The sequence below is a fragment of the Pinus tabuliformis genome, chromosome X (assembly GCF_031772625.1).
Source record: "Pinus tabuliformis cultivar Carrire ecotype Pingquan chromosome X, CPIR1, whole genome shotgun sequence".
Lineage (NCBI taxonomy): Eukaryota > Viridiplantae > Streptophyta > Pinopsida > Pinales > Pinaceae > Pinus > Pinus tabuliformis.
Genome location: NC_142308.1, coordinates 86,113,362 through 86,185,450, shown reverse-complemented (window position 1 = coordinate 86,185,450; position 72,089 = coordinate 86,113,362). Strand labels below are relative to the sequence as shown.

Below are 72,089 nucleotides of genomic sequence, written 5' to 3'. Positions count from 1 at the left end.
ACTTATTATTATTATTGGAGCATGGTTTTCACGCTCAAGTTATTTTATTTTATAGATTAAGCACCCATTGAGTACTTCTAGGGTTTTTCCTAGGTATAAGAGTCATTGTCATATATTGAAGACCCTATGGGCACATTGTGAATTGTAAAGAATGGTCAACCAAGGTAATCCAAAATCGTCATAGTTAAAATGGACCACGGTTGTTCAGGGTTGTTGATGTGTGACCATGGTTGACCATTATGGTTCACCATGATTGAACATGGCTGACCATTGTTGACCTTAGATGGTTTACGATGATCAATCATGTTAAACCATTCTAACCATGTTTGATCATTGAACCTTGTTGATCATGATTTACCTTGATTGAGCATAGTTGACCATATGATGTTTTTAATAATATTGTGTTTTAAATAATATTTTTTTTAAATAATGTCAATACAAATGTTAATATTAACATATATTAGGCATTATATCATGTTTTTAGTAGCACAAAATATTAAATGTTATTAATAATGTTATTAATAACATCAATATTAATATAAATTATGTAATGTAACATTGCAACAATGTTGGTCACATTGCAACGTTCGTGATATTTTTGTACCATTGTGACATCACAATATCAAGAGTGAGGTTGACCATTAATGACCATATTGACCATACTATAAATATTCATGATGTTAATAGTAGGGTTGGACCATTATTGACCATTATTAAACGTTATTAATAATGTTACTAATATTTTCATTAACAACATGAATATTAATATAAAATGTCAATAAATATTATTGTTACATTAATAATATACTTATATAAAAATTAATATAATAGTATTATGGTAATAAAGTATTAATGCAACATTATTAAAAGTACTAATAATATTAATGTTAATTTTATTAGTATTAATATTAATCTTAGCAATATTTTGTAAAGAAATATTACTAATAATTAATATGAATGATGTATAATTGCTATTAATGTTATATAAGTGTTAATTTTAATATTACTAAGATTTAATGTTAAAATATTAATTATAATAATTGTGAATAAAAACAAAAACATATACACACCAAAAACCTAAACACATATATTATATTCAAATAAATCTAATAAACTTAAACACACAATATTAAAACAAAATTTATAATAATAAAACCAAAAACCTAAAAAATTAGCATATATTAAATTTGTGTCCTCCAAACATCTTTAATATTCAATTTTGGAGCATTATTTAACTCATAAATTTTATTCTATGTTCTCCAAACATCTTTAATAATCAATTTTGGAGTATTATTTAACTCTTAAATTTTATTCAGGTGAAAAAGGTGAAAAATACGAAATTCTAATACCCAACAAATTTTTAAAACAAAAATGCGTTTTATTACTTAGTTGTCATCATTGAGCAAACCAAAATTCAAAATAAAATATTTAAATTTGATATCAAAATAGTAAATTTTAATTTATCTTTGTGATAAAATAAAAACCATAAAAATAATTTACTTAATAATTAAAATATATATACTATCCCGATAGTGATCCTAACTAAAATATATATACTTTCCAAATATTAATCCTAACGAAATTTAAGTTTTATCATATTCAAATTATATATATACTTTCCAAATATTAATCCTAACGAAATTTAAGTTTTATCATATTCAAATTTTCACACAATATTGAAATTTTTAACGCAAAGAGGAGAGGTTTTCCACAAAATTACCTGAATCTAAGTAAATTCTTTGATCATATTGAAATATTTACCAAATATCGAAAAAAAACTAGGCAAAGAGGAGAATTTTACCACATGATTACCCTACTCCATATAAGGGTTGTGTTTATTACTTTAAACTAAAAATATTATTGGACTAATTTTGAGTTTACACGTTTCTTGTCCATGTAGGGTCTAGTGCTTCATACATGATGACATGTTCGTGTACATATGTATGAAGACATGTGCGTGTACATATGTATGCGTATGAGAGTATGTGTTTTCACTTAGACATGGTTGCTTGATCGAGTTAGTAATTCGCAGAGTGTGACTGCTAATATTTAAAATAAATAATGTTGTTGTTTCACGCCTACCTTTGTAAATATAGTTCATATGTTGGCCTAGAGTCTCAATGAGAGATCTATACTCTTCTTCTCTCATAGTAAGGGAAAGTAAATCATTATTTATCTTCTAACCCTAGTCTCCATTGTTTATCAGGCATAATAAATCACTCAATTCTTTTCTTCCCCTAACAACTAAACAAAAATATCTTCAAAGTTGAAGAGTATCTCCGATGATAAATAATAGCTAAAGTAAGCATTAGTGAATATAAAGCATAAATAAATTTATAAAGGGGAAGCACTACTTTAACAAAAATGAGGGGTTTTTTTGGTTGAAAGAAGAATCCTCATAGTTATCAATAACTGGAGAAAAGAAAATACAAATTGAAGGAAAGCATGCAATGACAAGCCTACTATTTGAACATTTTTTCCCTTAATTTTCGAATCCCTGGAAGAGTGTATCTATATGTGTGTATGGGTAGGCATTAATGCAGTCAAAACCAAACTTTCTTCATCTCCCTCACAAAGAAATACAAAACTTAAATGCACCCTTTGTGAAGAACATAAATCACAATGTCGTGCCTAGTTCGATCGTTGGCTGCTCCATTTCAAAGCCACGAAGAGGAGAAAAGCGAAGAAGAAGTAATTGGTGAGCCTTCACCTACAGAAAGAGGAGCGCAATTAAAGGAATATCTCTCGTACATACATTGAAACTTTCAAGTTTCAACCATATCAACTTAACTGATAGATAGGTTGATTCAGATTCAAAACCCTTGATGTAGACATGAAGGTCGATAGGGACGCATCTTTGAGTGAAGGTTTCAAGGCCTAATGAGAATCCTTCCATGACATTGACCGCAATTCTATAAAATCCAAATTCCAAGCTATAAACAATGTTTGCAAACGAAATTGCAGTCTTCCAAATCTGAAGCAGATTTGCACTTGCTGCAAGATGCATGTCTGCAAGAAGTAATCTATAAATTCATGGTGATAGCATCCATACTCAACCATCCCCATTATGAGTAAAGGAATATCTCTCACAGCTAAAGAATGCGCTCAAAAAACAATTGTGGAGTGTTGCCTCATTCATAGCCCCACCCCCACAAACCAGCTCTGAGAAGCCATTGAATAATGGCCAGGAGCAGATTCAGGAGATGGATGAATCCCAGAATGAACCGATGGGATAGGAACCGCTTGGAATTGAATCAAATTTGTAACGTGGTGTTGGCTCTAGAAACGCCATGATCGCCACAACCTAACCGCCGGAGAATGGAACACGTGAGTTACAGACTAGTGCTTCAATCACTGTTTAAGAAATTAAACAATAATTTAAGTCCCTCTAACGCAGCAGCCACTTAAGTTCATTTTGTCAATCTACTTTTTAATTTTTTTTGTTCGGTAGTTCCGGATCCCTTAACACCTTAGTCGTCGATCATCGACTCAGATGAAGTACAGGCCTGGAATGTTCTCTCCATATAAAATCATGTGCGTTCATTTAAAAATAAAACAAAAGTCAACCCCGCTCCATCCACCTGAGGTTGCTCCCTCAAACCACTACAATGGCAGTTGCAATGAGGGTTTTCACATCGCTACGTGAATATAATAAAGGACTATCATCAATCGTGGCACTGCTAGCTCCCGTAACGACCATGATATTCCCTCCTCTATGGATTTCACCTTATCTTCTTATTCTTTTGCAGTTAGAAGGACAATGTCTAGGAGGCATACAACCCTCAATTTTAATAAAGTTGTGGGATTTTCCCATATCATGATGCATCAAGGTTGAACTTCTAAGAGATGCAACTGGTGATATTCTGTCATTATATTGCTAAGTGTCATTATATATTTCATGAAATCCTGATAATAATACTGATTGATTTAGAAGGCAAGTGGGGCAAGATTGAACATAATCTAATGATTCATCTAAACACAATTTCATGCTAAAACGAGATGATCACACTCTTTGACATATCGAACAAGTATTGTTCCAATTTAACAAAAGAATGTTCTACGAAAATAGACCGCCCGCTATGATCGAAACAAAAAGATTGATGAAGCGAAGAATAGTGAAGCAAGACATGCTTATTAGAGAATAATCTCGTTTGTTCTAAAGTCATTGAATTCAACTAGTTATAAAGCTAAATTTAGCAACTGGAAGTTGTCATGTGTGTGGAACTAAAATTAGTATGCCTTGTTTTTTAGTGATTTTGGATCTTTATATTCTTATAACCTTAAGCAATTGAATCAAACAATTTATTGAGCAGCAGTTCATATCATATTGCGTGATTGCGTTGTGTTTCTTGATTGGTCTATCTCTCAATGGTTGAACCCGAAGAAGTCATTCAAACATTATCTACATCATTTTGAAGTATCGGTTGGATCCAAGAAATCGAACATTATCTACATCATTATGCATTCATAAGTTTTGACACACTATAGAGTTTATGTGTTATTTTTGTATATAGATTAAAAAATATTAAAAGAGAACATAATTAATGTGGTTGTGCTAGTTGATTGTCTGCATGCATGGGGAGAAATAGTAAATAATGGTTATCAATAGTAATAATAATAATAAAGAAGTCAGTTTTAATGTTAATATTATTATTGTTATTATTAATAGCCAAATTTATTAATATTAATAATATTATTATTATTAAATATTTTTAAAGCATGATTATGACCAACCAAAGTTGACCATAATTGACTTTGGTCAACCACAGTTGAATATAATTTAATATGTTTCAGTTAGGTTGACTAAGGATGACTATGAATGAACAAAGTTAACTATTGTTGAATATGATAAACATAGGGTTGACCATATTAGATCATGGTAAACTATTAATAATATATTTAATCATATAATAATAATAATAATAATAATATACTCAACCTTAATATTAATACTATATTATTAGTAGTAGTGGTAGTTGTCAACTTTATTCCCCAAATATGGGTGGTCCCTTGTGTGGTGTGCACATAGTTGTCCCTCATGATAGCACAACTTAACTCATTTAATGTTGAAGCTGGGTGGTGATTCCAACTGGATCTCCATGTAGGTTTCAATCAGTGTACATGTCACAGGCATAAATGTATAGTTCTCAAAAAATTTCACCTGGACAACGTCATGAATTTGGTAGTTAAGATGTAGGGGAATAATCATTCTCCCACTCGTAGCGCTCACCTTGGTCATCTCTCTTGGTTTCTCTTGCATATCTCTGCAATTATGGCTGACCTTGGCAGCAGGCTTCAACTCCCTCTATTTTCTTCTACCACAACCAATTGCGATCTTGCTCTACCACTTCCCTACTCAACAATTATTCTTCATTGCTCATGCTCCAAGATTGGCTTGGCCAATGTTGCTCAGTTGCCACAATCTTGTTTGCAAGAATTCGAGTATGGCACCTATTGGGAAACGAAGGAATCGGTGACAAGAAAAGCACTCAATAATTTATCCTCCCAAGTAGTCATGGGATATGAGAGAGAGCAAGCCAAGCATGGAAAGAATGGATGTGGACGTGTTCCTCAACCTCCAACTTGGCATGGCTCAGGGATGGATTGATTTCATGAATACATGCCTTAGCACATCAGGCTCCTGGTGGCCACCATGGAAGCTCAAGAGCTCAATAACATGGGTGATGGTCACTAGGCTATTAATAGATTTTTGGGTTGCCACTTGAAGGACCAAGAAGAGGTCCTATGACTAGTAGAGATGAAAATTAGCGATAGGGATTTTCAACTAATACAAACCTACTCTACTTTTATGGCTCTATCAATAGCTCTAAGAATTCAATACCCTCCACCTCTGCCACCTCCAGCATCTCCTAACTTTTCAGATCCTTCATTCAATCCAAATTCTACAACTTAGAAAACCACTCCGCCTAGCCCTATGATTACTCAACCCAAAACTCCAAGGATAGGGAGGCAGAAGACCCGAGGGAGCATGTTCATATCTTTACCAAGTTGGACATCAATCAAATGGCTAGCAATACTGAAATAGGAAATGATTATCAAGCTAGAAAATCCACACTACAAATGACCACCACTATCTTGTCCTCGCAACAGCATGCCACTGCTAGCCCATATGGAGTGTTCGTTGAGTGGGAGAGGTCTCCTTGGCTCCCAGAAGGATAAGAGGACCCCTTCTAGCTCATCACGAGGAATGATTAGCCTCGTTAATAAGTTCAAGGAAATTCTCTTCCATTTTTTGCTTTGTCTACAATTTTCTTATGATCTTTTGTTATCTCTATCATGCCAGTTTTTGTCAATGTATTATGAAAATAAATTCTACTTTCAGACTTACTCGAAGGGACATCTATTTTCCCTTTCAAGGATATATGGTCTCTCCTTAGTAAGCTCTCAGTTAAGATGGTTTTGGCTCCCTGATACCTCTATGTTGAGATTTCGTTAGCACATGATACTCCATGCATGTATTCTATGTAACTCTATGAAAATATAATGAAGATTTTGTTTGCTTACAAAAAAAAATAATTTGTCAAATTTATTAATATGAACAAGAATATTATTATTATTATTATTATTATTATTAAATACTAAACATTATTTATAGGCCCTATTATTATTATAATTACTATTATTATTAGGGTTTGTGAATAAGATTGGTCAATCTATTATATTTTATTATTATAGTCTTTACCAAATCATGGTCAACTATTAATAATATATTCAATCATATAATAATTATAATAATAAAATCAAAGTCGTATAATAATAATATAGTCAGCCTTAATGGTATTATTATTAGTCAAAAATATTAATATTATTATTATTATTATTATTATCAAAACATTTTTAAATACTTAGTACCAAGGATGACCTTGGTTGACTAAGGTTGACAATGTCCGACTTTAAACAACCATGGTTGACTATAATTGAATATGATTAATTTAGTCAACATTAATATTAATATTATTATTAGTCAACTTTATTAATATTATGAGAATATTCTTCGGCGTAAATCACATTATGATACATTTGTCGATGCGCTTCGAACCAACGAGTTGGTTCATCGTCAAGACAAGTTGAAGAATCTTAATATTAATATTATTATTATTCAACTTTATTAATATTAATCCTAATGTTATATGGTTTACCAAGTTTAATCATGGCTAACTATTTAAACATTGACAATAATGGTTGATTTTGTTTGACTATGTTGGCTAATGTGATTAACCATGTTTGATTATTAATATTATTAGGCTTTTATGATTCACTAAAATTAAAGAGTGTCCAACCTTATTATTATTATTATTATTATTATTATTATTATTATTATTATTATTATTATTATTCAACTTTATTAGTATTATTATTATTAAATATTTTAAAATCTTGATTGTGAATGACCAAGGATGATTTCAGTTGACTAAGGTTGAAAATTTTTAACCTTGATCAACCATGGTTGGCTATAATTGAATATGGTCAAGTTATGTTGACTAAGGACAATTATGAGCGAACAAGATTTACTATTGTTAAATATGGTAAACATAAGGTTGACCAAGATTGATCATGGTCAACTATTTAAACATTGACTATAATGGTTGACTTTGTTTGACTATGTTTGGCTAATGTGGCTCACTATGTTTAATTATTAATATTAATCAATAATATTAATATACGATTATGTTTGACCAAAGTTGAAGAGTGTTCATTATTATTAGTCAACTTTATTAATATTAATATTATTATTGTTAAACATTTTAAAATATTGAGTGTGATCGACCAAGGATGACCTTAATTGACTAAGGTTAACAAAGTTTGACTTTGATCAACTATGGTTGACTAAATTGAATATGGTCGAGTTACATTAACTGAGGACAACCATGAGTGAATAAGGTTGACTATTAATAAATATGGTAAACATAAGGTTGGCCAAGTTTGATCATGACCATCTCTTTAAACATTGACTATAATGGTTGACTTTATTTGACTATGTTTGGCTACTGTGGTTGACTACGTTTCATTCTTAATATTAATCACTAATATTAATAGGTGATTATGTTTGACCAAAATTGAAGAGCGTCTACAAACAAACATAGTCAAACATAGATGAACATAGTCAACCACATTAGTATATGTAGTTGACTAATTTTATAATGTCGCATTGTGACATTTGAGAAATTACAATGTAATATAACATTGCAATAATGTTTGTCATAATTGCAACATTGGCTAGATTCATGTACCATTTCAATGTCACAACATGTTTGATTATTAATATTAATAATTGATTACGTTTGGCTAAAGTTGAAGAGTGTTGATTGTTAAACATAGTCAAACATAGTCGAACATAGTCAACCTAGTAAATATGGTTGACTAATTTTGTATGTCGCATTGTGACATTGGATAAATTGCAATGTAATGTAGCATTGCGACAATGTTTATCACATTGTAATGTTGGATAGTTTTCTCTGTTGTCACAATATTGTTTTTATTTTCATATCCTAGAGTAACCTAGTAGCCTGCCTAACATGTAGCTACTAGTAATCCTCCAGGGATATACAGTATGTCCTCCTCTCTATAAATTGGGTCACAACCAAAGGGGTTTGAACCTTGGATCTCTTATTTTTCTGAAGACTCACATTATTTCAATCACCAATTGAGTTATTTCTGGGGTCTCTAAAGTCACAATATTATTATTATTGTTGTTGTTGTTGTTTTTAAATAGAATAGTTATTTTTTATATTATACAATCTGGATTTCATCAATAAAACCATTTACAAGCTTTTGTGACTTATGTTGCTTTGATGTTCCAACACAGGCACAACAAAATTTTCTTGCCTCTATGGGATTTTTGAAATACTATTTTTCATTGGAACCTCCCATAGATTTTAGAAAATTTCCCCAGAAATAGTTCAAACTTATAATACATATAAGCATATTATCTAGGATGAACTAAAGGGGTCAACTTTGAACTACCCATTTTCCATGAGTCTATCCTTCACCGAGCATTAAAGAATACACATTAGCCTTCTAGGAGTCAGGTGCTAAATCGAAGAAACCATGCATGTCATCCAGAGTCTATGTGGTCCTTGTAACCTCATTTGAATGTGCCTTCAGCAGAAGAAGCTCGTCTCTAGACTAGAAAATTTCTTCTCCATTTGAATTTGTAACTAATTGAACTTTTCCTCCATGGGCTTAAACCTTTTCTCCTTCTCACGCTCCATGAGCTCCTGCCTTCTGACAAAGATTTTAGACAATCCCATTAACACCTTGAATAGCCTCTCCACCAATTATTTCCAACACTCTGATCCACCTTTTGGAACCTGACTCTCCATGGAAGCCATAATAACAAGATACCAGTTACAGCGCCACTGAATTGAACTCAGAGATTAATAAGTAGATAGTGAAATGTCCTAGGATTCTTGGGCATTTAACATTGCTTCTGCACTCCATCCATGATGATCCTTGATAAAAATACATTAATTCCAACATTATGTGAGTTCTCAAATCAGCCACCTTTTCCATTCTGAATAAATTCAAGCAGAGGGAATTTCGCAAAACATTTATGGATGAGGCTTCAGAGGAATTCAGTTGGATCCCTTACATAAGGTGAACTGATGATCCCTCATTATAATATGTCCTCCCTCTTATCCATTTGTACCAAATGCATTCACTTCTGGATAGGGAATGATATGTGGTGACTTCACCCCATCCACGTGGATGATAATTCAAGGTGACAGTGCCAAAGGAGTGGAACTCCAAATGGAAGGCTTCATTTAAATCCTTTCCTTTCGTTACCATGAGCTTCTTTTCAGGCATCAATCAAACCTTTTACACTAAATTCATTAATTTTTCATGGTATTAGGAAAAATTCCTTACTTCATCCTATGATTCAATAGTTCCTTACTCAAGCTCAGACCCTAGCCTAGTAATCTTGTTTGCCTTGTCATTTAGGGATCTAACTATATGCTGAAGGGAGATTTCTTCAAAAAAATTGCATTGCAATGAAATCCTATAAACATTTGAAGAGATATTAGACTTTCTCCCTGATGTCGCATTAGAGATCTATCTAATCACAACTATACAATCCCTCGGGACCTTTAACTTCTTTATCCCTTCACTTGTGATGATCTTGAGTCCTTTCCACAATGCCTATAGTTCAGCTTGATTGTTTGTTGTTATTCACATGCCCCACACAAAGTTATAAATTATTTCTTCTTCGGTGCCGTAAATTACCCCTCTTGCTCCAGACGCCCCTATTATTATTATTATTATTGTTGTTGTTGTTGTTATCCAAATTTATTAATATTGTATTGGAAATTGTCACATTGCAACATTGGATATATTTTTGTACCATTCCAACGTCACAATATTAATATTAATATTAATATTAATATCATATTATTATTATTAGTCAACTTTATTAATATTAATATTGTCAATTATCACATTTTGAAATTGGATAGATTTTTGTACCATTCCAAGATCATAATATTAAAATTTATATTAATATTCTTAGGTGTCATCTACCAAGGTGGAGGAATTGCCCGGACAGTCAAAAGTGGTTGGAATCCGACAATTTTTTTTTTTTAAATCTTGCAGTAGCAGTGTTTGAATAATATTTTTTATAGTGAAAATAGATTCAGCACCATCAAAAACCTCTGGGGTTCCCAAAATAGTAAGTTTGATAGTTGTAACTTGTATTTACAAAAATCCCTGTCAGACTTTATCAAAATCTTACCAGAATTTCCATGATTTTCAAGGAAAATTTGTAGGTTGGTTAGACTACGGCATATTATTAGTCATATTTATTAATATTATTTTTAATATTATTAAATGTTTTTAAAGATTGATTATGACTGACCAAGGATGATCTTAGTTGATTAAGGTTGACAATGTTTGACTTTGGTCAACCATGGTTGAGATATGTTGACCGAGGACAACTATGAGTGAACAAGGTTAAGTATTTTTAAATATGGTAAACATAGGGTTGACCAAGTTTGATTATGGTCAACTATTTAAACATTGACAATAAAGGTTGACTTTGTTTGAATATGTTTGACTAATGCGGTTGACTATGTTTGACTCTTAATATTAGTCGATAATAATAATAGATGATTATGTTTGACCTGAAGAGTGTTGATAGTCAAACATAGTCAAGCATAGTTTACGACATTAGTAAATGTGGTTGACTAATTTTGTAATTTTGCATTGCAATGGTAGATAAATTGCAATGTAATGTAATATTGCAACAATATTTATCACATTGCGACATTGGATAGAATTTTGTATCATTCCAATATCACAATATTAATATTATTTTTATTTTTATTAGTCAACTTTATTAATATTAATATTATTAAACATTTTTAAATCTTCAAAGTGACTAACCAAGGATGACCTTAGTTGGCTAAGGTTAACAATATTTGACTTTGTTCAACCATGGTTGACTATAATTGAATATGGTTGACCATGGTTAGACTATGGTTGACCATGTGTGACTATTCTTAAACATCCCTAACTATGTTTTGACTATTGTTAATTATTATTTTAATATGGTTGACCATTATTTTAATTTGAATTCCCAAGATATACAGTGCTTCTAAAAATGAAAGTTGAATGCTCAGACCCAATAAACAAAAGCATCATTTGCGCTACTCCCAAAAAACCTAGATTGAAATATCTATCTACTTTTTAAAAAGTGGTTCCTATTTTGAACTTGGGATCGTGGAGATTGTTGTTGTTGGGCATCGACTCCAAGAGGCACAACTTTATTCTATAGAAAACTATTGTGCCTCTAATCCAATACACACCATTGCACTCTTCCAAACTTAGATAACAAAACTCCCAACTTTAGTTGTTAAATGTACATGGGTTGTAGCAAAATTCAAAATCCCTTACGAGATCCAATCTAAAGCATTAAAATCAAGTTTCATGCTTTTATGGAATTATTTTCTATTTTAGCAATGCCAATCTTGATTGCACAACTTTCCAATAGGCATGTACATTGACACCCATATAGGGCATAAAGCACAATCTCGACATGCATGGCTTAATATTTGAGAATATGACTACTGATAGGATCAACCAGGTACTTCATACAGTTGGAAATGTTCACACAACCCTTCTATTCGTTTTGGGATTATATGCAAGAAATGTTGTAAACATCCAGATTTTATTGAATTTACGCATCTTCCTCAACTAAAAGAAGTATTATAACCCAATAGATTTCGCAATCTTCTAAATTTTGTTTAAGAATATCCATGTCATCATGACATAGGGAGCAATTTAAATAAAATAAAAAGGGAACCTAGTATAGAACTTAAATGAACCCCCTACTTTGAATGTTTTCACAAAATAGTCTAGAGAACTTGAATATGGATAGTTCCGACTTGCATCGAGTTGCATCTTTTGTATCTGAGTATTAACATAAGCAAAGGGAAGATTACATGCAGGTGCGAAAAAATAGAAACAACACTTGCACTAAGCACAATTGTAACTCTAGAAAGGCCCATATTGTCTTGGAAAAAAAAATTCTACATATTGATCATAAGAAGTAAGCAGACCCATATTTAAGGTCATTGCTTGGAAAATTGTTGGACTACCTATTTCTAGAGGGCTAGAACTCCTTCATCACTCACAATATGGTATAGTGCTTCAAATTCATTTTTGTAATTTCACCGTTGGGCAGCACGGAAAGTTGCATTCTCCTACATGTGAATGATAGCTAAATCTCCAAGACTTCTAACGCATGCCCTAGTAGCTCTTGTTATCAATGCACAAAGAGCTTATTGGAATATCGACATCCTTAGTTTGGAGTAGCTCGTTGAGGTTGTAGAGAGCCTAGACAAGGGTTTATGAGAAGGGTCGCCAAATCACCATGACTTCTTGAGTGTGGTGGACCTTAGTAGAATTCACCAGCTTCATGGTGATGGCTTCACATAATACTCCATACCTGTCTACTGCGACAATCATGGATATGTGATCGTAAAACAAAAAGTAATGCATAACCTCATAATGTGAAACCTATATGCATTTGTTTAGATAGGTTTGATTGTCGTAGAGATTGAAGATGTAGAGGTTTGGAATGTGACAAATGAACACACATTGCAAAAAGAGAAATAGAACTTATATCTTTGAGAGGTCATGGAAGGGAGTGAAAAAGAGTAATAGAAGAAAGATATAGTCTTGAGGAGCATCAAGGATTTCACAGCTGCTTAGAGTGGGACATCTAACAAATTTAGAGGGGGAATATTTGATAGGTTTCTAAGAAAAACATGCTTTGATACCATTGTTGGAAAGAGCAACCATATATGTAAGATAAGTGTGAATTACTATATTATTCACATATATGTTACATATAAATACATTGTGTGATCATTGAATTCATCTTACAAGGTCTCTAGGTCTCGACATGATGGCTCACCTTCCATACCATAACCCTTAGCAGATTAGGTGTCCAACAATTTGAGAGTAGAACGACTCTCTAAGCTACACAAATTAACACCCCCTCTTAGTGAGGAAGGTGTTTTAATAACACCCAACTTGTCTCTAAAGAAGATGAATCTTTCCTTCCCTAAAGCCTTCATTATTATATCCTCTCCTTGCTCATTTGTGGGTATATCTTGTAGTTGAACAATATTGCACTACACACAAACCCTAATGAAGTGGTATCTGATGGCTATATGCTTGGACCTATCATGAAACACCAGATTCTTTGAAAAGCTAATGCAACTCTGATTATCATAGTGTATCATTTTCATCTCTATCCTCTGACCAAATAAGGCTACTAGCAGCTTACGAAGCCATATTTCTTTGCATGTAGCCATGCCCCTTGTTATGTAGTCTGCCTCTACAGAACTCAGTGCTATAAAAATTTTCTTCCTGTTGTCCCTTAAGAAACCAATTTCTTGGCTGTGTAGAAATTGTGCTTAAGACATTAATGTTTATTGTTTATGTCACTTAGTTGTATGATGTATTCTCAAATGATGATCCAAAATCTTTTTCTTATAGATGTGTTAAAGAATTACATGCATAAATTGTATCTTAACATAGAAAACTTAATGTGCAGATGAGACAAGAGGAGAAACACATAAAGAATGAAAGAAGACAACAAGACTTGATAATAGAGTTCGTCCATCTTGGACTATGTCTCTGCGCCCTGCTCAATCAATGGGGAGGCCTTCATTCATTAAATGGCATGGAAAAGAAGAGTACAAGCATAAGTTACAAAAAGGAGTTTTATAGCTCCATACTGAAAAATGGCTAAAAATGCAGAACTCTAATGGAGAAACAGACAACGCCATTGTGTTCATGGGGTCGAGAAGTGCTAAAACCATATAAAATTTTTCAAATTTTGACAAAATGAAAATTCGGCCCTCCTGCAAAATTCTACCTTGAACTATGTGCACTACCTCCTCTGCCTGAGTGCACTGAAAACTACATTTTAAATAAAAATTGGGTAGTGGATTTTCCCAAGTTGTCCATTATCGGAGTTGGTTATGATCCAGTTTAATAGGGAGGAGGTCGGGAGGTCAAACCCTGCCTCCTCCTTTTTTTATACCCACAAACCAAATTTGTTTTTTTAAATTAAAAAAAAAAGTGGTTGGGTCGGGCCTGCCTTGGGCAGCCCGCCCACTGTACCTCCATGCTCCAAATCCAACTTTTGGTAATGGCCATTGGTTTTGGTTATAAATGAGGTTTCTCTTTTGGGTTGAGTCCGTGCCCCAAGGGCTAGCTCACCCATTTTTTGTTGTTGGTTGTGGTGGCCCCATGGGAGCAGCGAAGGGGTCTGGGTCATGGCCTATCCCTCCCGTTTTTTTGTTGATAGATCTGTGGCCAAGGGAGGGGTTGGGGGTCATGGCCCACCCCTCCTTTGTTTGTGTGTTTGTTTTAGGGTGGCAGGGTTGGTGGCCCGCCACCCCTTTTTTAATATTTTTTTTGTTATAAAAAACAAATTGTGCAATTTTGAAAATTTTGTTTTGGACCGTAGGAGTATTTTTAACTGGGCCACGATTTCGCCTGAAAAATGGCTGGAGTTGGTCATATTCCATCTACCGGAAAAGTGAAAATTGGGTCCTCGTTAAACCTGCCCAGTCATCAAAACTCAACCCAACTTTGACTGCCTCTTTCTCCTTCATCCAGACTCAGATTGGAGTGTCGTTCACACCGTTGGAATCAGGGCAACGAGCACTTTCATCTGATGTCAAGTTCATCTCCTTTCCACCACTTTGAATTTTGAGCTTTTTCCCATGCCATTGTGTTTGAAGATCCACTTGGATCAATCCACCCCATTGAGGATCTTTTGGACCGCCAAAAACTTTATTAGTCAATTGGCAAGTGAGGGAAATGTTCCCTCACTCTTTCTTTTTCTAGCCATTTTGTCGTGCTAGGGTGCAACCCCTTGAAACCAACTCGAAGGTATTCCACATCTCCTCGTCATGAATTCTTGGTTCTTTTGTCAAGGATGATGTCTTCAGGTAACTCATTGAGATACTCTGGTGCAAAGTCATCGACTGTAGGAACTGTGCCCACATCTTCGGTGTCCATAATCAATGGTGGCTCATACAACTTTAATTTCTCCACATTCACTACAAAGTACATTTGCATATATATCAGCAAATCGAGACGAAAGGCATTATTTCCAATCTTCTCCAAAATGGTGAATGGGCCATACCGGATTGGTCGCAACTTCTTTCCTTCTCCCTTCATCCTGTCCTTGCTAATATGGAACCACACTTTGTCGCCCACTTGAAATTGATGGTCGACTCGGTGTTTGTCATGTCGAGCCTTGTACCGGGCTTGACTTTTCTCCAACTGCTCTTGTACTGCTTGGTGAATCAACTGGATCCGCTGAATGAACTATTGTGCTTTGTCCCTATCATCACATCTGTTGGAGTCATCTTCCCTTCCAAAGACCATATTAAAAGGGTCTTTTGGCAGGTAGCCAAAACATCTCTCAAATGGTGAACAATGTGTAGATGAGTGCACTGCTCAGTTGTAGGAATGTTGCACATATGGAAGATGCTCATCCCACAACTTAGGATGTTTACAATAGCCTCGCAACAAGTGTACCACAGCGCGGTTGACAACCTCTGTCTGTCCATTAGTCTGTGGATGGAATGTTGTGCTTCTTTTCAACTTGGTGTCCATCTTCTTCCACAAGCTGGTCCAAAACTCTCCAAGAAAGCGAAAGTCCCGATCTGATACAATCGATGTGGACAACCCAAAATGGACCCAAACATGCTGAAAGAAAATATAAGCAGTCTGCTCTGCAATTATCTACTTGTTATAAGACATTAAAATACACATATTACTAAAATGGTCAACAACGACATACAAATAGTCATGACATTTTCTAGACAAAGGAAAACCTCCTACGAAATCCATCAACACACTTTCCCATGGATGACTCAGAATAGGGAGTGGTGTGTACAGCCTGAGTTTTCTATTAGAGGGCTTTGAAACAGAACACATCACACAACCCTTTACATAGCAAGTCACAATGTTCTTCATATGAGGCCAAAAACAAAATCTTTGTACATGACACAAAGTTTTTTCAATACCAAAATGACCAGACACAAGGGAGGTGTGGGCCTCCCGGATTACATGTACCCTTTCTCCTGTGGGTATGCACAATTTTCCAAGGTGATACAATAGTTTCCCCTGCAAGTGATAGTTTTCCACCTATGAACCATGGGTTAGTTTTTCATAAATCTCCTTAAAGTCATCATCGTTAGCATATTTTTCATCATAACTTGCAAAAGACAACGAAGCATTATGCAAAATAACAGAAGCACAAATAGGAGGGCGAGATAGCATATCGGCCACTTTGTTGCTAGTGCCCTTCTTATACTTTATTACCAAATGAAATTGTTGAAGAAAACCCATCCACCTAAAATGATGAGATTGCTGCAACTTGGTTTGTGACTAAAGATACTGAAAGGGCTGATGATCCGTATGGATTATGGTCTCCTTGCTGATAAGGTAATGCTTCCACCTTTTCACACTCTGGACAAAGGCATATAATTATTTATCATAAGTGGGATATTTTATCACAGCCTGAGAGAACTTCTCTAAATGGTAACATATCGGCTTCTTTTGCTACATCAGTACATCTCCCATGGCATATCCGCTGGCGTCTGTCTCGATCTCGAATGGTTGTTGGAGATCTGGTAAGGCTAAGACCGGTGCGATGCTAATCTTTTCTTTCAATGTTTCGAAGGACTTCTGCTGCTTTCCTCCCCATTGAAAGACTTGCTTTACACTTGTCAATGTGTGTAAAGGTGCTACAATAATAGAGAAATTGGCAATAAATCTCCTCCAATATTGTACTGCACCCAAAAAGCTACGAAACGCAGTTACACTAGTAGGTTTAGGCAAATTTACAATTGCTTCAACTTTAGAAGGATCAATTTTCAGCTAACCATGAACAACAATATGACCTAGGTAAACCAAAGAGGTTTTCCCAAACTCACACTTTGACAATTTTACATAGAGTTTTTCATTTTTCAATACATCAAGCACTTTCTTCACATGACATACATGTTCATTCCAACTTTTACTAAAAACAAGGATATCGTCTAGATATAAACGAACAAATTCATCAATGAAATGCCTAAAGAGATCATTCATGACCCTCATGAAAGTGGTTGGAGCATTGCAAAGTCCGAATGGCATCACCATCCATTCGAACAACCCATGTTTGGTCTTGAAGGTGGTTTTCCACACATCCTGCTCTGCAATTCGGACCTGGTGATAACCACTACGCAAATCCAATTTCGTGAAATAGATAGCATTCTTTAACTGATCTAATAAGTCACCAATGCAGGGAAGAGGGTAACAATTTTTCACCGTGATTGTGTTAAGTGCTCGATAATCCATCCACATCCTCCATGTGCCATCTTTCTTCAGCACTAAGACAATCGATGAGCCGCATGGAGAAATACTCGGTCTGATGACCCCTTGGGTCAATAGTTCCTGTACCTGCTTTTTGATCTCCTCCATATTAATGGTCGACATCCTCTACATGCCAATATTTAGTAAAGGAGCTTCATGCTGCAAATTGATCTCATGTTGGATTTCCCTCTTCGGAGGTGATGTAATCCCTTTGGTTCTTGAAACATCTCATCATAGTTAGATATTAATTCAAATAATTCCTTTTTATGCACATGATCACAACCCTGGAAGGCATCAGATAATTCTTCATCTTTTCCCCTTACAATCATAAGCATGCAACCCTTACTGGAATTCACCAACCTCTTCATTTGTCCTGCACTAACAAGGCTGGTGTTGATTTTACTTTGATGAGCCCTTACAATATATTCTAACCCATCTTTTGTGATTTGGTATTTGCTTTCATGATGGAAGAAGATTGCCTTTCTATCATATAGATATGGACTCCCTAACACCATGCCACAGATATCCAATGGTATCACATCAAGTTTTACCTCATCCACTAACTTAGAAGCAATCACAAATTTAACCTTACATTGCTTAGTTACATTCAATTTTGCTTTATCATGTATCCATCCAAGTGGGTAAGGTTTTGGATGTGGTGTAGTTTCCAAGCCTAGCTTCTTTACCAAGGACTCTGAAATTAAGTTTGCTTGGGATCCGGTATCAAATAGAGTTTCCACTTTTGTATGATTTATGATAACTCTAATATGAAATAGTTCAATTCTCTTTCATTCATTAGGAAGAGACTCATCTATTGAACTAGTACCTTCATGTGATTTAGAATTAACATGAGGTGTAAGAGTACCTTTTTTTCCTGCTGTTGTGATCAATGCTTCATCTCCAGAATCGGATCCAAGGTCTTGCTACACAGTTGCCACTGTCTTCTGCTTGCCTTTTCCTCCATACTTCTTTGGTCTCTTTTCTGGGTACTATTTCCAACAATGATCGTCGTCATGACCTTCCTTTTTGCAGTGATTGCAATAAGGTCTTTCTCCTTCATCTTTCTTGGTTGATGTCATCCTCTTCTCCTTTCCTTTTCCTTTCACTTTGGGTTTGCCATTTGGAGGTTTGAAAGGTGGTTTCTTGAAATGATCATCTCTTTCATTTTTTCCCCTGTTCTCAAGATGGATTGCCTTCACATTGGCGGAGTCAATAGTAGTTGGTTCAAACAATAATAATGAATGTCTAAGGTAACTATGTAATGATCCAATATTCTTAGTTACTACTTCAGGTGAGTCAAGTGCAATGCCCAAATTAAGTGCCTGTTTTCTAAATTCCTCTGTAAAGCTTTGAACATCCTGACCTCTGCCTTGCCTTAAGTATTGCCAATCCATTAAAGCTTTTTGTTTATAACCAAAGGGATAGAATTGTTCCTTTAATGCAAAATGAAACTAGGCCATGAGGAAAGAATATTACCCACACTCTTATTGCTTCGCAATTTTGTCTCTCACCAAATGAGAGCGGTGCTACTCAGCCGAAGAGAGGCCAACTGAATATTTTCCTTGTCCTCATCGATCTGCTAAATCTTGCAGTAGATTTCAATCTACCTAATCTAGTTATTAAGATTTTCTACATTACTTTCACCATTAAACATGGGAAGATCAAATTTTACATCTAATTTAAAGAAAGGTTTCTTAGATGCATCCCTTGAATTTCTACGATTATGGTGATGAGAGGAAGAAAAACTTTCACTCGTGGAAGGAGAAGGAGGGGGTTCTTCTCCACCATTTCCATGCGCTGAACCTTGTTCTTCTAGTTTTCTCTCTTTTTCTTTCTCCAGCCTTGAAAGCAACTGACCGACATTCTTTGCCATTGAATAGAAGGCTTTTTGGAAATTGCGCTCCTCTTCAAGACGAGCCTCTTCACCTTCCATGTTTCTCCTTCGCTGTGCACGCCCCGCTTCGGGATCAAAAGACTTTAGTTTCCCTTCACCTCTTCGGAGCCTATTTCTTATTAGCACACAAACATGCAATTCACATATAAAAAAAGACCTGCTATGATACCACTTGATCCAAAAAAATTTGCTTATAGATGTGTTAAAGAATTACATGAATAAATTGTAGCTTAACATAGAAAACTTAATGTGCACATGAGACAAGAGGAGAAACACATAAAGCATGAAAGAAGACAACAAGGTTTGATAACAGAGTTCGTTCATCTTGGACTACATCTTCGGGCCCTGCTCAATCAATGGGGAGGACTTCATTCATTAAATGGCATGAAAAAGAAGAGAACAAGCATCAGTTACAAAAGGGAGTTTTATACCTCCATACTGAAAAATGGTCAAAAAATGCAGAACCATGATGGAGAAATACAAAGCACCATTGCATTGTTGGCATCAAGAAGTGTTGAAACCATATAAAATTTGTCAAATTCTGACAAAATGAAAATTCGGCCCTCCTGCATAAATTCTGCCTCGAACTACGTGAACTGCCTCCTCTGCCTGAGCGCACTGAAAACTGTGTTTTAAATAAAAAATGAGTGGCAAATTTTCCCAAGTTGTCCATTAGTGGAGTTGGTTATGATCCGGTTAAATAGGGAGGAGGTCGGGAGGTCAAACCCCGCCTCCTCCCTTTTTTATACCCACAAACCAAATTTGTTTTTTTTAATTAAAAAGAAGTGTTTGGGTTACCTCCATTCTCCATATTTGACTTTTGGTAATGGTCATTGGTTTGGTTATAAATGAGGTTGCTCTTTTGGGTTGGGTCCATTTCCTAAGAGCTGGCCCACCCACTTTTTGTTGTTGGTTGTGGTGGCTCCGTGGGAGCAGTGGAGGGGCTAGGGTCATGGCCTGTCCCTCCTATTTTTTGTTGATAGATTCGTGGCTGGGGGAGGGGCCGGGGGTCATGGCCCACCCCTCCTTTGTTTGTGTGTTTGTTTTGGTGTGGCGGGGTTGGTGGCCCGCCACTCTTTTTTGATTTTTTTTTGCTATAAAAAACAAATTGTGCAATTTTGAAAATTTTGTTTTGGACTGTAGGAGTCTTTTTAACTAGGCCACGATTCCACCTAGAATCTAGCTAGAGTTGGTGAGATTCCTTCTGCTGGAAAAGTGCAAATTGTGTCCTCGTTAAACCTGCTCAGTCAGCAAAAGTAAACCCAACTTTGACTGCCTCTATCTCCTTCATTCGGACTCGGGTTGGAGTGTTGTTCACACCATTGGAATCAAGGTGACGAGCACTTCAATTTGATGTTAAGTTCATCGCCTTTCCACCACTTTGAATTTTGATCTTTTTCCCATGCCACTATATCTGAAGATCCACCTGGATCAAATGAAGGACCTGAGAGACCTGGTTTTAGACCTTCAATACTTAGGTGATATGAAAGTCTCTGAATGCTATTTGATTGCTGAATATAAATTCTGAATGAAGAATGCTTGGAGAAGTCAGAGACAATATGTTGTTTTACATGGAAAATATTGTTTGTGACACTTAGGGAAGTTAAAGGCAATACGTTCTTTTACATAGAAACTACTATCTGTAACTTAGAAGAATTGCAGGAGTAGAGGTTTTAGTATAGGAGTGCTCTTTTATGGAACTTTAACTTTATTCACAGAAGTAAACAAAGACCTGCAACTTCATTATTATACTTAAATGAAAGAAGACATATGATGACACATAACAGAGAAGTTACAAAATTATACCCAACAATGTGTGGAAAATTTCTAAACCTTTCATTAACCAGCAATTTATCAAAACTATAGTAGCCTAGTCTCCAGGTTCTTCAAAAATAGAACCCTCTTTTTATACATCATGTGATAGTTGATAATCACCAAATTGTCAATCTTCTTAACTATCTCCTAACTATCTAAAGTAAAAATCATTACAGAATATTACATTGGAAGGTAAAAGACACCTCATTCTCAAGAAAATAAAATAACAGGAAGTAACAGAAATTAGAAAATTAATGATGGTTGCTCGTTGTTCAGATATGTGGCTTGACTGCTGATGAAGTTTCTCTGTAGATATTATGATAATAGTTAAACCGTTTTAACATAACAAACTACATTTTAACAAAATTTCGTGCGTGTACTTGTGCCCACGTATGTATAATGTTTTGATTGGCTAAAACATAAAGAAACCCTTATGTCCCACATATATATCAGGAGTGTTCTGATTGGCACAAACACAAAGAAACTCGACCAATCACCATTCCTTTGGAGTTTCGGTCATCCACCTCTAATTCTAGTTATTCTATTAAAACAACGGAATTGGTTGATTTACTCGGAATATGGCTTACCATGAAACTAAAAATAATTTACATTGTAGTTCATAAACTTGTCACATCCACCTTTTCCATAGACCTTTGCCTTCCCCATGGACCCGATAGGAAACAAAACTGCAGTTCAAAGATTTCTCGCGTCCGAAATTTATAATAAATTTTGTGCACTTTTCGACACGATATCTGTCAGATCTTGTCGCTTCTTGATGAGCGGTTGTGATTAATCTGGACTTCAACGGATTAAAACAGATTCTATAAACCATCGTGTCCATTTTCCAAACTAAACATTATCCTTGTTAACCACTCAATTACCATCAGATCTATATTTTTCAAGCAGACGACCCTAATCAACTGAGGTTTTAACTCAATTTTATAACTTCTCGCATCTGATTTCAGAGTAAATCTTACCCTTGTTAACTGTGAGACTACCATTTGATCTGCTACCTGTCGATCAGATGGCTCAGATCTTCTCCCAGGTTTCTCGCATTCAAAAGTCGACAACAATATAAAACAATTCATTTCCTTCAGATTTCAGTATTTTCCTTTATTTCTGTTATAATATAATTTGATTTTTTTTTTACAATAAAACTTAAAGTTAAATTAAAATGAAAATGGATGCTACAACATCTGGCTCCACCTGGGTATAGTGCTTTTTCCACAGAAGCACTAAGAACTGCATATCAGTGCCTTCACCTCGGGCATGGAGTCATATATTGCTTAGACAATTTAAATTCTATGGAATTTGTACAATGAATTCACTCCAGTATCTACAATGACAAGATGCTTGTGTTTCAGAATTGGAAGTAATGTTTGAGGTACTGCCCATTGACAGACAGCTGTAAAGATTCACCATCAAGATTCTCCAAGAAGAATGCATTATTTGCCTTTTCTTCTATGATCCTGAATGTGCCATACCGGAGAGGATCAAACTTCCCATGTTTACCCTTATCTTCTCTTCTAGTATCCCCCCTTAATACTAGCTCTCCAACTTTAAAATCAATCTCTTTGGCTTTTCTATCAAAAATACCCTTCATCTTTGATTGATACATAATCAAGTTGTTTCTTACCTTATCCCTGCTTTCACTTAATTCCACTAGTTTATGCATCCTTCTTATCATAGCGTTGGGTTATTATTTTGCCTCTTGAATCATTGCAATTACAGGCTTCACAAGCTGACTTGGGAATAGAGCTTGAGTTCCGTACACTAACTCAAAAGGTGATTTTCCTGTAGACCTTCTTGTAGTCACTCGAATAGCCCATAGAGAAAACTTTAACTTTGAATCCCAGTCTTTCTGATTCTCTACAATGGTTTTCTTAAGGATCTTCATCAATGTTTTGTTAGTGGATTCAGCCAATCCATTTCCCTGTGGATGATAAGCTATTGAATGAGATAAAATAACATTATACTTCTGAAAAAAAGCAACAAACTTACTTGAACTGAAGACTTGAGCATTGTCTGTTATGATTTTGATAGGGCATCCAAATCTGCTAAAAATATTTTCCTCTAAGAACTTCATCACCACCTAGTCATTTGCCCTTTTAGTAGGTATAGCTTCTACCCACTTGGTGAAATAATCAGTAGCTGTAAGAACCCACTTGTGCTATCCACTTGAAGGTGGGTTAATTTCTCCAACAAAATCTAGTCCCCATTGTCTGAATGGTTCTTCTATGAAGACTGGGATCAAAGGAAAGGGAGAAAACCTTTTCTTCTTAATAAAAAGCTGACACTTCTGACAGACTCTGACAAACTTATATGGTTCACCAAATAGGGTGGGCCAATAAAACCCTGCCTGGAGGATTTTATGTGTAGTAGCCTTCCAATTGTAATTTCCACCACATAACTTCTCATGATAATCTTTAATGATCTTTGTAAATTCATCCTCTGTTAAACATAACAATAAAATTCCCATAGGATCCTTCCAATACAATTTGCCCTCAACAATCACATAAGGCTGTGCTTTGATCTTTAATGCTCTATATTTTGTTCTATCCAAAGATTGAGGACAAGAGAGAAAACACAAATAATGGACTATGTGCTTGTACTATTCTGAACATAAAAACTTATATCTGATCTTCATACCTAGATTTGATTTTTCTTCACCTTCTTCAATTATCTCCTCATTTGTAGGTGTTAGCAAGTTGATTCCCAATGCCTGAAAATTTGACTCTGTCAACATCTTTGCCAATCCCTACCCTTTCACCAACTTTGTGGGCTTCATGTCTAGGTCATACTCTTGAATCTTGGCTATCCATTTCCCTCTTTTGCCTTCCACCTCCCTTTGGACTAAGACATCCTTTACTACAACATTTGGCACATAAGAAATGATATGTGACTGCAACACATAAGTCCTGAAGGCCTTTTTGGATTTTACCAAAGCATATACTTGTTTTTCAAGAATATTGTGCTTTAGTTCAGCATCTTTGAGAATCTTGCTAAAGAAAGCAACTGGCTGCTCCTTTTCTTCATCATTTTTCTGTAACAAAATAATAGCTATTGAGTTAGGTGATGCAAATGAAAAAACTTGAAAAGGCTTCTGATAATTAGTGCTAATTAAAACTGGAGCTGCTTGTAATGCTTCTTTATTCCTAGAGAATGAATCTCTAGCTCCCTTATTCTAATGCACTTCATTTTCCTTCTTCAACATATTGGTAATTTCTTTTGCAATTTCAGCATAATTGGACACAAATTCCCCCTAAAATGTTTATTTTTCCCAGAAATTTTTGAATGTCTTTCTTACTCCTGAGTAAGGGTATTTTCTGCACAGCTTGCACCCTTGCCAGATCTATCTTCACTTCATCTCTAGAAACAATGTGCCCCAGTAGTTTGCCCTCTTCTAGAGCAAAAATAGACTTCTTAGGATTCAAGGAAAGCCCAAATTTTCTACATTTATCAAAAGTCTTTTTAAGATGGTCCAGATGCTCCTCATCAGACTTAGAGAAAACACTGATGTCATCCATGTATATCACTACAAACCTATCCCCTACAACTGCAATGTCCATAGCCCTCTAAAATGTTTCACCTGCATTCATCAACCCAAAGGGTATTCAAGCATACATAAAGGTTCCCCAAGGAGTTGTGAATGCAGTCTTTTCTAATCTTCTTTATCAACAACCACCTGGTTATACCCAGAGAACCCATCCAACATGGACATTCTGAATGATCATGTTACCTTCTGCATCACATGATTCATTTTAGGTAACGGATAGTTATCTATTAAGGAAGCCCTATTGAGATTTCTAAAGTCAACACATAGCCTTATTTCTCCATTTTTCTTCCTCACAAGTAATAAATTGGCCACCCAGTTAGAGTACCTGAGTGGAACTATTATCTTGGCATCAAGCAGCTTTTTGACTTTTTTCTCAATCAATGGTAAAAGCAAAGGGTTTATTTATATAAGTTTCTTCTTAAATGGTTTAATCCCCTCTTTCAAGGGAATCTTGTGTTGAATAATACTTACATCATATGTTTTGAGATCCTCATAGGACCAAGCAAAAACATCAATATAGTCCTTGAAAAGCTTAATATATCTCTCCTTGTAATTAAGTGGAACTCCATTAAATAATTTGACTAACCTGGGGTCCTTTTGGGTTCCAATATTATGATCTTGAATCTGCTCATCCTATGGAATTTTCTCTAAACTAATAGCTACATCATTGGATTTAAAAAGTCTTTCAAGAGGGACAAGCCCCCTTTGGTAGAGTATTATCTTTCAATAGAATAATTTTTTTGATTAACTATAGAATTTTTCAAACCACTTACTTCTGTAACTCTTGTTACTTCATCTTCATCTTAATCAGTCTCTCTAATCTGAAAATATTCAATCATAGTCAATAATTCCTTAATCTGCTGATCATCCTCAAAAATCTACCAGTGTTTTATATTATTAGGAACAAAAGGCCTATGCCCTATTTCAACCTCATATCTTACCTTTGGATTAATAGGACACCTAAAAGTACTAGCAGCCACAACCAAAGAATCTGCTAATCTGTTTCCATCTCTTGGAATGAACTGAATGTTGATAGCTTCAAAGAAGTTCTCAACCAAATCCCACACTTCATTTCTATATGCCCTAAGCCTAGGGTGTTTTGTCTGACAGTGGTTCTTCATTTACTTTATAATCAACTCTGAATCTGCAAAAATAGAAATTGACTGGACTCCCATTTTTTTCTGTTTATAGAGCAATGATCAAGGATTCATATTATGCCACATTATTTGTTGCATCGAACTACAATTTAAAAGAAAAAGGGAACATATTACCTCCAGGTGTGATTAGAAGGAAAACAACACTCGTTCCTTCTTTAGAATAGGCTCCATCAAAGAATCACTTCCACGCCCCTTCTGTTTGCAGCTCTGTATTTACACTGGTTGAAGTAAGCTACCTTTGGTTATCTTCATCCAACTCTGCATTGTCATGCAACATGAAGCAAGCAAAGTCATCTTTTTCTTGGCTATATACAATTGAATTACTTGCTTCGTTCTTTGTGATTATTTTTACAAATCTGGTTTCTCTGTACAACCTCATTTCTTCTCCACCAAAAATTGGTATGATAGCATAAGTAAAATCTAGTTTCAAAACACCACCCAATTTATTCCCCCATGACCTAGATAGAAACATTCCAAACCTACCAGGGATATATGCTACCACGACATCCATTACCTAGCTTCTAGTTGAGATCTGGGCTAGTGACACCACCATATCTTTAATGACCCCAGACACTTGAATTTATTTGAATGAAAAGAATACAAGTCTCTATAAGGTTTAGTAACTTATAGTTTTAATTGTTTCATCCCTGATAATGGCATAAGGTTATGTGAAGCTCCTGAATCAAACATACAATTATGTAAGAGGAAATCATGAATCAATAAAGAAATGTAGAAAGGTGGTGTTGAAGAATCTACCTCCTCCACATGTGGAACAAAAACCACTACTGGTTTATCTTCTTGCAAATTCACAGTGCCATTTACATTCACATTCTCCCTTAGATTGATAAACTCAGCAATCCCTCTCTGATAAAATGGTGTTTTAACCAACTCTGTGAGGGGCAATTGAGTTCTAATTTTTTCTAATTCTTTAGTAAGACTAAACACATGAACCTGTTTAGTATTCCTTTCATTTTCATCTTCACTTCTCTTCATCACTAGAACCTCTTGTGGAATGGAAACAAGTTTTTCTAAAGGAATTTTTTCACTTCTATCTTGAGAAGACTCACCTTGAAGTATTTGAGTCCTGCTATTTGTGACCTGCTGCTTCTTTCCTTTATTCAATTATTTTGCAAGCTAAGGTTCTTGTGGAGTCACCTTCTATAAGGGAGTTGGAACTTGCTGCTCACCTTCATTTTCTTGACTTATAGATCTTTTCCTTGATCTTAATTCATATTTCTTATCTAATTCTGCCTGCATAAAATTAGAAAACTGCTTCCAATACTCATCAATTTCATTCTCATCATAAATGGCATCTGTTTCAGCATATTCATATTCTTCTGCCTCAACACCTAGTTCATCTTCGTCTACTGCATAAAATGTGGAAATATGATCATCATGGTCCCTAGAATGCTCTGGTACTTCAACAAGATCTGCCTCTAAATACAGTGGTGCTTGAACCTGATCTTGGTATTTTCTCTCCTTCTACAAGATTTGCAGAGGTTGTCTTCTATATTAAGGATTAAAGTTTCTGTTATGTTGTGCTTGCCTCTAAGAATTCTTACTCTCCAATTCCAATTTAATCAATTTACTAGACAAAGTTTTAATTACATTATTCCTATCCTCTAATGTTTGACTTTGAGAGGATTCCACTTTAGCCTTTCCCTTATATTGGATAGGTTGTGTCTCTAGTGATTTACCTATAGCCACCGGATTTGCTTCTATTTCTAATGCATCAGTTTGGATCTGATCAAGGGTTTTGGATCTTCTCTCCCTCAATGTGAACCCAAAATCTGATTCAAAATCCCTTGCAAAATTTATTTTTGCACCAGCAAAAGGGGGGCTTAATCTCCACTGAAATACTATTGTACAATTTATTAAAACTTCTGATGAATTCAATAACAATTTCATCATATTTCTTCTTAATATCATTAAAATCTATGATTGAATACCCATGGTCTCTTTTCTCTCCCCATCTCTGGGTGAACAAGTGCTCCATCTCTTCCCACGTAGGAATAGAGTTATTAGGAAGCCCTTTAAAACATTTTCTTGCTTCTCCATCCAAGGATTGCACAAAAAAACTTAAAACAACATCCTGATGTTCGACATTTAGATTTTCTACAAAATTACAAAATACTGCTATATGATTCTCTATTGTTTGTTCATCCTCCCTTGTGAAACAAGGAAGAATCTTCAAGTATTCTTGTGGAATTTGATTCAACTGTTGTGGAAATTGAATAGGTGCATACCTATTCATCAATAATGCAGGTGCTTCCATGTTTGCTCCTAAACTTACTGAACCTTGAGTACTAGCAGGTGTAGAACCTGTATGAGGAGTAAATGGAGTATGAGAAGGTGGTAATGTAGTTATAGTTTTAGGTTGAATAACTATAGCAAATACTAAAAAAGAAACAGACTTTAAAGACTTCTCTTGACAATTGGGTTCTTGAAATGAAGTGGATGTAAAAGGTGACTCTTGGTCAAACAACGGTGAATGTTTGGATGAATGATGTGTTGAACTGCTGCCAGGTGCAGACAATGTAGGACCTGTTGTAAATGGAGTTTTAGGCCTTCCAGCCCTCTTGTAAACTAGCCTCTCAGGGTCTCAAAGGGCTTGAACTTTTTGCTGTGAGGTATACGACCCCGTATGAGGCCTCTTTGAAGCCAGAGTTATTGCTTTCTGTTCAATACAGTCAAATATTTCCTCCTCACTAAACAACCAGAGGAAAATATTAAAAACGCAGGGAAAAGTGTTCTTGACTTCTCTCCCCGACAGCGGTGCCAATTACTGTTGTCCCTTAAGAAACCAATTTCTTAGCTATGTAGAAATTGTGCTTAAGACATTAATGTTTATTGTTTATGTCACTTAGTTGTATGATGTATTTTCAAATGAAGGACCTGAAATACCTGGTTTTAAACCCTCAATACTTAGGTGATATGAAAGTCTCAGAATGCAATTTGATTGCTAAATATAAATGCTAAATCAAGAATGCTTGGAGGAGTCAGAGACAATATGTTGTTTTACACATAAATGATTATCTGTGACACTTAGGGAAGTTAAAGACAATATGATGTTTTACATAGAAACTACTATCTATAACTTAGAAGAATTGCAGGGGTATAGGTTTTAAGTATAGGAGCACTCTTTTAAGGAACTTTAACTTTATTCACACAAGTAAACAAAGACCTGCAACTTCATTAGTATACTTAAGGGAAATAAGACATATGATGACACGTAATAGAGAAGTTACAAAATCATACCCAATAATGTGTGGAAAACTTCTGAATCTTTCATTAACCAACAGTTTATCAAAAATACAGTAGCCTAGTCTCCAGGTTCTTCAAAATTTGAACCCTCTTTCTATAATTTTTCCTCTTTTTATACATCATGTGACAGTTGATAATCACCAAACTATCAAACCGGTTAACTATCTCCTAACTCTCTAAAGTAAAAATCATTACAGAATATTACATTGGAGGGTAAAAGATACTCATTCTCAAGAAAATAAAATAACATGAAGTAACAGAAATTAGAAAACTAATGATGGTTGCTCGTTGTTCAAATCTGTGGCTTGACTGTTGATGAAGTTTCTCTGGAGATATCCTGATAATAGTTAAACTGTTTTAACACAACAAACTGCAATTTAACAAAATTCCGTGCATGGACTTGGGCCCACGTATGTATCAAAAATGTTATGATTGGCTAAAACATAAAGAAACCGTTATGGCCCACATATATATTGGGAGTGTTCCAATTGGCAGAAACATAAAGATACTTGACCAATCATCATTCCTTTTGAGTTTCGGTCATCCGCCCCTAATTCTAGTTATTCTTCTAAATAGCGGAATTGGTTGATTTATGCAAAATATGGGTTACCACGGAAATGAAAAGAATTTAGACTCTGGTTCATAAAATTATTGTGTCCACCTTTTCCACAGACCTTTGCCTTCCCCACTGACCCGATAGGAAACAAAACTGCAGTTCAAAGATTTCTCAGGTTCGAAATTTTATAATAAATTTCATGCACTTTTCGACGCGATTTCTGTCGGATCTCATTGCTTCTTGATGAGCAGTTGTGATTAATCCGGACTTCAATGGATTAAAACACATCCTATTAACCATCGCGTCCAATTTATGAATTAAACGTTGTCCTTGTTAACTACGCGATTACTGTCGAATCTGCATTTTTCAAGCGGACGACGGTTTTAACTCGATTTTATAACTTCTTGCGTCCAATTCTAGAGTAAACCTTTCCCTTGTTAACCATGCAACTACCATTAGATCTGTTGCCTGTCGATCGGATGGCTCAGATCTTCTCCCAGGTTTCTCGCGTTCAAAAGCCGACAATAATATAAAACAACTCATTTCCTTCGAATTTTCGCATTTTCCTTTATTTCCGTTATAACATAATATATATATATATATATATATATATATATATATATATATATATATATATATATATATATATATATATATTTCATTTTTGCAATAAAACTTAAAGTAAAATTAAAATGACAATGGTTGCTACAACAGTACCAAAACACAACTCTTGATCCCATGTTGAAGAAACACTTTGAAGTGTTTTTCCAATCTACTATGTTACTTTTCCATTATGCATCAATAGATGCAACCAACCTAACACCATAACCTCCAACATACCTAATTTCATAATCGATTGTGTTGTGCAAATACCTTAGCACATGTTTAGTTGTGATATAATGCACTCTAGCTCCACCATGAATTTAATGAGAGATTTTACTACATAGGATATGTTTAGCCTGGGGTTAACTAGATACTTGAGAGAGTCTATCAATTTCTTGTATTAGGTGGGGTCTACCTCTTTCTCCCTAGATGCATATATATCCTTGCAATTAGTGATCATGGGTGTACACATAGCTCTACAATCGTCCATCCCAAATCTCCTCAGGATTAGTATGCAGTATTTCCCTTGTCCAGGGAAAATCCCACCATGTGTCTTCCATACCTCCATGCCAATAAAATAGTGCATGAGCCCTAAGTCCTTCATCTAAATCTCAGCTCAAAGATCCCTCTCGCACTCATTTATGACCCTAGTGAAATTGTTAAGAAAAATGCATCCACATATAGGACAAGAATGAGTACATCACCCATAAATACCAAGTAGTATAGGTTCAAGTCTTCCTCACTCTTCAGAAATCCCATGCTTTGCAAGTATATTTCTATATGCTCATACCATGCCCTAAGAGCCTGCTCGGTCCCATATAATTCTTTCTTCAACCTATTGACATGGGTCTCTCTATTTTATGCCATAAAACCCTCTGGTTATTCATTGTACACCTCCTCCTCTAGTTCGCCATTCAAGAACATTGTCTTTACATCCATCTAATGGATGTAGCATCCCATCTATGTTGCTTATGAGATCACGACTTGTATAGAAGTGTACTTCGCCTCAGGAGAAAATGGATCCTCATAATTTATTCCCTCCTTCTAAGAGAACCCTTTGGCCATGAACCTAGCTTTGTATTTCTCGATGCTGCCATCTGTACCATGCTTGATCTTATAGATCCAATGTGATCCAACCACAACCCTGTCTGTCGATTTGGGTATATCCTCCCACACATCATTCTAAATGATTGAGGAATACTCCTCAACCATTGCATTACACCACACATACTATTTTGCATCCTCTTGATATTTTTAAGGCTCACTATCTACTAAATTGTTGACCAACACCATGTAGCCATTGTACCTCTTTGGTTTTCTTTTCTCTCCTACCCATCCTAGGAGTCCCCACAAAATATTAAGCATCCATAAGTGTTTATTGAACCTCTCATTTATACTTATTAAGAGGGGAGTTAGGAATATCCACCTCCATGTCCCCTAATGCACCTCCCTGATATGCTATATCTATTACTCCATACTTTTCGAAGCCTCAATAACACTTGCACCTAAACTCATGCTCGTACTAGTCACCGTACTCATTATTTGTTGATGCCCCTAATTTTGTTGCTCAACTCTAGGAGCTTCCCCTAGCTGCTCACTCTAATACTTAGTTGTTTGGAATTTTTTATACCTGTTTTATGTCTTATCCTTCATGAACTTAACATATCGCCTAACTATGATCCTCCTATCTCTTGGGATGAAGATCCTATACGATCTAGACGTTTCGTTGTACCAAATGAAGTAACCTTACTCTGCAATTTGATGTAACTTTGAACGTGTCTCCCCTAAAATGTGACAATATTCTAGGTAGCCAAATATATTTACATGACTGAAATCTGGATCTTCCCATTGAATTCCTCCTCGAGCGTCATATTTCCAACCACTCTATGTAGGACCCTATTATGAATATAAAGCACCATACTGCATGCCTCTATCCATAAATATCATGGGAGATCCTGGTCATACAATGTTTCACGTGCTACCTTTGAAATAGACAAGTTCTTCCTCTCAGCAACCCCATTCTGCTATGGGTTGCAAGGAATCATCCACTCTCTCTTGATACTTGCCCTGGTACAAAACTCTTAGAACTCTTTGTTAGTGTACTCATCTTGATTTTTCTGACTGAAGAGTCTGTATATTTATGCCTGTTGTATTCTCCACTAAAGCCTTAAACTCCTAAAAGTGACTAAAGGCCTCATCCTTGGTCTCCAAGAAATAAATTCATGTCTTCCTGGAGAAATCATTGATAAATTAATGAAATACTCATATCGCCTAAGATATTTCATCGACATCAGCCTACATATATATGAATGCACTAAGTCAAGTACCCCCTATAATCTATTGTCAATCCTTGGAAAATTTGCTTTCAAAAACTTCCCCAAAACACATCATCATGCTTTGTGCTCACCTCCGAAACACCTTTCTCCATCTCACAAAGAAATCTAAGTGACTCATTTTGAATATGTCCCATCCTCCTATGCCATATCTCTCCCTAATCTCTTAGATTGTTGCTGCTAACTAGTTCCTTAGGAGTGTCCATTTGTCGCTTATACAACCATCATCTCCTCACATTGAGTGTTATAGGTGACCTCAATCTTTGTGCTTCAACAACACTTGCAACCGTCTAAATATAAAATCATAAAAAAATTCTTGATGAACTGGTATGGAGATAAAATTCATCCCTAAGTGTGGCACATGCAACACATCATGAATAGGAATTTCTTTTCCATTCTCCCTTTGAAATAATAGTCCCTTTGGCTAGGTTTCACTTGGGCTTATTCCCCATCTGAATTTGGAATGTCCTCCTCCCTATAACTAGAGAAGTAATTTCTAACTCATGTCATACGAAATGATGCTCCATTGTCTATATACCAAGCACCCTGTAAAGTTGACCTAGACATGCAAGTTATCAATGTGAATTCTTGTTCCATCTTGTTGGAGATCTCATATGCATCTGTAGAAATACTTCTTTCCCTTCTTCTTGTGAAGACAATCATTGACATAGTGGCCAAATTCATGATAGCCATAACACTTAACATTCAATAGGTTATTCTTCTTCTTCTCTCCTTTGGAGTCGGATCCTTTCTTGGACCCCTTCTTTGCCTTTCCCTTTCTTGTTAGGGTGACATTATCCTACTCCTCCACCTCCAATGTCTTGTTGCTACTACTAGTTCCATTGACCAAGTTGAGAGTAAGCTCCTCCTAAGTGAAGTCACTCCATAGGTGATCTCATCCTGAAAGTGTATCTCACCCATAAATAACTTGGACAAACATACTCCATTCCTAGGAAAACCCATTTAGTGCTATGCACACTAGCTCATTGTCACTAGGCTTGTCTCCTACTACAGTTAACTCATCTTTGGAAAGTCAAACTCTAGTGAGGTAGGAAGCGATGTCTTCTCCTTTTTGCTACTTGATGGTCCTCAGCTTCTCTTTGAGAATCATCTTCCTATTCTCTGAAGTTTTATGGTAGAAGTTTACTATGGCATCCCACATCTACTTTGTTGATTCCATCTCAGCGTTATGTGGAACAATATGGTCCATCAAGGATAATCCTTTTTTCTTTGGAATTTCTTTTCCTATAGGTTGCTAGCTATTGTGGATCTGTTGGTATGGAAATCACATTCTCCACATACACCTTCAACCCAAACTCATCTAATAAGAATGAAATTTTGGCTTTCCACACGCCAAAATTGGAGGCTCCATCTAATCTGTCCTAATCTCTCAATCTTGTTGTGGCCATCTCTAGAAATCTACAAAATGTAGAAAACTCAAATAAATTGGAGAAATAACTGAAAATTTTGAATTGGGTTAAAACCCTTGACTTTTCTATTCATGTTCTTGCATAGATCCTCCTTTTTTCCTCAAATTTGCTTTGATATCATATGAAATTTTTAAGACTGTTGCAGTTAGCTGGTTATTATTCTCTTATCAATTGATCATTTTCCTTCCACAAAACACTTGTAGAAAATACTAAATAAAACACAACTGCAACTTCATTGAAAAATATATAACCATGTGAACGAAGGAAAGTATGCACACACACACACACACACACACACATAATGAACACCAATATTTTTGGAAATATGCCCCTGGAAAACCCCCAAAGGAAAAACTAGTTCTACATATGAGGGTTTTATTATTAATTCTTTAGCAAATTAAAGAGTACGTCAACTACTTGCCTGACACTGGAAAAGATTAGTAATTTTCTCCACTGGAAAAATTGATCTGGAAACACAAAGGTCCCTTCTACAAAATATCATGACCTCTTGCCTGCAATTCTCACTAGAAACTATGGAAATAATAATGGCCCTCTCTGGCACTTGCGCAATGTTGGAAATGTTAGGTTGTGTTATATTCTTTCCATGACTAGCCCTAGTAGCCCCCCCTTCATTGCGCCGATGTGCAGCGGGGGGGTCACAGGGGGGTGGCATCCCCCCCTATACAGGGAGTTTGAGTGGGGTGGTAGCCGCCCTCTACGGGGTCTGGGGTAGCACCCTGAGAAAAAAAAAAATTGGACCCTATATTAGGTGGGCAAACCTACCTATGGTTTTGTGCATGGTTTTCGCACATGGTTTTGGGTGCGATGGTTTTCGGTCCATGGTATTGTATTCTTTGACATGTATATATATGTATTGTAACATTGAAAGGAACATAATGAAAAATCAATCTGGTAGTCTCGATTTTGGGTTCCAGGGGAAAATCTCTGTGTATATTTATTTTATGTGTTATGCTCTCGCCATTGTTTATTTTTTGTTTTTAGAATTCATATGCAGGTAGTTTATGTACGGGGTTAAAACCTACAGGAAAATTATGCCTGCAACATCTTCTTCTAACTACAACTCAACTGAGAAACTCATATTTCCTCTAGTAATTATATTTGGCAACTGGAAATTGAACTAGTACCCAAATATGCACACTAGGTAACTTTCACTAACTAATGTGGCCTCTATTCCATTCTATCAAAATGTTGGAATGTCATGAAGAATTCCTCTAGAAAAATTTCCTTAGTTTTTATAGATGAAAACCCCTATTGTTGGTGTCCTTTCACTGCATTTGCACCCATGATCTCACTACAATTTTGTCTCTAAGTGTTCTCCAAATGCCCTTCAATTTCCTCTTATAAGCTCGCATTGACGAATCATCGACCATGATATAATCACAATCTATGGCTCTGATTATATTCACCTCTTCTCATGATTTTTCCAGAAGTCTCTAGAGGAAAATCAATTTTCCCTAATTAATATTGATTAATTAATTGATCTCCCTAAGTTAAACTTGGGAAAATTAATTAACTGCTTAATTAAATCTAATCAAGGTATTTTCTCACAAAACCTTTTCTGGGTATTGGGGAAAATATGTTGCCTAGCCTCGTAGCCACAATATAAGACTAGAAAACCTATGCAAGCTATACAAACTATCATAAAGGGGCCCAAACATATGGGTAAATGGTGCAAAGGTTCATAGAGGTACGAATAAGGCTCTAAGGTATAGGGGATAGGGAAGGGATAGGATCCCAGCGAAATGTTTCCAAGGGTATAAGTGGTGAGGTCCCAAGGGGGACTATGGCCCTAACGTGAAGATGATTAAGGTATAGATGTCATGGTAAACTTGATTCAATGAAACATTCAAAGTTGTTAGGTCCACAATGGTGGTTTCAGGAACATGGTTTTGGTGTCCCATGGTATTAGAGACCATCGTTTACCTGTAGTGTCACATTTAAAAGTCCTTGGGATTATCCATTATAATTTGTTTTATTTAAGAAAAGGGCTCACTTGGATTTTGGACCAAGAATATAGATCTATCAATCCAAGTTAGTTTTCCCATAAGGGTTTTCAAGGTAAAAAACATGTTTGTGTGTTTATCTTGTGTTTGTTTATTTCTCTTGCATTATCTTTATTTTTTATAGTGGTATCAAAGCCAAGGGATCATGACCTAGAGAAGGAGATGGTGGTTGCAAATGATAGCATTGAGATCAAATTTGATAGAGAAGCAATAAGAAATAAGCCAATGTGGAGTTGAGAATGGAGTGGAAAAATGACTAGCATATGTGGATTAATTATGAGTTTCATGTGGATGAGAGAGTATACATGGATATTGTGACATAATCATCTTAAGAATAAATAGAGGTCTAGCAGGGTGAGATGCAGCCATAGAAGCGAGATTTTTTGAGGAGAACACTTGGTGTGAGAAGGTGTGCAAACTTGAGACAATGGTAGCATAAGTTCAGGACAACAACAAAAAATAAAAAAATAAATTACTTTGGATATGGAATTTGTTTAAATTACATGCATATGGATATATGGTCATAAGACTTGGTTAGGCATGTGTACCTCTATCGATAAATTCTTGGAGTTGACCAAGGTGGGAAGAGAGCATGCAAATTCCCTAGTCGAGTTTAAAGGGGCGATATTAAAGTAAACTTGACTCAGTGAAAGAGTCAAAAGTTGCTAGTTCCACATTGGTGACTTTGGGAACATGGTTTTGGGAGCTCATGGTATTAGAGCCTATGGATTAAATGTAATGAATCCTTTAAATGGATTAGGTATTCTCCATTGTAATGTGTCAAAGTTTAATGGTTGAGCCCAGATGTTGGCCAATTTGGCTGCTTTTAATTCAAGGCATAGTTGCATTTAAGCCATATAATAATAATAGATCTATTAGTTGGTTTTTCTCAATTTGTGTTTTCCAAGATAATATTTGTGTATTTTATATGTTATTGTTGCGATAATTATTTTCTCTCGTATTATCTTTATTTCTATGGAAGGAGGTGGGAAGTCCTAAGGGGGGGTATCATCCTAGAATGAACGTGATTAGCGTAGAGGCAAGGTCATTTCTGGTGGGTCAACCTATTTTTTATTGCATAGATGCATATAAGCTTTCTTTGGCACATTATTGCTAAACCTACCTTGTGAATGCTTAGTGAAAAAGCATTTATGTGTTCCTAGAATTTGCACACACTCTAGAACATGTATGTGTTCTATTAGCATATATGGTTGTTGATTTGGTTATCTTGGCTTAGGTTTAGGGTGATAAAAGTGGTGGTTTTGGTTGAAAATACATTAAAACATCCATTTTTCTAAATACCTCTCAATAAATCTATTTTTTATGTTATTTTTGTATATGCTACACAAATCCATCAGCAGTAAAATTATAGAGAAATAAAAGTGACTACGAAAATTCCAAATAAATAGTTTATTTAAGAAATGATATTGTTTAAACTATTTCTAATATATGTTGTATCGAATTATATTAGAATCCTAAAATGCATACATCTATGATTCCTATTATAACCTTGTATCTCCTTAGCCATTTCTAAAATAAGTTAAACCTAAAGTCTACAATCTAAAAAAAATGTTTAATAATATTAGGGTACTCATACCATGCGCTAACATGAGCCTTAAAATAATAATAATTTTAAAATTTTAAAATATAAATAAAATGAACATTACAAATTTATAAAAAATAGCCTTACACTAGAATAATGTGTTCTCCACAATTTTACAATTTTTTTCCCGTGGAAAAAGTCACACTTTCTTTATTGATAAAGAAACTGCATTTTGCAGATGCATTGCATATACAATTTTTAGGCCTGGCCTGTTAACAACCAAAAACATTTCAACCTGTGTTCCGCCTCATGTGTGAGGCTTTTCATGGAAAAGTCTGTGAAAATATTATGAATCTCTTCGCAGAGAGCCCTTACTGTGCTGAAATATAAGGAAGATAAAAATAGTGAATAATTACATATGGTCATTCAGACTTTGGTTCCAAAAGTGCAAAAAAAACAATCACAATTGTAGATTGTTCATGTTCCAAGCTTTATAAATGGCCTATGGTAGTACTAATAGGTGTTGTCGTCTCTTTCCTCCACGATCAACCAAGAAGTGTCATCCCTGTGCGCCGCCTCCTTGGATAAGATGTCAGCAGCTGTGTTGCATTCCCTATAGATGTGACGACATGAGAAGACATCAAAATATGTTATGAGTCTGTGAGTTTCATCCAAAATATGTTTTAGAGAGTATGCATTGCAATGAGCTATTTTGTTTATCCAGTTGCATATGATTTGTGAGTCTCCAAATAACTGTAAATGATGGTAGTTTTTGGATAATGCAAAAAGGATGAGTTTTTTTGCCGCAATGAGCTCTGCAAAGTTGTTAGTCCCCCTTCCCAGTCCCATTTGTATTTTATATACATGAGTTTCAGACAGATGGAGTATAGCCCCCCCTCCGCAACCAACCTCCTGAGCTGATCCATCAAAGTATGCCCATGGATGAGCTGAGTTGATAACTTCCAGTGTTATGTTCCTATGGGTCAGTTGATTGTCCTCTTCGAGTATGGAGCTGTAGTCGGCTAGTAGCCTGGTAGTGATGGAGGGCTAGTGGGGGGGTCGTTGATGAAAAATGGCTTGGTTCCTGGAAATCCAAATTGCCCAATTGATAAAGATCGGGATGGTTTTTTGTCTAACAGAGTTAGTTGAGCACCAGTTGTTCCATGCTTCAGAGGGATGAGAACCCTGCCATTTCTTTGCGGAGGAGATCAAACTAAGGAAGCCATTCCATAGTTCTTGTGTGCAAGGACATTGGAGAAAGAGGTGGTCGGTATCCTCATTGTCACTTTTGCAGAGATGGCACCAGAATGGCCCTGAGAAAGATCTTTTCATCAAGTTGGCCCCAGTCGGGACTTTGTTGTGGAGGATGGACCACATGAGCAATTTAGTTCGAGGGGGCGCCTTCAACTTCCACATCTGCTTCCACCACTGTGCCAGTTCCTGTGGTTTGTGCCTCTCCATCAGCACTTGGTAACCTATCTTGGGGGAGTAAGTACCATGCTTAGCATATGCCCAGATGAGCTCATCCTCGCCCTCGGTTATTCTAATGTGAGCCTTTGTCAATGCATTTGTGTAATTACACCATTCCTGCTGCCAACATCCAGGGATATTCAGATCAGTGGCAGTTCTCCAAGCTTGTTGAAAGATGGTAGTATGTGCCTCATCAGCGATCTGATTAATGTACACAATGCCATTAGCCTATAGATGTCCTCTCAGGCCCTCAGTGATCCTGTGAGTGTTTCCACAGCCCACCCAGCAATTTTACAAATTTGTTTAAGGAAAAACCATAATTAAGATACTCAACAGTTGTACTCATGGAAACATATGCATTATATTTTACATGAAAAATAACATGCCATTATTCCTACATTTTTCCATTATTTAGGAGAATTTTTATTTATAGCATGTCTATTTTTAGAAGATGACATATTCATAGTATTGTCATTTTTAGTAGGTGTTGCCATGAAGGATGACAAACGGCAACGACTAGCAATAACATTGTAGTTACACGGCATCTAGAGCACACTTGATTGGATATATTTTCCTCCTAGATAAGTATGCACTCCCCATAGAGACTCAAGTTGTATTCTTGGAGTTCAATATTATTATTCTAAACTTCATCTCCTTGAGACTTTAGTCTTGTTTTGGAAACTAGTTCTATTTTTTAAGTTTAAAGTGCTGTAAAATTTCCCTCATATGCATAATGTATAATACCACGGGTTTCCAAAACCCATTGGGTATGTGTTATATTTTTTGCACAGTTTTAGACACATGTTTTTTTGTTCTTCGAGTTTTTATGGTGATGGTGTTCCATCCCGTGGTTTTCTAATTCCAATTATGGAATTAACATTGTAATCTAATTCTACCCAATGGATTAGTGGTTTTAGAGGTTGGTTCTATATATTATTGTAAATAATACATTTTATTCATGAAAAAATTAGAAATGTTACGTAGAATTTCCTATAGATTCACAAGCTCATGCAATTTACTAATGCACAGGACAAGAATCTACTTCTACTTTCAACCTGCGGAAGCCAGTAAATTGATGAAAACAATATGAACAAGGAGAAGATAAATCAATGGCACATAACACAAGATGTATCTGGGGAAATCCACTACTCAAGCCTTGCTATTTGTATTGCATATATAAAAAATATGAGTGAATATACAAAGCTTATTCTCACTAGAACAATTCCGCACAAGTATGCTCAACTCTCTTAGCTCACAAGCTATATCTTGGCCTACCCTTCGCTAATTCTGAAGCTTTCCAAGCCCCTAATCTCTTGCATAATTCCTAGGATGACTAGCTTGTATTTAAAGGGAATTCATGCTTCTAAAACTGCGCAATCCAAACATAGGTCCTTGCCTGATTGGATGCATGATATTTACAACTCAGTAAATCACACAACTAATCGTACATTGTCCATGCACTTTAGTCTCAACTGGGTCTTTCTCATAATCGACATGGATGAGTTCCTGATGAGGGAATCTTCAGTTAACTAGAGTGACACTTGTGTATGCACTAGTGCAACCACTGACTGTTAGCTCTCTATTAGTTCCTCAAACAGTTTGGAACTAATTTAACTTAACATAACTCAGTCAATTATGTGATATAATTACAACTCACAATTAAACTCATATTGGACCCCTAAAATTTAGGGAGAGCATATGAATGACTACAGAAAGACTTCCAACTCAAAATTCCTAATCTAATTAAGTTAATTAAACTTAATTAATTATTTACAAGTTGCTATGAGAATAGAATTTGATTTTAATTTTCATTTTAATTCAAGGACAAATTAAACTGGAATTTCTTATTGCAATTTCTCAACATGTTACTCCAAATAATTTTTTGGTTTTGTATGTTTGAGTTTCTAGGGTAAATATTTATGTAATACGTGCATTTGTCATCATTTAATTTTTTTATTATTAAGAATATATGTGTGCATTGCATTACCGCAAAAGGTTTAAAACTTACAAAATCCATGGTCTTGAAAAGTAAGAAAATTTTCGGTAAAAATCACATCATCAAATTTTTTTCGATGCTTTTCGAACCATCTATAATTGTTAGAATATAGATGTTAATATTGAAAATAATTAATCAAAAAGAAAATTTTAATGAAATGAATATCTAAAAATGAAAATAAAAATAATATTTGGGTCAAACCTAGATAATCGAAACACTAAAATAAAAATAATATTTGGCTCAAACTTATAAAATAAAAATAATAATAATAATAATTAAATTAAATAACTAACTAAATAAATAAACCAATAATGAATAAAATAAAGTAATTAATCGTTTATTAGTAGCCAAGATAAAAATACAAATAAATAATAAAATACAAATATATATATATATATATATATATATATATATATATATATATATATATATATATATATAGATATGAAATAAATAAAAACTTAAGAATCCAATAACTATTAATTTTTCAGCCATAATCTATAGTTAGATTGCTTGGCCTCCTTTCAATCTCTATAGATTCCCTAAACTTACGGTGATGGATATGATCTATCTTAGCAATGACTCAGGTGTCTTCAATGCAGATGTGGTGTTTTGTATTTTCCGCATGTTCTGCTAATGCTAAGGAGCGGGTCCTCTCATGTTTGATGTTTGTCGCATGCTCTTGAATCCTCTGATTTATTGAGCGACCATTTTCACTAGCATATGGTGTCTCACATGAAAAATTGATTACATAAACACCTTTCATATTCTTAGGGTCCACCGAGTCTTTTACAACCATGGTCTCGTAAACCATCATTGATAGATTCCACTTTTATATTAATTAAATTCCTATTTTATATGAATAAGTGTGCTTTTGAGGGGGGCTTATACCTTACTTTCTAGGATGGAAAGAACACTTCACTTCCCTTGTTATATGTTTAGTTTAGTTCTCACTCTATTTCAACATACTTAACTATGTTTATGGCACTACTAACTTTTTGGCTAGCTAACTCAATTCTTGGGCTACTTAACTAAAACTACAAGGGAGTTTATTTTTGGTTTTCATGTACATGCAATAAATAAGAAAACCTAGTTGCCATCGTTCCTCTCTCCAAGTGAGTGTTACAAATATGTACGCAGGGCATTAAATGAAATACAAGAAATTTCATTGGTCTCTTGACTACTTAAATTGAATTGGTCTCTTTGCCTCTTTGATCTAAATAGTGGTCTCTTATTCTCTCTTCTTTCTCTTTTGTTTCAAGCTTTCAATTCTTAGCATTGCTTATTTTTCATAGCTATTATTGTGATCAAAATATAATAGAATCATCCCTCCAAGTTAATGGATTGTTTGTTTTCCATGTTTAGATTGTCATTAATGTTTCATGAGAAACCACCATTAGCTTACACACACCCCATAGTTAAAATGGAAATTACTTTTGAAACATGCTTTGAAAAAAATATTTGAAAGTTGAAACAAATAGCCCTAATCCAAAAAATCATCAAATTTTATTTATGTGGATGATTAAAAGAAATTAATTAAATTGAAGCATGAGTGATACCTCCACTCAATGAGCTTTGCAAACATATAATTTTGGCCTATGATCTACTATTTGTGAATGATTTTTGTGTTGTGTAAAAGAGAGAACATGATTTCAAACAAATGGTTCAATGCTTAGCTTCAAAGAAAATTTTGTCTCTTTTATAACTTGTGAAGTACCAACTATCTCGCTAGTAAAGAGACGTTAACTGCCCACTTTCAAACTTGCACGCCTTGAAATTGGATTATGATAGTTCATTGAATTCATAATCCCGAAAATCCCATAAGAGGTTTATTCTAGAGGTAAAAGAACTTACTTTTGTCGCGACCAAAATTTTAATGAGAAAACATTTTTAATAAGATTCCAAACCATGTTTTACATGATGCTCTACCTAAATTGAAATTTTCTAGCTTATCTAAAATCTATATTATGTAGACTTTTAGGATGCTAATTAAAATTACCATTATTCATCTAAAATCAAGAAATTTTAATATGTGAAAATAGACCACTAAACTCTAGATCAAACTTAAATACCATCAAAGGTTTATGCAAAAATACAAAGAAAAAATCTCAAACTTCTTAAGAAAAGAGAACAATCCTTTGAAGTGAGCCTTGAATAAAAAATCTTAATCATTACTCATGTACAATTAGCAAAAACATCATTAAATGAGTGTCATTATGGATGCCAATCTGTTATGAAACCAGCTCAAGAAAAGATAGAAAAGATAGATCAACGCCTTAGAATTCAGCCTCTTCGAGGGGGCAACCTCCTTTACATTACATAAATGAACAATTCTTGGATGATACAAATGACAAAACCTCCTTTCTATATATAGGAGTCTAAGGAGTCACAATATAATCCAGCCGACCTAACAATAATAATATAAAGCCACAAAAATAACAATAGAGGGATTCTATGGGGCACAGAAATAACAATATGGGGGTAATAGGGGCACAACAATATAAATAAGGGGTATAACTACAATAGTAATGGGGTAATCACTAGTATTATAGGGACCCAACATGCCCCTCTCCTTCAAAAAAGTGTTGTCCTCAACGCTTGAGTAGTTCTGGATACTTCTGCATAAAATTCTCATCCTCCCATGTGGAATCTTCAGCGGATAAGTTCTTCCACTTGATAAGATACTCTGAAATTGATCGATTTCGTAGCTGTCGAGTTCTTGTTTCTGTGACTGCTTCCGGTTCCAATATAATTTTTCCTTCCTCGTCAAGTTCTGGCAATATTGTTTGAATTGGGAGCTTGTCACCTATAACCTTCTTTAAACATGAAACATGGAAAACTGGGTGCAATCGAGAAGCTGCAGGAAGCTCCAATTTGTATGCCATAGTACCAATCTTTTGCAACACCTTGTACGGACCATAATACTTTGGTGATAATTTATTATCCTTCTTAGCTTGCTTTAGGGACATTTGCTTATATGGTTGTAGCCGTAGGAATACCCAATCACCTACATCAAAACTTCTTTCACTGCGATGTTGATCTGCCTGTTGTTTCATTCTATTTTGTGCCAACACGAGGTTATCCTTTAAGAGTTGGAGGACTTGTTGTTGATGTTCGATGTGATGTTCCACTGCCTGAACCTTAGAATTTTCTCTTAAATATGATGTGATGGATGGTGGTTGATACCCATAAAGTGCCATAAATGGGGTCATTTTTGTTGCTGTATGGAAGGAAGTGTTATACCACCATTCAGCCAGAGGCAACCATTTGACCCATTGTGTCTGTTTATCAGATACAAAGCAACGAAGATATCCTTCCAAACATTTGTTTACTATCTCAGTTTGCCCATCAGATTGAGGATGATAAGATGAGCTATGAGCTAACTGAGTACCAAGACAAGAAAATAATTCTGTCCAAAAATTTCCAGTGAAAATGGGATCTCTGTCACTTACAATAATCTTTGGGTTTCCATGTAGCTTTTGAACTGTTTCCATAAATGCAGTAGAAACTGTACTGGCTTTAAATGGATGTGATAATGCACAAAAGTGTGCATACTTGGTAAGTCTGTCAACTACCACCATGATGACACTCTTTCCCTCAGACTTGGGTAAACCTGTGATAAAATCCATTGAAACCTCCTCCCAACGTTGGCTTGGAATGGATAAAGGTTGTAATAGACCTGGTGTCTTAATTGTTTCAACTTTATTTTGTTGGCAAACCAAACATTCCGCCACAAACTTTTGAATATCTGATTTAAGGCCATCCCAAAAAAATTCCTTCTTAACCCTGTGGTAAGTTTTTAAAAATCCTGAGTGCCCTCCTAAGGGAGAAGTGTGCAATTCCATAAGAATCTTTTGTTTTAGCTGGGAATTCTTACAGAGGTATAAGCGATCTTTGTACCATAACGAATCATTTTTCCAGCTAAATGTATCAGAAGTACTGGAATCTTGTTGTAGCTTTCGAATAAGTGCCCACACTTCTTCGTCATTCTTCCATTCCTCCCTTGCTTCGTTTATCCAATCTGGTTGGATAATAGAAATGGCACACAACAATGCTTCCACATCCTCATCCTTTCTTGAGAGTGCATCTGCCACCACATTTTGCTTCCCTTTTTTGTAGATGATTTCAAAGTCATAACCCAACATCTTTGTGACCCACTTTTGTTGCTCTTCAGAGGATAATCTTTGTTCTAAAAAGTATTTAAGGCTATCATGATCCGTTTTTACCTTGAAGTGTCTTCCCATTAGGTAGGGTCGCCATTTCTTAAGTGCATGGAGTATTGCCAACATTTCCTTCTCATAAATAGCTTTGCTTAAAAACTTTCCCTTGATTGGACGACTTTCAAAAGCAATGGGTCTTTCATCTTGCATTAGAACAGCACCAATTCCATTTCCTGAAGCATCACATTCCACAATAAAGGTTTTTGTGAAGTCCGGTGTAGCTAAGACCGGTGCTTGGCACATTGCCTCTTTAAGATGTTCAAAGGCCTTTGTTGCTTCCGAAGTCCATGAAAATGAATCTTTCTTCAATAATGTTGTTAGAGGTGCTGCTATTCTCCCATAATTCTTAACAAACTTGCGATAATACCCTGTCAACCCAAGAAATCCTCGCAGATGCTTTATGGATGTGGGGATTTTCCATTCCTTAATGGCTTTAATTTTGCTAGGGTCTACCTTAACTCCTTCATGAGATACAATATGACCCAAATATTCCACCTCCTGGACTCCAAAGAAACATTTGGATCTTTTTGCATATAATTGTTTCTCCTCCAATAGTTGTAGCACCCTGTCAACATGTTCAACATGATCCTTCCAAGACTTGCTGTAGATTAGTATATCATCAAAAAATACTAACACAAATTTTCTAAGGAATGGTTTGAAAATTGAATTCATCAAACCTTGAAATGTTGAAGGTGCATTGGTAAGGCCAAAAGGCATGACCAAAAATTCATAATGACCCTCATGAGTTCTAAATGCTGTTTTCGGAATGTCTTCAATCTTCATTCTGATTTGATGATATCCCGAACGAAGATCCAACTTGGTGAAGTAAATTGATCCATGCAATTCATCCAGTAATTCATCAATGACAGGAATGGGGAACTTATCTTTAATAGTGAGCTTGTTGAGCTCCCTATAATCTGGACACATGCGCCATGATCCATCCTTCTTGTGCACCAATACTACTGGAGCTGAGAAAGAACTTTGACTCGGTTGAATTATACCAGCCTCTAGCATTTCTGCAACCATACGTTCAATTTCACTTTTTTGGACATAGGGATATCTGTACGGCCTGATGTTTGGAGGAACACTTCCTGGAATCAGATGAATAGCATGATCATGATCACGCATAGGTGGGAGACCTTTGGGAGTCTCAAATACCTTGGAATGATTGTCCAGGACTTTTTGGAGATCTGGAGAAATAGATGATTCCAATGTGGAAACATCTAGCGAACATAATTGTGCAATTACACCTCTTTGCTCCTTTTTTAGAAGCTTTGTCATGCCATTAGAGCTGATTATCTTTCCTGGTTTCCCTGCAATACCCCTTAATTCAACTTCCTTTCCTTCCACAGAAAATTTCATGAAAAGTTCTTGAAAATTAAAAGCTATTGTACCCAAGGATTGTAGCCATTGGACTCCTAGTACAACATCAGCACCTCCCATTGGAATGGAAAGCATTGGGCTAGTCAATACATATTCTCCCATGGATAGCTTGATATTATGGCACTTTCCAGAACAATTTATTGTTCCTCCATTTGCAATCATCACTTGACACTCTGGTGCTGGATATAGGAAGCAATTCAATTCTTTTGCTACCCTACAATGAATAAAATTGTGGGTGCTTCCTGAATCAATCAACACTATTACCTTTTTCTTCTTGATTTGTCCTTCTATCTTGATGGTTTGAGGAGTGGTAATTCCCGCCAATGCATTACAAGATATGGTCGGATTTATTTGTTCTTCATCTAGGCTTTGTTCCTGGAATATATCCTCTTCTTTTGACCTTTCTTGCTCCTTTTCTTCTTCCTCTTCACAATCTATGTAGAATAATTTCTTCTCAGCACACTTATGACCTTTTGTGTATTTGCTATCACAATTGTAACAAAGCCCTTTTGCTCTTTTTTCTTCCAATTGTTGTGGTGTCAACCTTGTAGGTTGTGGAAGACTATGGGCAACAACACTTCCGTCTTTATAGTTGTGAGTGGTATGCTTCCTAGTTGCCATAATTTTGCTTTCCATTTTTCTTGCTAACCTGAATGCCTTCTCTAATGAATCAGGTTCCCAAAGGCACACATCATGTTGGATATTATCCTTTAAAGACCCTATGAACACATCAATCCTATGCTCCTCTGGAATATCTTTTACCCTTATGTTCAATTTTTGGAACTCCTCAATGTGCTCCATTATTGAACCCTTTTGTTTGAGACTTATCAATTGGCTAAAAAAAGTGTTGCTTTTTGTATCCTCATAATGTGCTATCAATTCTTCCGTAAAAATTGCCCAAGTGATAAATTGTTTACGAGAACAAAGCCATTGATACCATACAAACTGATTTGGTTCCAAATATAAAGTTGCCATACGTACCTTTTGTGTGTTTTGCACATTATTGAGATCGAAGAATTGCTCCATCTGTAATATCCATGTGGCGGGATCCTTGCCATCAAACTTCCTCATATCGATTTTTGGAACATGGTGAGTCTTCGATCCAACATTAGAGTCTATGGAATCATGATTAACATTTCTTTTGTTCTCATCATGAGTTTCCTTTACTACCCTTTCACCATTAGTGACGATTTCTTGTAGCAACTTATTCATATTTATCTTCAATTCGTCCATGTCTGTCTTCAAATCTATCTTCAAGTCATCCATCTTAGCTTCCACACCTTTCTTTAAACCATCCATCTTAGCTTCTACATCTTTCTTTAGACCATCCATCTTAGATTCTGTTAGCTTTTGTGCAAGGGACATTTGTTGCACTTGTTCTTGTAATTTTGATATATCATGTAGCATTTCTTCCTCTTCTTCATGAGTCATGCTAGAGCTTTCAGGTTCCTTACTAGGTGTTTGCATTTTCTTTCCTTGGGGCATCAGTTACCGATAATAATGCTTTACTATGCCCTTTGAATTCCTTCAAACCAAGCTTATGCAAAAATAAAAAAAAAAACTACACACCTTTTTTCACTTTGTAGAAGCCTGATATTGAATCTGATGTATCTCTGTAATTTCGGATCATCCAATTCTGAAATTTCTACCTGTAGTAGCCTTCTGTGTCCTCTTTCCAATGCCACAAGTCTGAGCCAAATTGGATTCTCCAAGGAAGAGTTATGTGAAATCTCCCACAGTGACTTGCTTTTAGACTGGTTCAGTAGAGCGAACTTGTACGACGTGCCACGAGTCACTGTTTCAACTTTGAATCTGAAACACACATACAAGAAACTACAGTCCGTCCTCTTTCTGTACCTTTTTACGAAATTTCAATCCGATCCTCAGAGAGAGAGTTATGACGATTTTCCCCAGGTCACCTGTTTTGAATGTAATTCAGGAGTCTGCAAAAAGGCCAACTTCCTCAGATCATATCTCCGAAAATATCGCGCGAAAAGCTCTGAAATTCGGACCCAAGGTTCAACGCCAATTCTTCTCAAATGGGTTTTTTTTGCGACTTCTGAAACATCACAGAAAAAAAATTATAGCGAAAATGCCACGATGACCTGTTTGGAGCAGCGAAACCCTAGAATCCAAAGCTCTGATACCAAATGTTATGAAACCAGCTCAAGAAAAGATAGAAAAGATAGATCAACGCCTTAGAATTCAGCCTCTTCGAGGGGGCAACCTTTTTTACATTACATAAATGAACAATTCTTGGATGATACAAATGACAAAACCTCCTTTCTATATATAGGAGTCTAAGGAGTCACAATATAATCCAGCCGACCTAACAATAATAATATAAAGCCACAAAAATAACAATAGAGGGATTCTATGGGGCACAGAAATAACAATATGGGGGTAATAGGGGCACAACAATATAAATAGGGGGTATAACTACAATAGTAATGGGGTAATCACTAGTATTATAGGGACCCAACACAATCCATCATGGGTCACTACTAGCTTCAACCAATAAGTCAAAATAGAAATTAGTGCTCAAACAAGAGGCTCATTCTTAAAAAATAGTGGACGACTAACAAAATACTGAAGCATAAAGAATCACCCAAGGAAGCATGGCACATCATCCCTCACAATGTTGAACTAGGTGGTTGTTGATGATGGCAAAAGTATGGAGATATAGTTGAAGATGATGATAATGTTAAATAACCATGAGAGAAACACTCCAATGTGGCTAGCTCCAAGCTCTATAAAACAAGGCTAGTCCGAAAAGTAAACCCTAGTAACATTCTAAGAAGAATATTTGCAAAAAGGGTCACTACTCAAAGTGCAAAATAGATATACCAAAAATAAAAGCCATGACAAAAATTACAAACAAAGTGTAAAGAATAATATGTCTTTAACAACTTGATCCATATGCTAAGGAGGCAATCCCAATTAAAAATAGAAACAATACAACCCATGTGAAAAATAAATAATGCTATGATTTATAAAATGCAACCACAAAAGGAAACTTGCTCCTCCTTCATAGGTTCTAATATAGAACTTGTTAAAGGCATGGTTGGAAGATAGGGAATTCCCCTCCAAGCACTTAGTAGAATATCTTTGGGAGGATTGGAAGAAGGGCGAGTTCAAATGGATATTTTGCCTCTTTTTCTCTTTTTCATGGGTGAATTTGATAGCTGCAATTACTCTTAAAAACTCATGGTGTAAACTTTGAAGAAGGGCACTCGTGCTCCAATAAGAAGAGATAAGCTAAGGCTTTTCCCTCCTTACTTCTCACTGGAATCATCATTCATTCCATGGTTGTTTTTATCCAGTTTTGTTCTATTTGACTATTTTTTCATTGTTGTGAGGTGCAAGCACTCCTATTCATTTTTTATATTGAAAAGACAATTCGTTAAAGCATACCATTAATAATCCCTCTTCATCACATTCAAACCCTCAAATAAAACAACTTACAAATAATTTTTGATATTGAAAAAACGATTCATTAAAACATACCATTAATAATCCCCTTCATCACATTCTAACCCTCCATAAAATAACTTACAAGTAATTTTTTTTAAAGTAAAAAAAAAAAAAAAACGCTATAAAGTTAAAATTAAAATTGTGATTTTAACTTTCATGTTTAAATAAATTTAAATTTCATAAAATAAACAACAACAAAAATTTAAATCCATCCATCATTATGGTCAATAAAATAAGATCTATATTCTATTTAATAATAATTAAAAAAAATTGAAATAACAATGCAAAAATACCTCCATGAACTTAAATAATGGATTACATTGAGGAAAACCAATCTATTAATCATTCGTGAATAAAGCAATTCCCTTTTATTTATTTGAATAAAGTTGTAAACGTCTTTAGCTCACGACACCATAAATAATTGCATAAAGTAGTTTAAGACCTAATTCGCAAATATAACTGTGAATTGACAACTGGCCATAAACAAAATTAAATATAAAATCTACATTCAATTTTGGTTACTTTACACCACCGTTTGCACAGAAAAAACCATACAGAATATATTTCGTGGATGGTTTGCACAGGAAAAACCATGCATATATTATATTTGGTGGATGGTTGCTTCGTAATTCAATTCCCTGCGCTTTATTCGCATGTAATAATTCATCCTCCTCCTAACATTATAAAATAATGCTGAAAGTATTATACTTACTTCACGCTATAAGTGAGTTGACAAGTGACCATAAACAAACATTTATCGCAGCTTTTGGTTCATATCCACATTCGACAGCTGACCAGAAACAAAAATTTATTGGATCTGTAGGTTTAGATTGAACATTTGTTTTATTAGTCCCTGCCATCTGGCAATGGCTAGGGACTATAGTAATCGGATTGACGATATTTAACATTAATTCACGATGTTTATACACTGAGTGTGCGGCTTATGCAACCAGTTGCGTATGTTAACTATATGGTAGTTTGTTTCATCATCTTATTTGGCCTCTTCCCGAGGAGAAGAGGCCAAAAGCATATGTTATTTTCGACTTGCGTTGTTTTCATTATTTGGGAAGTGGAGATTAATGCTAGCATTAAAGGACTATTACAATCGAATTGCATTGAGATCTGAGGCGTATGTATACCCAACAAGAAATTTAACCAAAGTTTTCTGTACACCTTCATCCTGGTTTCCACTGCCACCGCCTTGTAACTGCCACCTACACCTTTCAAGACGGTGACACAAACACTACAACTACGGTGGTGCCACAAATACTGCAATGGAAATAGGAAGTATGGCTTATAAAAAGCACTATCTCTGCTAAAAATTGCAACGCTTTGTAGTCAACTTTTCTGCAATTTCACCTTGTGCCCTGATTGCTTCTATGTTGCAGATCACAGGCGTGCTAGCCGTGGATCCAGATGCTCCAGATATCGCCGTCTCCTGCTGTCGATGAGATGCAGACCATCCATGCTTAGCGGCTTCGTTGAGAAGTTCGAAGAGCATCATGTCGTCCGAATCGTTTTCCTTCAGAGACAGCACTGAAATTTCAGGATTCCACCAGCAGATTCCTTCGTTGGCATCATGAATAGATGAGGTAGATGAGGCAGCTGGTTGCAACTCGTCATATTTTAGATGATCAGATCCTGCCGCATTAATGAAATGAGCCCATACGTCTTCTAAAAGCCTTTGATGTTTGCAGTTGTTGTTGCATTAGGAGCCTTTGAGACTCTGTAGGCTCAGCCGAAAATCTGTAATGGAGGATTTTCTTCATTTTAAAACATTCTGAATATCTCTAAAATGCATAAAATACATGAAATAATGCAGAAAATTCACTTCCTTCTAGCAATATTGCAGTCAAATTAGTTTATCGAGGTCTAAATTCACTTCATTGTAGCAATATTGCGTCTAATTAGTAGGGAGGTCAAAATATTAACGAGATTTGCTTTTGAAATGATAAGAATTATCAGCGAAAAAATTACCAGAAGACTAACAACCCTAACCCATTTAGCAAACATACAGATTTTATATCTAAGTGAAAACCAATCTTTTTCCTCAATGCCCTTTCTCAGCAAGATTTTGGCATATCGCTGGATAACAGAAATTATTAAGCACAAAGAACAAATTACCAAACCAAATTGTTGCCGCAATTCTTCTACTATTGTGCAAAGATCCCTGCAATTCTTCTATTGTTGTAGAAAGAGCCCTGTCACAGAGATCAATATCAAGAATTAATGGATCTTGAAAAACATTTCTCTTTGAAAAAAATAATAGTGTTGCTTTGACAGTTTTCTAAAGGAGGTGAAATCTTGCAGGTGGCAATAGAGGGCTCAAGTGTATGACATAGCGCTGGCACCTGTTACATGTAAACAGAAGCGGCGGCAGGTAGGCATACATTAGCCATGGACAATCAATATAATTCAGCGAATTTATCTCTTCATGGTTCAGTTTTTTAAACCTATATATTTACATTTTTCCCTCATGCTTTTGATTGGGATTCTGAATTTAGAGATAAAGACCCATACCTTCATGAGCAAGATCTAGATCTATCTCGAGAGCTTGAAGCAGAGCCTGTTGAAGCACACGTTTATCCAGGACCAGTAGCTTCAGTCTCCATTCTGACCTTAGTTTTAGACATTGAAGTTAGAAAACTCGACATCCTCAAGTTCATTCGTCTTAACAGAATTTGTGAAACTGAGCATGTTCCAATATTATATGCAAGTAGGTTATCTCTCATGGCCTTCATCGAATGTGACAGAGAAGCCTCCCAATCTGGACATTTGGTATGCATGCACCCCAGATTCGGAAGAAGGCATTTGATATGCATGCAGGTTATCTGTCATGGCATGATAGATACGTCACTGTGTTGAGGCTTTTTTATAAAATAGGGGTAGCAGTGACCGTTTCATGCCGTTGATATATTGTTGGTTAGATGTAACATGGCTCGCCGTGTGTAATCCGATACTTGCCACTTGTTTGGCCAATATAAATATTTACTATTAGGGTTGTGGTCCAATGGTCACTGTAACGGCTCCAATGCGCCACCATTTAAAAAAGGAAATTAGTTGCGCAAGTTACTGACTTTCTGATATGAATGGATTTCATTATTATTTAGTGGAAACCTTTCCCACTTTTTAAATTAGTTGCGCAAGTTACTGACTTTCTGGTATGAATGGATTTCACAGAGCTGATTGAACATTTGCACTTTATATTTTTTGGATGAAGGTACAGCCACACTGATTCTAATTTTCTATTTAAGGTTGCGGGCTTTCTCCTTTTGGTATGAATTCGAGGTTGGAAAATTAGTCCCATACTGATTAGGTGATGACTGAAGAGGTTTTGGATATGGCGAACCAGCCTAGATGGGTTAATGCAATTGTTAGCCTTGTGTTGCCTCTATTGGCGTGACTTTCTTTCAGCCCTCAATGTCACCTAAACCCCTCTACGCCTATTCTCCACATCTTTACAATGTCCATGACTGCGAGATGTTCATCTGCAATTAACGAACGACATATTTCCATGGTATATAGATAATACCTATCTTTGCCAGAGTCAATAAATGTAGAGCAGCATCTAGAAGAAGAGAATGCTGATATCAGTCATTTCCCTACATTCTTCCAACAACAGACAATAATTGCAAAGAATGTTGCCACCATTGTCATACTTGGCAAGGGAATTTTCGTACAGAGATTAAGGAACTGAAATTGAAAAATATCTATTTAGAATACTTTGATGAATTTTCGACAGGTCTTGGATATTCCTCACACGGAGGCCGTGTTCTTTGCTCGGTCAATTGAAGACCTTAACAGACTCATAGAAGACACCGAACTTTTACTTATGAAGACCAACCACACCATTACTTGGTTCTTGTAATCACTCAATTCTTCTTATAAAGATGTTGTTACTCGTCCTTTAGGACATCAAAAATATCAAAGAAAATTTCAATGAGAGCATCAACACTAGGGAACACTTCAAAAAAACCATGCACGTTTGTGCCAAAACTATTTATGATACTTGTTTACCAAATGTTGCTTAAGTGCTGACACCCCCAACATATTGTAGACACAAGATATATAGTCATACCTTGGAAAATATGAATCCGACATCAGCTCATCAGGTTGAACTTCTTACTCATATTCAATCCTCTTGAAGAGAGTTAACTAGTAAGGGCGGCAAAGTAAATGGAAAACAATTAGGTGTAGAAAATAGGTTATTTTCTTTATTCTGATTCCAATCTAGTTAAGTGATTATCACTGATTACTCAACATTTTCAATGTAGATTCATGAGGATAGCATTTATCAATGTCATATTGCGCGCCAAGTATATGAAACCGAAATCGAAATTAGAGGATCAGGAATGTCATTTAGGCACAACTTCCAGCACAGAAAGGCAAAATACTTTGGTACTAAAGTATACATCTATAGAAGCACTGGGCTTATTTGATTGTATTCAGAATACAAGTGGTTGGAGGTTGTTTTACTATGAAAAATGATGTTGATATCTCAACCGAGAAGATATTTCGATCACTGGGATTCACTGGTTTACTTGATTGCTTTTACTTTTTCTGAACATTGTGTTTTTTTGTGCGGGCCAAAATAAGAAAATAGACTGTGGCGATTTTCTCTGCGCGAGTAACCTTCAACCAACTAGGTAGGCCTCTAGGCTCCGTTGGAGGACAGTCGTCGACGTTCCTCCTGAAGATTTTCTGATGGTTGATGGCGTCTGCGAGGGCAACATTTCTTCGCAAGCATCTCTCTGCGGGACTGCATTCTTGGCAAGCATGCAGAACAACTGTTCCTCTAAGGGCATTAAATTGCACTGTACTATTCCTGTTGGAGAGGTAAATCCCCTCTACGGACAGAGGCGATCCCACTAGCCCAAAATGGGTCTAGCAACAATCAATTCACGCTACTATGCAAGTTCCTAGTTGCATACTGAAAGTGGATTACGAGAACCAACCTGGAGTCCAACGCTAATGTCGAAGAAGAGTTGATACTCCCATTCCCTTGCTCCGGCAGGTCACAATCCTTGCAATCCCCGCGTATGGATACCTGCACATGCAAAGAACGAAACGAGAACAAGCATAAAATCCACTAAAATACAACTATATTTCAGTCAGAAAGGAAATAGATCAAACATTATCATAATGAACAGTAAGATCGGAACCATAATAGTAGTCGTTTATTAATGAATAATGAACAAAGAAAGATACAACCAAGGTTCTGACGTTGAACCTCTCCTCTGGCTGGGCGAGCAGCTATATATGTCTTGCAATAGACCTTCTCTCTCTCAGACTTCCGGCAGCATAACCTCCCTATGCTTCAAGACTCTTACTATCACTCAAGACAAGCGTTATCACGACTAGCATTACTGAAAGACTAGCTTGTCAAATGCATGAGGACAGACTTTTATAGATGGAGAAGGGAGGAAGATACAATGCATCAGGACACCCATTGTGGACTGGCATTATCTCCGAAAAGCCGTTGTGGATAGATGTCAAGGATAGATGATGACTCTCAACCTCTATTAGATAAACTTTATCCTCAAAAGACTTCGTGATCTGAAGGGAAAAAACATCTGGGCGCGCGTTTGTCAAAAATCATTACCAAACTTGGTTGGCACGGGTGTTGTTCTAAGATAGAGCGCCAATGGTCGCACCCTCTTTTGAGGATCTCAGTGATTGGCGCGGGTAGGACATTGTGGACCCGCGCTAATGGAAAAAGGGCACTTTTCAGGGATATTTTGCAGAAGGTGTCTTCAGGGAACATGAAGTACATACTCAGGGGAACATAATGCAAGTGTTTTTAGGTTATGTCACTGCTCACAGGTCCCGAAATGCGTCCTCCAACGTACGGAAATAGGGGTAACAGGGACGGTGACCAATGGTGACAAATTACTGTGTAACAGATGCCCCCTAAAGCATGAGACCGGAGATAGAGAGAGGGGTGAAATGCTTTACAAGAACACATGTAGCTGCCGCCGAGAATCTGCATTGAGGGATACAACTGATAGCTCAAGTACATGATGTATGTGGTATGGTTGCAGCCATCCATAAGAGAGTACATAATAATATAGATCCATAGTATGGACGCAGCCATCTAGTTAGGATCAATGAATCGACTCAGGTATGGTCGCAGCCATCCAGTGAATGAGTCATGTATCAAGAATCACGCCTGGATTACAACAGACACAATCCAGGGTCTTGCGCTCCATCTCGACCCGAACAAAAGTACAAGTTCAAGCATGCGAATATATGAGCTGGAGTCGAACATGCATGAACATCGTCTGATTACCAGTCAATATTGAAAACTGTTAACAGACGCGAGAGGTACCACCAATAATGACAATGGCCCTCAAGGTACTACAGGTACAATCTACGGTGTGCGAATTAGTGATCTGACGTCGAACACCTGTAGAATCATTCGATCGGAGGCCAATGATGAAAACCTCACGTCGAACACGAAGAACCTGCCATTAAGGCATGTAGGCTCCAAGGCACCGGAAGGGCGTCTCTAGATCAGCTTCCTGGATAATGAGCTGAAGTCGACAGGAAGTGACCTTGATCGAAGGTGGGCCATAATGTTTCCCACATCATCGACACGAGATAGAGAGATAATGTTGTGAATCAAGATTGTGCTAGCTATTAGAGGGAGGTTGTTTCTTTGCAGAGATCAACTTCTCTTGAACATATCGGCGGCACGACATTGGAATTGGCAGTATTTGACATCAATGTATCAGAGGTCATGGTGACGAGGCAATGAGTAGATGAGAGGTCAAATAGGATTACCCAAGTCCATGGAGGCAAGTGAAAAAATGAGATGAGATATCCCCACCCAGACACGAAAGCAGAGAAGTGCCATGTTCAAGAGCGACATACTGCCGACACGACAGTAATTATGGTTCCTTTTTGCCCCGCCATTTCTGGCGAGTACCCCAATTATTTTTAACAAGATTGATGGGGATAACATATGCTTGTGATGCGTCATTTTGACAAAATCCAATGTCATCAGGTTTTAACGAGTCTGACAAAGGAAGAACTCGGCGTCCTTTCATGTTTAGAGAGTTTGAAAAGACAGCAGAAAAGGAAACTCCAGGGGTGTCCTTTTTCGTAAAGTTGTGTCTCTCGAGCCCGAAAAAGTATAAAACAATGCTCGAAAGAACCGCCCGACCATTACGATCGAGGAGTACTTTTCATAAATAGTGATTTCGACCTAAAAAGGTAAAAAAGCGATCAAAATCACGTCGTTTCGTAACCATTAACGAGTTTGAAACGACAAGAACCCGGTAATCTTTTTATGTTTTAACGGTCGACAAAAAGAACTTAAAACGACCGCCCCTTACTAACGTTTAACGAGTCAAGAGGAGTAACTCGGCAATCTTTTCCTCTTTAAACAGTCAGAAAAGAGCTGAAAGCGGACCTTAAAGTAACCTTTTCACATGTTTTACTGAGCCTGAAAAAGTAGAAAAAGGAGCTCGTTTCGTTGCTTGAGTTGCACCAACCCCTGTCATCATACAAAAAATAGCGTAAAACCCACTTCGACATAAACATATTCCAAAAATACTCAAAAATATTATTTTTAATGTATTTTTAGGTCAAAAAATGCTATAAATAGTGAAATGGTAAAAAAAATAAATTTACTTTTCACTTTTTACCTTGTTTTACCATTGGAGGGTTTTGGGTGCAAACTTCAACTGCTGATTGCGATCAATCCAGGAGAACATTCGAGCCGCCGTCTGAAGCAGGTAAGAGGCCTCATCCTTAGCTTTATTTTCATTCCATTCTTTCATTTTTTCATCCATAGATAAGTCCCCTGCTAGAAGAATTGCAAATTCTTAGGGTTGCGCCATTGGCGCGAGTTTCCCGCTCGGGATCGCGCCAATGGGATTTTTTGCCCAAAGGAGGCGCGACCTTGGTGCGACTGTTTTGAAAACAGTCGTGCCAATTGCGTGACCTAAATTTCCCACAAATTTGACCGTTGATTTTGCAAATTTCTTCCAATTTTGATTTCACCAGTGATCTAATGATGAAAATTTCGACTGTATGGTTGCAGGGATTCGTCAGAATGGCTATAGAATGGAGAGAAAGAGAGCATGAGGCCATAGATGCCATGGCATTGGAGGATGATGCCTGCATGGATGCTTTGAGAGACTGTGGCTTGAAGAAATTCTTCCTCACCTCCTATTTACGTGCACAACCTGAGTTGCTACGATTTATCGTGGATGCTTAGGATACGGAGGATCAGGTATTCCGCCTGAAAGATCAGACATTGGAAATAGATGTTTCCGATGTCTACTTTATCACTGGACTATCGCGGAGAGGTGCACGGCCCATCTTGACTGGTAGTAGGCCCTCTGGGGAGAAGATGGGGGAGGTGATGGAACGAGTTTGTCCTGGGGCACAGTTTGGATCAAACAGTGCCAAAGTAGATATTATCACGGTTCCCGACCTGGTGCTACGAGTGATATTATTCACCATCACACGGATGGCTGGGGTACAGGCACCCCACGAGGCCAGCAAGAATCATTTACTGCTGGCAACTGAGTGTCTCCAACCTACACTGTTTGATTGGGCCACGGCAGTGACGACAAACATCAAGAGGCAGCTTACCAAGTGTAAGCGTGATGGCAACAAACAGTTCGGATATGGATCTATCGTGGTATCTTTCTTCCTGGAGCGACTGCCGATATTCCGGATTCAGGGAGGTATAGTGGCAGATCCAGTGCCACGGGAGCCGAGGTTGACTCGATGGGCAGCACTCATGCCCAGAGGAGGAGGGGGCCAGCAGATGGCCTGGAGGCCCGAGTTCTTCATTTGGCTCCGTCACCAGATGATCGTCATAGAGGACTGGCCCTATGCGGGCACGGATTTTACTGGAGATCCAGATCTCCCATTGCCTGCGGGAGAAGACTGGGATGAGGAGCTAGGTAAGAACTCTTTGTGTTTTTAATGTTTTTTATGTATTTAAGTTTTTTTTTTTTTAATACATGCCTGTCTCTAACAACAGCTATATATATGTATGCAGATGTTGGTGCAGAGCGACCGGCTGACTTGTCTCACAACGCACGGAGGGCACAACCTGCAGCCGACCCTCAGGTAGAGGGTGGCGCGGGTGATGAGCTAGTACAGAACCTTGAGGCACTCACTCGAGGGATTCCAGACTATGCCAGATTGGTAGACGTGCCCAGAGCGTACCAGAGGCACACAGTGGGAGTACCTACTCGCGTCCATCATCTGTTGAGATGTTTGGTGCGAGCGGTGACATGCTATCATGAGCATCACCATGACTAGACGCCTAGGTTTCATTTTTACATGTTTTTGAGAGGCATGTTGTCAGCGGCGGTATGAGTTTCGGACATGTATTATTTTTTGGATTATGTAATGTGCGTGGTGCAAACATTATGACACACACGTATATATATACATATGCCTATGGTTTATTATTGTGTTTTCATGTGCTTGCTTGTATAATGTTTTGATTACAAATTACGCAAATGTCTATCTAATACATGATTGGCCAATGCATCAGATAATGTGTTTAATTGTCATGGAATATGTTGATATGTGATAAAATCAAAGTTCCTTTCTAACAATCTCACACATAAATACAACCTTAGAATGCGACGGTCTCTGACGGAATATTGCCCGTTGAGCTGGTGGACGACAAGTTGAGAGTCCAGGTTCACTACCAATGCACGAATGCCGAGATTAATTGCTTCAGCAAGTAGCTCGATTACAGCATAGTATTCGGCGACATTGTTAGTAGTACGACCCAAAAACACACCCTGAAAATCTATCAGCTCGCCATGAGGATCGTAGATCACCCACGCCGCAGAGGACAAGTTGGGAGTACTGCGGCAGGCACCATCAGCAAAACCAACATAAGGTGCATCAGACATCTGCACAAGAAGCAAAAAACACAATAAGTGGCAGTTACGCCTTTAAAACTGACACACACACACACACAACACACTTGCTAGAGTACATGTATGTACAAAATAAAATGTAGCAGCATCACGCATAGTACTTTTTCAAATATAGCCCATTTTGGGGGTTCCCAAGAGGGTTCCCTTCATAATCAATCAGTTCGTAGGCCCCTTTCTGCAAAACTTTCTTGACAATGTAAGGGCCTAGCCACATAGACTCGAGCTTTCCTGCTCCTAGCTTATCTTTTGCCTGATCATAGAGCGGGACTAAGTCTCCCTCAACAAAAGAACGTGGACGTACGGTCTGATCGAAGTGAGTCTTGACTCACTTCTTTTGTGTTCGATGGCCAAAGAGGCCAGGCGACGAGTCTCATCTAGCCGTTCTAAGTAAAGAAGGCGTTCTTCTAATGGAGTGGTGTTGGGAAGTAGCTCGACAGCTAATTTTAATGAAGGGAATTCACATTCAATTGGAAGGGTAGCCTCTAGTCCATAAACTAGTTGAAATGGAGTGAAACCAGTGGCATCCTTCATAGAGGTTCGGTAGGCCCACAAGGCAGGGAACAACATCAAATGCCAGTTAGACTTATGCATGCCAATGGTACGTTGAAGCATTGTAACCAAAATCTTATTGATAGCTTCAACTTGGCCATTGGACTGAGGGTAGTATGGAGTTGAACTATCGTGTTGCAAGCCTAGCTGGGTTGTTAATTCCGACATCATATGATTACGGAAATGCTTCCCGTGATCAGTGACGATGGCTTGAGGGACGCCGAATCGCGAAATAACATGATTAAATAAAAATTGTGCCGTTGTGTGACCGTCTTCAGTTAATGTAGGCATCGCCTCGGCCCATTTAGTAAAGTAATCGACGGCAACGATAATAAACCCATGCCCCCCAGCCGAGCGAGGGTTACAGGTCATATAATCAATGCCCCATTTTGAAAAAGGGCCAACGGTGAAAACAGGGTGCAACGGAGCAGGAGGCGCTCGCATTTTGCGCTGGTATATCTGGCACTCATGACAAGAGCGGACAGAAAGAATGCAATCCTTGAAGATAGAAGGCCAAAAGTAGCCAGCACGGAGGATTTTTTGGGCAGTAGCATATCCGGACATGTGACTGCCACAGGCACCAGAGTGGCAGTCATTCAAGACCCTCTCAACCTCCTCGAGAGTAAGACAACAGCGGAGAACAGAGTTGGCACTGAGGCGATATAGAGTCACCCCAATGATACGGTATGGTTGTGATTGATGACGAATCCGTCACCGAGCGTCTTTGGACACGCCCGGGCGAAAGGAGGATGTTTGCAGATATATAATTATATCTCCGTGCCATGGATCGAGGGTGGTAATGAGGAATAAGGTCTCATCCGGAATTTGATCCTCGACGTGAGAGGTCGGGGAAGAAGATGGCAAAGAGCAAATTAACTCAGCAAATACAAGGGATTTCTTGGACTTGGCAGTGGTAAATTCTAAGTCAAACTCTTGGAGGATAACAATCCACTTTGAGTACTTGCACCCCAGCAACTGGCGTGACAATATATACGTCATGGGGTTGCAATAAAAAATCACAGTGGTAGTATGCAGCAAAATATAATGGCGGAAACGTTGGACAGCACAAACGACGGCCAAATCCAACTTCTCGACATAAGCATATCGAGTTTCCACGTCTAAAAGGTTGCGGCTGAGATAATAGATAACATGCTCAGTGTCATCATCGTCAGTTTGAACAAGAACCATGCCGATAGTGGTGTCGGTGGCGGCCAAATACAGAGTGTAGTCACGATAATAATTCGGAGGACGGAGCAATGGAGCAGAAGCAGGGAGGCCCTTGAGACGCTCAAAAGATTCTTGAGCAGTGGTATCCCAATGAAAAGGGACATCGCGTTTTAGTAATCGTGTAAAACCTTTGGCCACCTCAGCATAGTTTGGAACGAAACGACGTAAAAAATTTGCTTTACCCTGCAAGCTTTGCAATTGCTGTAAAGAAGCAGGGGGAGGAAGATTCACTATAGCCTCGACTTTAAGGGGATCCAAACGGATGCCCTCTCGAGAAAAGACAAATCCAAGAAGTCGGCCAGATTCAACGCAGAAGACACATTTGTGAGGATTAAGCCTGATTCGGTAGTATCGACAGCGAAGAAAGATTTCGCGAAGGTGCTTGGGGTGGTCCTGACGTTTGGCTGAATGAGCAAGGAGATCATCCAGGTAAGGTTGTACAATGTGTCGAATGTCATGCAACGCATAAGACATTGCACGCTGGAAGGTAGCACCGGCATTTTTAAGACCGAAAGGGAGCTTCTTATAGGCAAAAGTGCCCCATGGACAGACTCGTTCCATCACCTCCCCCATCTTCTCCCCGGAGGGTCTACTACCAGTCAAGATGGGCCGTGCACCTCTCCGCGATAGTCCAGTGATAAAGTAGACATTGGAAACATCTAGTTCCAATGTCTGATCTTTCAGGCGGAATACCTGATCCTCCGTATCCTAAGCATCCACGATAAATCGCAGCAACTCAGGTTGTGCACGTAAATAGGAGGTGAGGAAGAATTTCTTCAAGCCACAGTCTCTCAAAGCATCCATGCAGGCATCATCCTCCAATGCCATGGCATCTATGGCCTCATGCTCTCTTTCTCTCCATTCTATAGCCATTCTGACGAATCCCTGCAACCATACAGTCGAAATTTTCATCATTAGATCACTGGTGAAATCAAAATTGGAAGAAATTTGCAAAATCAACGGTCAAATTTGTGGGAAATTTAGGTCGCGCAATTGGCGCGACTGTTTTCAAAACAGTCGCGTCAAGGTCGCGCCTCCTTTGGGCAAAAAATCCCATTGGCGCGATCTCGAGCGGGAAACTCGCGCCAATGGTGCAACCCTAAGAATTTGCAATTATTCTGGCAGGGGACTTATCTATGGATGAAAAACTGAAAGAATGGAATGAAAATAAAGCTAAGGATGAGGCCTCTTACCTGCTTCAGACGGCGGCTCGAATGTTCTCCTGGATTGATCGCAATCAGCAGTTAAAGTTTGCACCCAAAACCCTCCAATGGTAAACTCACAAGGTAAAAAGTGAAAAGTAAATTTATTTTTTTACCATTTCACTATTTATAGCATTTTTTGACCTAAAAATACATTAAAAATAATATTTTTGAGTATTTTTGGAATATGTTTATGTCGAAGTGGGTTTTACGCTGTTTTTTGTATGATGACAGGGGTTGGTGCAACTCAAGCAACGAAACAAGCTCCTTTTTCTACTTTTTCAAGCTCAGTAAAACATGTGAAAAGGTTACTTTAAGGTCCACTTTCAGCTCTTTTCTGACCGTTTAAAGAGGAAAAGATTGCCGAGTTACTCCTCTTGACTCGTTAAACGTTAGTAAGGGGTGGTCGTTTTAAGTTCTTTTTGTCGACCATTAAAACATAAAAAGATTACCGGGTTCTTGTCATTTCAAACTCGTTAATGGTTATGAAACGACGTGATTTTGATCGCTTTTTTACTTTTTCAGGTCGAAATCACTATTTATGAAAAGTACTCCTCGATCGTAATGGTCGGGCGGTTCTTTCGAGCATTGTTTTATACTTTTTTGGGCTCGAGAGACACAACTTTACAAAAAAGGACACCCCTGGAGTTTCCTTTTCTGCTGTCTTTTCAAACTCTCTAAACATGAAAGGACGTCGAGTTCTTCATTTGTCAGACTCGTTAAAACCTGATGACATCGGATTTTGTCAAAATGACGCATCACAAGCATATGTTATCCCCATCAAGCTTTTTAAAAATAATTGGGGTACTCACCAGAAATGGCGGGGGAAAAAGGAACCATAATTACCGTCGTGTCGGCAGTATGTCGCTCTTGAACATGGCACTTCTCTGCTTTCGTGTCTGGGTGGGGATATCTCATCTCATTTTTTCACTTGCCTCCATGGACTTGGGTAATCCTATTTGACCTCTCATCTGCTCATTGCCTCGTCACCATGACCTCTGATACATTGATGTCAAATACTGCCAATTCCACTGTCGTGCCGCCGATATGTTCAAGAGAAGTTGATCTCTGCAAAGAAACAACCTCCCTCTGATAGCTCGCACAATCTTGATTCACAACATTATCTCTTTGTCTCGTGTCGATGATGTGGGAAACATTATGGCCCACCTTCGATCAAGGTCACTTCCTGTCCACTTCAGCTCATTATCCAGGAAGATGATCTAGAGACGCCCTTCAGGTGCCTTGGAGCCTGCATGCCTCAATGGCAGGTTCTTCGTGTTCGACGTGAGGTTTTCATCATTGGCCTCCGATCGAATTATTCTACGGGTGTTCGACGTCAGATCACTAATTCGCACGCCGTAGATTGTACCTGTAGTACCTTGAGGGCCATTATCATTATTGGTGGTCCCTCTCGCGTCTGTTAACAGTTTTCAATATTGACTGGTAATCAGACGATGTTCATGCATGTTCAACTCCAGCTCATATATTCACATGCTTGAACTTGTACTTTTGTTCGGTTCGAGATGGAGCGCAAGACCCTGGATTGTGTCTGTTGTAATCCAGGAATGATTCTTGATACATGACTCCTTCACTGGATGGCTGCGACCATACCTGAGTCGATTCATTGATCCTAACCAGATGGCTGCGTCCATGCAATGGATCTATATTATTATGTACTCTCTTATGGATGGCTGCGACCATACCACATACATCATGTACTTGAGCTATCAGTTGTATCTCTCAATGCAGATTCTCGGCGGCAGCTACATGTGTTCTTGTAAAGCATTTCACCCCTCTCTCTCTCTCGGGCCTCATGCTTTAGGGGGCATCTGTTACACAGTAATTTGTCACCATTGGTCACCGTCCCTGTTACCCCTATTTCCGTACGTTGGAGGACGCATTCCGGGACCTATGAGCAGTGACATAACCTAAAAACACTTGCATTATGTTCCCCTGAGTATGTACTTCATGTTCCCTGAAGACACCTTCTGCAAAATATCCCTGAAAAGTGCCCTTTTTCCATTAGCGCGGGTCCACAATGTCCTACCCGCGCCAATCACTGAGATCCTCAAAAGAGGGTGCGACCATTGGTGCTCTATCTTAGAACAACACCCGCACCAACCAAGTTTGGTAATGATTTTTGACAAACGCGCGCCCAGATGTTTTTTCCCTTCAGATCACGAAGTCTTTTGAGGATAAAGTTTATCTGATAGAGGTCGAGAGTCATCATCTATCCTTGACATCTATCCACAACGGCTTTTCGGAGATAATGCCAATCCACAATGGGTGTCCTGATGCATTGTATCTTCCTCCCTTCTCCATCTATAAAAGTCTGTCCTCATGCATTTGACAAGCTAGTCTTTCAGTAATGCTAGTCGTGATAACGCTTGTCTTGAGTGATAGTAAGAGTCTTGAAGCATAGGGAGGTTATGCTGCCGGAAGTCTGAGAGAGAGAAGGTCTATTGCAAGACATATAAAGCTACTCGCCCAGCCAGAGGAGAGGTTCAACGTCAGAACCTTGGTTGTATCTTTCTCTGTTCATTATTCATTAATAAACGACTACTATTATGGTTCCGATCTTACTGTTCATTATGATAATGTTTGATTTATTTCCTTTCTGACTGAAATATAGTTGTATTTTAGTGGATTTTATGTTTGTTCTCGTTTCGTTCTTTGCATGTGCAGGTATCCATACGCGGGGATCGCAAGGATTGTGACCTGCCGGAGCAAGGGAACGGGAGTATCAACTCTTCTTCAACATTAGCGTTGGACTCCAGGTTGGTTCTCGTAATCCACTTTCAGTATGCAACTAGGAACTTGCATAGTAGCGTGAATTGATTGTTGCTAGACCCATTTTGGGCTAGTGGGATCGCCTCTGTCCGCAGAGGGGATTTACCTCTCCAACAATTTGGCAACTCCACTGGGGAAAAAACATCTGGGCGCGCGTTTTTCAAAAATCATTACCAAACTTGGTTGGCGCGGGTGTTGTTATAATACGGAGCGCCAATGGTCGCACCCTCTTTTGAGGATCTCAGTGATTGGCGCGGGTAGGACATTGTGGACCCGCACTAATGGAAAAAGGGCACTTTTCAGGGATATTTTGCAGAAGGTGTCTTCAGGGAACATGAAGTACATACTCTGGGGAACATAATGCAAGTGTTTTTAGGTTATGTCACTGCTCACAGGTCCCGAAATGCGTCCTCCAACGTACAGAAATAGGGGTAATAGGGACGGTGACCAATGGTGACAAATTACTGTGTAACAGATGCCCCCTAAAGCATGAGGCCCGAGATAGAGAGAGGGGTGAAATGCTTTACAAGAACACATGTAGCTGCCGCCGAGAATCTGCATTGAGGGATACAAATGATAGCTCAAGTACATGATGTATGTGGTATGGTCGCAGCCATCCATAAGAGAGTACATAATAATATAGATCCATAGTATGGACGCAGCCATCTGGTTAGGATCAATGAATCGACTCAGGTATGGTCGCAGCCATCCAGTGAATGAGTCATGTATCAAGAATCACGCCTGGATTACAACAGACACAATCCAGGGTCTTGCGCTCCATCTCAACCCGAACAAAAGTACAAGTTCAAGCATGCGAATATATGAGCTGGAGTCAAACATGCATGAACATCGTCTGATTACCAGTCAATATTGAAAACTGTTAACAGATGCGAGAGGTACCACCAATAATGACAATAGCCCTCAAGGTACTACAGGTACAATCTACGGCGTGCGAATTAGTGATCTGACGTCGAACACCCGTAGAATCATTCGATCGGAGGCCAATGATGAAAACCTCACGTCGAACACGAAGAACCTGCCATTGAGGCATGCAGGCTCCAAGGCACCGGAAGGGCGTCTCTAGATCAGCTTGCTGGATAATGAGCTGAAGTCGACAGGAAGTGACCTTGATCGAAGGTGGGCCATAATGTTTCCCACATCATCGACATGAGACAGAGAGATAATGTTGTGAATCAAGATTGTGCGAGCTATCAGAGGGAGGTTGTTTCTTTGCAGAGATCAACTTCTCTTGAACATATCGGTGGCACGACAGTGGAATTGGCAGTATTTGACATCAATTTATCAGAGGTCATGGTGACGAGGCAATGAGCAGATGAGAGGTCAAATAGGATTACCCAAGTCCATGGAGGCAAGTGAAAAAATGAGATGAGATATCCCCACCCAGACACGAAAGCAGAGAAGTGCCATGTTCAAGAGCGACATACTGCCGACACGACGGTAATTATGGTTCCTTTTTCCCCCGCCATTTCTGGCGAGTACCCCAATTATTTTTAACAAGCTTGATGGGGATAACATATGCTTGTGATGCGTCATTTCGACAAAATCCGATGTCATCAGGTTTTAACGAGTCTGACAAAGGAAGAACTCGGCGTCTTTTCATGTTTAGAGAGTTTGAAAAGACAGCAGAAAAGGAAACTCCAGGGGTGTCCTTTTTCGTAAAGTTGTGTCTCTCGAGCCCGAAAAAGTATAAAACAATGCTCGAAAGAACCGCCCGACCATTACGATCGAGGAGTACTTTTCATAAATAGTGATTTCGACCTGAAAAAGTAAAAAAGCGATCAAAATCACATCGTTTCGTAACCATTAACGAGTTTGAAACGACAAGAACCCGGTAATCTTTTTATTTTTTAACGGTTGACAAAAAGAACTTAAAACGACCGCCCCTTACTAACGTTTAACGAGTCAAGAGGAGTAACTCGGCAATATTTTCCTCTTTAAACGGTCAGAAAAGAGCTAAAAGCGGACCTTAAAGTAACCTTTTCACATGTTTTACCGAGCTTGAAAAAGTAGAAAAAGGAGCTTGTTTCGTTGCTTGAGTTGCACCAACCCCTGTCATCATACAAAAAACAGCGTAAAACCCACTTCGACATAAACATATTCCAACAATACTCAAAAATATTATTTTTAATGTATTTTTAGGTCAAAAAATGCTATAAATAGTGAAATGGTAAAAAAAATAAATTTACTTTTCACTTTTTACCTTGTGAGTTTACCATTGGAGGGTTTTGGGTGCAAACTTCAACTGCTGATTGCGATCAATCCAAGAGAACATTCGAGCCGCCGTCTGAAGCAGGTAAGAGGCCTCATCCTTAGCTTTATTTTCATTCCATTCTTTCAGTTTTTCATCCATAGATAAGTCTGTTGCCAGAAGAATTGCAAATTCTTAGGGTTGCGCCATTGGCGCGAGTTTCCCGCTCGGGATCGCGCCAATGGGATTTTTTGCCCAAAGGAGGCGCGACCTTGGCGTGATTGTTTTGAAAACAGTCGCGCCAATTGCGCGACCTAAATTTCCCACAAATTTGACCATTGATTTTGCAAATTTCTTCCAATTTTGATTTCACCAGTGATCTAATGATGAAAATTTCGACTGTATGGTTGCAGGGATTCGTCAGAATGGCTGTAGAATGGAGAGAAAGAGAGCATGAGGCCATAGATGCCATGGCATTGGAGTATGATGCCTGCATGGATGCTTTGAGAGACTGTGGCTTGAAGAAATTCTTCCTCACCTCCTATTTACGTGCACAACCTGAGTTGCTGCGATTTATCGTGGATGCTTGGGATACGGAGGATCAGGTATTCCGCCTGAAAGATCAGACATTGGAACTAGATGTTTCCGATGTCTACTTTATCACTGGACTATCGCTGAGAGGTGCACAACCCATCTTGACTGGTAGTAGGCCCTCCGGGGAGAAGATGGGGGAGGTGATGGAACGAGTTTGTCCTGGGGCACAGTTTGGATCAAACAGTGCCAAAGTAGATATTATCACGGTTCCTAACCTGGTGCTACGAGTGATATTATTCACCATCACACGGATGGTTGGGGTACAGGCACCCCACGAGGCCAGCAAGAATCATTTACTGCTGGCAACTGAGTGTCTCCAACCTACACTGTTTGATTCGGCCACGGCAGTGACGACAAACATCAAGAGGCAGCTTACCAAGTGTAAGCATGATGGCAACAAACAGTTCGGATATGGATCTATCGTGGTATCTTTCTTCCCATGGATTACCAAACGGTCCTGCAGGAGCACCTATGGTTGCGGATAAATCTGATAAGGATTTTTCTGCAGTTGTTGGTAATTTTGATATGGGGTAAACAACGGTTGCCCTTGAGGTTGCTGGTGACCATAGGGTGGCTAGACTCCAAACTAAGTTTGAGAAACAGGCTGAGGTTGATAGGCTTGTTGAGATTGAACTCCAGCTTGCATTTGAAAATCGGATGGAGTCTGGGGTCCAGCCTGGGGCGAAAAACCAGGTTGAGCAGTGCCAGAAGGATGTCCTGTGGGTTGGGCTATCAGGCCGGAAGGATAACCTTGTTGATATTGAGGTTGACCTCCCTGCACAGAAGGTTGTACCTGTTGGGAATGGAGTTGTTGTGGTTGCACAACTGAAGGTTGTCCTAACGGACCAGATGGCTGAGTGGGTTGGGCAGTTGGTTGGCCTGATTGGATTTGAGGCTGACTGACTTGCCCAGAAGGTTGACTATACTGGACGGTAGGCTGACCATGTGGTTGAACAGCTTGTCCAGATATTGGACCATACTGGATATTGGATTGGTTTGGGTTAACATATGATTGACCAATTTGTCCAGTAGGATAACCTTGCTGGGTGCCAGGTTGGGCTTGTTGAACAGAAGATTGACCTGAGTTGCCAGAAGGTTGAACATAAGAGGAGAAAAACAGACCACCAGAAGCAAAAGGGTTTCCATGGAAGGATTGCCCTTGTTGGTCTTGAGGAGGCTGTCTTGGAGATTGCGCAGATGATACTTGACCACCATGAAAAGAGGTGGAGCCCCAATCAATTGACAACGGAACTGAAATCTCAACCATCGGTTGAGATGGCAAATATCGATCGTATGGCCCCTCGGCTGGGACGTTTGACGTAGGATCAAAGACTCCGAATAAGGAAGCCGAAGGACGACTAAAAATAGGAGTCGAAGAGGCTGCACATACCGTTGGAGCGGTTGTGATTGAGGTAACAGATGTACTGCGACTTTGTGGAGTAAAAGGCTCCGTGGTAGGAAAAGTGAGTGGTGACCAAATAGAACCCGCGAAAGGAGTTCCAGAGGGCATAGTATCCCTTAATGCTTTATAGCCTGGTGGTAGTTCTACAGTAGTGGGAGTGCTACTGATATGTGTAGGTTCCGTTGCGGTGGGAATTTCACCGCTCGTCGCAACGGACTCGTCAGTCGTTGTAGGGGACAAGTCCTCCATGTCAGAGGAAGAAGGTGGGACTGAAACACGAGGAGAAGTATAGTCCCAGAAAGGGACACTGTCCTCAGAAGGTTCCCAAACAGGGTTCCAATGAAACTCGTAAGTCTCGTCGCCTGGAGCACGAGAACTAATCGGTTGTATACTCGGAACCACAGGAAGACTCACAACCGGTATCTCGGAAGAAGACGAAATTGGTAATTCCGCCAGGATGAAACTTCACAAAACCTAGGGAATCTACCGAGACAAAATCCCTACTCAAACTAACGCAAACAAAATCTAACCGGGTAAATGTTATCGTGGCCGAATAAATTTTAGGACGCAAAGACACAACTTGACCTTTTCATGTTTTAAGAGTCGAGAAAAGGACAAAAAGATGACTCTAGTCTCCTTTGAATGTTTAATGAGCACGAAGTGACAAGACGCTCACTGGCACCTTTTCTTTTAAGGAGTCCGAAAAGGATCAAAAGTGACTACTCTGGAGACTCTAGGCAAAGGGTTTACCAAACAATCCGTAAAACTGCTTATACACCTTGGCAATCAGATGAAAACAAAGGACTTCCCGTACGGCAGTCAATCTTCCCGAATGCTATGTTCAGTGCATTACGGCTTGTAAGGCGGCAGACACGGCTTCCTGTGGATAAAGGATGATAGCCTAGTGGGGTCTCCCTTATATACGCGACGGTACGTGGGAGCTCAGTCCGTGCTAGACCACTATCGAGTCACAAGAGGAGGAATCACCCAACCGTAGTGTGAAACAATAGTGACTAGGTTTAACGACGCCGGAACACATCTCTAGCCTAGACCTCTAGAATATGTGTGTTAGGTTCCAATGCATTGTTAGATTCATTCGGTTTATTTTACAGTTGATCTTCAATTAAGTTTCAGTTTTTTGGTCCTACCGTATGTGATCTCTCAAAACTCCCTAAATGCAAACTATATGCCAAAATTATATCATTTCGTTCAATGAATGCTAACTACAGGAGATTTGAGATTTTCAAACAAACAAAATGAACAATAAACAATCAACAAAGATCCTAATGCAGCTAATAACAAGAAATGAAACTTTTTCTTTTTAAAAGCGACAAATAACAATAAATGCTAACTAATATAATGCAAAAAGATCCTTTGTTTTTTTCTTTTTAAAATGGCATAGTGCATTTAAACAAATCTCAAGAGATATTAACAAGCATAAACAAACAAAATTTACTCAATGCAAATAGAACCAATTCTGAAACACCAAGATGAACTGTCAAAACAAGGAAAAGCGCAAAGACCTTCAATGAACCATGTGATCTAAGTTCAAATGAAGTCAAGCAAAATCC

At 37.6% G+C, this 72,089-nt stretch overlaps 1 pseudogene; it reads right to left on the bottom strand.

Moving 5' to 3' along the window:
• Positions 1-12,249: 12,249 nt before the first annotated feature.
• Positions 12,250-53,024, bottom strand: LOC149138498 (mitochondrial dicarboxylate/tricarboxylate transporter DTC-like; annotated as a pseudogene).
• Between the last annotated feature and the right edge of the window lie 19,065 nt (positions 53,025-72,089).